This window comes from Stegodyphus dumicola, chromosome 6 (assembly GCF_044657685.1).
Source record: "Stegodyphus dumicola isolate Sdum_Otavi_A_Nest chromosome 6, ASM4465768v1".
NCBI classification, from domain to species: Eukaryota; Metazoa; Arthropoda; class Arachnida; order Araneae; family Eresidae; genus Stegodyphus; species Stegodyphus dumicola.
In genome coordinates this window covers 223,399,289-223,471,377 of record NC_140773.1, presented here as the reverse complement: position 1 = coordinate 223,471,377, position 72,089 = coordinate 223,399,289, and the positions used below count along the sequence as shown (strand labels likewise).

Sequence of the window (72,089 nt, the reverse complement as noted above, 5' to 3'; positions counted from 1 at the left end):
TTATCGACAGTTGAAAGTTCTTATAATATAGAATGACTAAACACAGGAATGGAATCTGTTAACCCCTCGGGAAGGCGCGTGGGGTGTATCATATCCCAACCCTACATATAAAAGTGGAATATTCCTAACTTATGAAACTGAAATTCTGTGCTGCTTTCAGTAGCTGAGTTTCTAGTTGTGGTTGACTTTCAGAACCGCTTTTTCTTTGTCTGTGTGTTTCAGAAAAAGATTTATCGGTATTTTGTTGGAACTGGGGTATGACACACCCCACGCGCCTATCCGTGTAAGTGTTTTGCTGACTGAATATTTAGTTCAGAAATTTATTTCTAGAGTGTAACAGTATATATTTCTACTCGCAAGTGATTTTAAAGTACTTGACATTAAATTCTTAAAAAATTCGAACTGCATTATGGTAGAAAGAATGAGTCCCTTGTAACTGGAGATGCAACGCATGTGAGATTTATTAGAAATATTTGAAAGCGATGAAGATTGCATTTCGGAAACTGAAGATGAAATCAAGAATGTTTTCTACAATGTTTTGGTGTTCGAAAAAGATAAAACATTAATTCCTGATGTTCCTAAGAAATGAAAAACTGTTCTTATGCTTTCAACATTATATAACGATCATACTATAGATGATACTATTGGAGAAAATTAAACGTCAGGAATTATATGTTTTAATAATATGACTAAAGGAGCAGTGGATATGGGGGATGAAATGCCAGCCAATTATTCAATTGCCAGAATAACAAGAAGGTGGCCAATGGTAATTTTCTTTCCTGCACTGAATGTTGCTGTAATAAATGCTTGAATTATATTACATTCAACTGCTAATCCACCAACAAGAAACAGAAGTCTGTTTTTCAGTTAGCAACTTAGCATTACAATTAATGAAAAGGACTTAGCATTACAATTAATGAAAAAAATTATTGAACAAAGATCAGAGATTAATACTTTTCCAAGAAATTGACGTACTGCATGCAAAACAAAAGCAGAAGTTTCGACTAAAAATTAAAACGAATACATGAAATTCGAAACAATTAAGTATGAAAGATGTGTTAAATTTTTTACCCTCGCGCCAAGGACAGAAGAACGTGAATGCAATGTTTAAAATGTGAAAACATTCTGTGCCAAGAACACATGAATGTATTTCGTTCAAAGTGGGAAGAAATAAAATAAGCATGGTGTATTAGAGATGCAATGAAACTTAGAGGCATGATGTTTATTATTTTCATTTATCTTAATTTTAAGATTATTTCGGAAATTAATTTTGTGAAACCCAATTATTATTCACTTATTTATAATACACGAAAACAAAAAAAAAAAAAAAAAAAAAAACAGTTTTGAAACTAAAAAATACTATTTTTATTGTATTTTAAATATTGGGGTATCTGATACCCCAAGCGCCCACTCTAGTAACTTTTCTTGGTGCGACTTCCGCCGGGTTAAGACATTTACAGAAGAATAAACAAATTTTAACTTTTGTCTGCTAGAGTGGACATGAAGCAACAAAGGGTTAAAAATTGAATGTTTCTAGAAGCTTCCGTAAAATATAGTCTTCTACCTTATGATTTTTCACCTTCTAATGCGTTTTTGAAATCGCATTGAATGCAAATAAGTTAGAAGCAGTATTTAAGAAAGATTCAACTTACCTCGAGAGAGAGAGCTGGGAATTCTGAGTAGCCTTCGTTTGTTTCGTTGAGTTTGCCTTCGGGCTAAATCTCTGTTGAAGCTGTTACGCTCAGCAGTATTATTATGTGCCTTTCAATATTCGCCGGCTAGTTTAAATTCAGGGCCAACTACGTTAGATCTTGTGTTTAGCTTCGGATAAGTCTCTCTTAGTTAGTTATAGTTATTCTTATTTCTTATTTTGAGTTCAAGCCCGAGTGGAGGTTTTGTTGTAAGTCTGAGAAAGGGGCCAACTGTTATTTTTAGTTGAGTGAATTAAAGGATATTCCCTCCCTTCTTGATTCTACATGTTTAGTTATTTGAACTCAGCAATCAGTCGCTTAACAGTTTACTAGGTTCCTCAACGTTCATTTGGTAGAATAAGAGTGAGGAACCCTACAACCTTTCAAACTTTAATCAAATCATTGAATATATCTTATATATATCTTCAGTTAAACTATAGAAATGACACAGAATGCGATGAAAAAAATGCTTTTGAAAATTTTTGCTGTTCCTAATTGCTTTTAAATGAAGAGTTAAAAAATGACATTAACAATCATGCATCATGTACAGTTTTGTTTCCGAAACTAATGCATTTTCACCAGATGTTAACAGTTGATTCTTTCGAGTTGTAGAGGTATTAGGTATTTTTTTAAAGCAAGCAAGATGAAAAATTAGCAACGAACCACGGAATCGAACCACGGACCTTTGGAATACAGGCCCAGCGTGTAGAACCACTACACCACGAAGGACCGCTAGGAAGGCGGAAGAAAGTATAGTGTAAAATTTTAATTAATTATATAAAAATTATTTTCGTAAGCAATTAATTGCCAGTTTATTACTAAATTTAGTGCAAAATGTAAATTTATAAATTGTCTTTAAATATAATTTTCAATTTTTTATTCCTCTTTAAGAAAACTCAAGGTGTCTTAACATAAAAGAAAGATATCCACCGCTGGTCATCAAAAGCATTAGATGATGAACAAAAGCAATAAGCATAATTATACATATTTTATAAATATATTATAGAAGAAGGAGAAAACGGTTTCAATTTTCAGATGATTTTGAGGTACAGAACATGCAGAAATCAGTATCGAGATAATATCCCTATGGCAGCAACAGCAGTTGTTACGCAGCCGGATATGGAGTTGAATAGACTATAGATAGTAGCTATGGGCATTGCAATTAGGGCTTCAGTTTTTTCTATGTCAGAATATAGTATCTGTCGTACTATTGATAGGTGTTTTCGCACCAGTCTCTGTGCAACCATAGCCTAGACATTTATCGTTAGTGAGATATCTGGAGAAAGAGTCAGCTAAGGCAGCAGTAGAATATATTGTGCAGTGAAGAAACAAAAATTACCATGGGCAGCATACAGTCTCTAAATCTCCTACCTCATAATCAAAACATTTCGAAAGAATTTCTATGTAATATTTCTTTTCTGCTACATGATATAAAACAGCTGATCACTACGGATCACTTTCGGGTTGCGATTAAAGAGAAACCAATTTTTCTATTAAAATGATAATTGATGATGCTCAATGCTGATAACTGAATGGTTGTTAAAAACGAGCAACTCGGTTTTTTGCGAAAAGAGAAAGAAATGTTGTGTATGTCTTTTAGTTGTAAAGGAGGTAGAAAATTGTTTTGAAACATTTCTTTGTCCGAAACAAATTGATGAGTCATAGCAGCCTTACTGTGCTGTTAAAAGCAAAAGCGACGGACGCCTTGAAATTGTAGGATAGTCATAGACATTAAAATCTTAATAACGTAACGATGACTGGTCAGCGTAGAAGGTGTGTAGACTAGAGGTGAATAAAATGTGTACCTGATGGCCGCATGCTTTTTATTCTTTCATTTCGCCATCTACAGAACATCTGGTCCACTGGGTTAGGTGTTATCCCGTTTATGGAATAGAAAATACGAGATCTTAACGTAATTTCGTCCGAGACTTTATGAAGTAAGGAATATTAAAAGCACCAGAACAAGAAGGCAAAACACAGGATGGGGACCGGACAATGCTATTATAGTATTATAGTGCATGTTGGCCATGTCCACTCATGTCCAAAATTATCTTTACATACATAAAACCAAGTATTTCTCAGAAACTGCAAACTATTATTTTATGAATACACTCATGTCCAAAATTATCTTTACATACATAAAACCAAGTATTTCTCAGAAACTGCAAACTATTATTTTATGAATTTGTGAGTAATGGGTATATAACATCATAACACATTAACCAATTAACATCATACAAAAAATTTAAGAGCCCTGCATATGATATAAAACTGTAGTATGAAACAAAAATTGTAATAATGTGTTGCAAGGAATTTTCAGATAAAAGTATAATTCAGGTAAAAAATAAGGCTTGTGTATATGACATGGAGACTAATATCACAATAATTGTATCTCATATCACAACCTGTATATATGGCTATCAATAACATTGTTAGCCACAGTTTGAGGAACTGTTCAACTCCTTCAGTAATCCGGTCTTCATGGCATTTACATCTCTAGATGAAGAATGTCTCCGTGGAATTGCAGAAAAGCATTACATAAGGTTCTCATACCTGATCCTAGCGATTATTATTCCTTCGCATGTTATCACACCTGTGTTACCGAAATGGTTATGGTCCAAAATATTAAAGGCAAATCTTCTCGATGTAAAGACGTTTAAAATCAGATGTTAAACTAAGCTTCGAATTCTTAGTAAAGAGAGCATGGGACCATTCGTGTTCACTCCAGTTCTGATGTGCTTTGCACCAATAAAGCGATCCATCTTTTACTATGAAGAGAAGGAAGTGCATATGCTTGGCTTTCTAGCATAAAGTCCTTATATATTAAGCCTTCTGTACCCAGTTTGATTTGATACAACATTACCGCGGCGGCTGCAAATTCTGAACTTGAATGCCGAGCAGTAAACTTCCTGCAATTATTACAAGATATCGACATTAAGATGCAATTGTAATTCATTTATGACCTTGCATAGATCCTAATAATTTATGACCTTGCATATGACCTCCTTACAGCAGTTCCAGAATTCTTGAATTATTTCGATATCACAGGCATTGTCTGAGTTGAAATCACACTGATTCTATATTTGTCTGCAATGCTTCTTGACGGTCGATGATACTCCACTTTCCAGATTCTTCCAAATAATAATAATTCGGAGCCATAACAAATAGTTTGGAGCCTTACGCACTCTCTGCATTTCAGAAGCTTTAAATGCATCAATCGCTGCATTTCAGAAGTTAATTCAGCTATTTCACGTAAAGCAAAGCACTTTCATATGACAGAATGCTTTGATATGCATATCAAAAACCTTTCGATCACTTTTGATTAGATGATGCTAATTAGGCTTGTCTTTACATATTCCCTCCAAAACTGGCTTCCATCGGTTAAATATTTCATGGAATACCATTAGATTTTGGTAAGTAAAGATAAATTTAGATCTGAATACATAACAACGCCAGTGTGTGGCTACAAGTGCAAGTGTAAAGCTGAATCAGTACAAATATTTAAGCATTACAAATCAAAGATAAAAAATTTACAAAACTACGTTAACAAGATTATTACAAGGATATATGCAATGACTTGATGAAGCTGAAGGTGCTACATGGTACTATTCTAGTTACAAAATCTTTATAGTGTGATTGGCGGTAGTCTGATTGTCACAAGTCTCATCTCCTTGTGATAATGAGAACATGGGGAATATAGGCCTTAATGCAGGATACTGTACACTTGTTTTTGCAGGTGTTAGCTTTCCATGCGTGACAACTCTCAGCTGTCAGTTTCCTTAGATGATAGTTGGAGGAAAATGGGCAATCAAATACATAAAGGTCGGGGTCATCAATCTCGCCACATATGCAAAGATCACATTCCACTAAACCAAATGAATTAAGGTAGCTCGTAAATGTGTGAATTATGTGAGCTATGGGATGACCCTTTTGCTCCAGTCTAATTGCCATTTCAACATGTGGAAGTTCACATGTGGAAGTTCACATGTGGACGATTTTAGATGAAAAACTAGCAATTTTATACAGAAGGTACTAACATTAATGTCCTTTTGTCACTAGTCCGGCAATCTGGTCAATTATGCCATTGCCAAAATCCCAGTATCGGCAGGTAATCATAACAGCTTCAGTCTTAAGTTATTAGGCAAAGAGAGCAAAAGTTTCTGAATATGTATCAGGATGAGATTTTTGAATTGATTTCCTTGAACTACTTTCAGGCTTGATACAGAGTTCGTGTGGATATTATGACATAATGAGACAGAAGTGCCATCAGAGATGATGGGACAGAGATGATGAGACAGAAGGTGCCATCAGACATGCAATAGCTAGGTGCCGCTCCCAAAGCAACTAGTTACGCTTGTTGAAAGGCAGATATGTTGTGGTTGAGTTTTTCTGGCCCTTGTGTACTATGTTTGGGCCATTAAAGATACAATGTCCACCTCTTATTCCTGATTCACCTTTGTAACCACTGGTATAGATGGCCTTTAGTGTGAGTGTAGGTGGTACTGCTCATTATGTCATAATATCCAATTCAGCCACATGGCAGAGTGGCAGAAGAATACTTTCTTCCTAGTCTGTTTGAAAAATATTCATTATTCTAAAGCATACAGTTCGCTTTCAGAGGGTGAGCACGATAGTGCACCCTTTTTGGGCCACTAAAGATAGAGAAGAAATGCCCACAAAGATGCTCAAAGTAAATGGTAAGGGTAGTGCGGTAACCTCGCTAGATTTTCAAGACGAAGGCACGTTGCTCAGATTAAAATTTACTCTTGATATGGGATGAGATATTTGTTCTCCATATACAGGCTCCACGTAATGCTATTTTTTCTGCTACCGTTATATACGATATCTTATCCACGATCCGCGATAATATGTCCCAAAAGGCTGCCATAGTTCTATACATAGTTTTAGCAAATTTATGCAGTTTCTCTATAATATGTTCAACATGTGGTGTCCAATTCAGATGATCATCTATTAGGATACCTAGATACTTGAGTTGTCTAACAATTTTGATGTTATTAGCGTGAAGTTTGATACATGGAGTTCTTACATGTCGCTTACCGGGGTGCATATTTCGTCAGTGCATATCTGTATTGCCACCGAAGGGGTGGCATTTATACGCCTCACATTTATAACTGTGAAACAAATGCAAAATGAAAGGTAAACGACAACATTCGCTCATATGCCTAGTTTCAAAGATTCAGCGTCACAAGTGCAATAGAAGCTCATTGGTCCATTTTTAAAACCTCTTCCTCAGTGGCGATACTCGTGTGCACTTGTGAATTATGCTACCAGGGTTTAATATCATGACATATGTTTTGGCTGTAAAGGTCACTAGTTCGTGTTTTAGCTAATAGGACACAGGATGTTTGTACATTTGTCTTACAAATGCAGTTGCCCATTTGTCTTTATCTTGTAGATTTGTTTCTGTTTGTACATATGTATCACTTGTACGGGCGCTCGTGGTGATGAGAATATTGTCTGCACATGCGAGCGTATTTTGATAGCATCATTTCTATTGTACAGTGCGAGCGCAGATAGGATCATTGAGGGCAGGATCATTGCCTGAGATGTGTAGACGCCTTATTCAGTTGCTTAGTTTACGTGTAGACGCCTTCGTCCAGGACACATACTATCAATATGTGTGCTGGGCTGGTTTGACGGTGAAAAATGCAAACTTTAATACTCTACACTTAGATACGGTTATTGTAATGCTGAAAAGTCAAGGAGGAGCTTATTTTAGCTTAATTATATTTAAGGCGAATGTGTGTGTTGTGGACGCAGTCAGTTGATCAATATTCACCTTTACAAACTGTGTGTTGCCATACTTTTTTCTATGTGCGTCTTTCTATGTATATTTGGGATTTAAATTGATAAAAGTATCCAAATAATTTGCTCCGGATATCTTCACCTGCATTGTATTTAATCGTTACTCCTTAGATTTGAAAAAGGTCCCAGATTTTGTAAAATTTTTGGCTCTCGTGCCATGTTTATTAAACTTTAAACAAACAAAAATATTAAATCAGTACCTGAAAACATTGGATAATTTCATGAATGCTTAACTTAATTAGATAGAAAATTATATAAGAAAATGCTTAACTTAATTATTATTTAAATCTGTGGATGGCAGCAATTTTTAAAACAATTTCAAATGAAATTTTAAGTTTTAAAGCTTTTATTTTGGGAAAAAAGTAAGGTGTTATTTTTACAGATTTAAAATTGTGAATTTTAAGATTCCAATAATACACTTTATAGAATGATATAAGTTTTATTATTATGATTTAATTTTACGATTTGTATTGTATGAATTTAAGATATTATGAGATGAATGGCTTTTAAGACAGGAATTGCTATTTTACTTTAGTTTGCTTGTTTATTATTTATTAACACTTTAGTTAATTTCCCTGTTGTTAGCAATGACAACAGCATCTTCATTAACATGATTCAGAAAGACGAAGAGGAAAAAATGGCAAAGAAAAATAAAGAGACCAAACATGTGTGTAGCTTGGACGTGTAGCTACAGTGGCGATATTCCAAAACTAATAATTGCATATTTTCTGATTTAGTTAGAAGAAAAACTCGAAAAAGCAACTTGAGTATTACATTTTATTTTAAATGTTTTGGTTCTATTTGTTGTTTGTTATTGTTGTCATTCAAAGTTACTAAAAATATGACTACAATCTCGACACCACTTGAAGGTTACAAAAAATATTGCAAATATATAAATCTCCTGCAAATTTTCTTTAATCCGATCTGATAAATAAAATAGATACAATGCAGCTTTAACCTAAGCTACTTTTCTTTTTCAGCATTTTTCATCAGAATAACATTTTCCAAAACTTTATGAATTCTTGAAGTTTTTGTTTTACCGTAATTTATATACACCTTTCTCTGTTTAGACTAGGAATTCTCAGCAGTGTCAACATGATCTTAACATGATCCCTGGATTCGCTGAAATTTTAAAAGGGATCAGTGACTATCAGGCAATCGACTGCAGGTCTTTAGCCATATATGCACTGGCAAATGAGTGGCTTAATCAAGATCCCATTGATTACAAAAAAAAATACTAATAAAGTTGACAATCAATTGTTTATTCACACAAAGTAGCTGTTCCCAGCTCAGTATTAACTGCCTCGGAATAGATAAAAATTTTAAAGGGGTAAATAATAATCTAGAGATCGATTAGGGGTCAATGGCCGAATATGCATCTGCAATTGATCAGCGTAATCAGGGAACCTATTGATTTCAAAAATTAATGATAAAATTGGTAATAAATTATTTTTTGAAATAAAGCTGCATCACCCATTAGCGAAGAAATCGCATAAAATAAACGTACTGAAAAAATATAATAAAATTATTTAACATATTTTTTAAATCAGTATTACTTTTAAATATATAAATTTTTGGTACTTTTACATTTTGCTGGCGCAGGCGATAAAGTTGCCAAAAATGGCACAGCCGATGCCAAACGGAATATCCTCGCTGGTAATTTTTTACGGCTCATTTTCAAAACAAGTCGCAGCCATTTCTTATCAGATTGATTGTTTCTTTCAATACTGGCGTACAATTACATATAATTTTTACCAGATAGTTCAATTTTATTCCCTAAGGCCATTCGCGGTAATTAAGTCAATTAGGATGCAGAAAGCAAAGTCAAGGGTTAAATTCATCAATTCTAATAAGAATGCACTAGCGAAGTAAAGCACTGCGATTTTACACAATTTCTGACGTACGAATTGAAATAATTCTTGCATTTAAACTTGTATTCCATATTAAGATTTAACTTGAAATTAATGTAGATAATTACTGAGAGAATTAGATTTTTGTAGTGTAGTTAACGTGAGATGAGATTACTTATGGTCACGTGATATGAACCGGTGAATTAGAATGTTGCACCATGAAAGCATAGTAAATTCTTAAATTACTGTCTTTTTACAAATTTATTAACTTTATTTTATTATCTTTTTACAAAATTTTAAACGATATTAAAATGTTTATGCCTTCAAAATAAAAAATTCTTAGAACTAACATTTGTTAACTCTTTTTTTTTTTTTTTTTTTTTTGTATACAGTGTGTTGTCGCTAATAAAATCTTCTTGGCGAGATTTGGGCCGGCGAAACGGAAAAGTACCAAATTTTTAATGCAATAAGTACATTACAAAAAAGTAAAACTCAAGAATACAAAAAACACAATCAAAAAGTAAACAAGGAATGGCTTTCTGTTGAATAAGGTGTTTGAACGAGGTGATTTAAAACTTAAATTAAGCATTTTATGTTAAATATTAAAAAAAAACATTGCATCAACACATGAAGCGCTGCCATTACATTAATTAAACTTAAAATGTTGAGCAGTTAGACTTTGTTTCTGAAAATCTTTTTTTATTTTCCTAAATTATAAATAATAATACAAAAAAAAAAAAAAATCTGAAATGTTTCAGATTTTAAATTACGTCCAAAGGGGCGTTTTTTTAACGTTTTGAGTGTTACCTTTATTTATTAAATATCATGTTCTTTGCACTTAAACCATAAAATTCAGTTCAAGAGCAATATCGCAAAATAATGTTAAATTAAGCATATCTTTAGAATTTCCGATATACACAGTCTCGCTAGCTGGAGATAAAAGTATTTTTTTTTCTATATAACGTTGCCATTTCTCGCTTTTAAAGCATTGAGTTTGTAAATCAAAAATTCGTTAAAGTTTTACAAAATATAAAATCTATAATAAAACAAATTCCAAATTTGGGATTTCAGATGCCCATATTCGCAGTAGGATTTCGTCATTCAAAATTCGATGGCTCTATGTACCATTGTTTTATCACAATGCGAGAAATAGACAATCATTTATGCAGATTTTTCATTATTTAATTTCTTCAAATATAATGCAGGACTCTAACATTTTGTGGCAACAGTTTGAAAAGTGAACCGACGTTTATGAGTCCGACGCAAAATCGCAAAACGAAAACAATAGTCCTTCAGGGACAAAGCCCCTTTGGACTAATAATAAGACGTAAATAAATCTTACAAACCATTGTTTTTTAACTTTTGCTCATATACTTAATCTAATTATTAAGTTATTTATGCGCAGTTATTTGCATTTTGAATACACTGTATATTATATATTATGAATAAAAATGTAAGGGAGGGCGATCAAGAACATTCCTTTAAAAGAAATCGACACAAGAAAAAGTTTGAGAATCTCTGGTCTAGACATTCATACTTATTTACTTCAATACGATTTGAAAATTTCAAAGCATATGACATTATAACATAAAAATAATGTGATTGGCATCTTTCAGAATTCATCATCGCAAAACTTTTTGACATGAGGTTTTCGAAAATTATTCTCTTAAAAACTTAGTTAAGAATTCACTACAGATGAGCAAATATTGATTTTAAATTGTGTTGAAGTATTATCAAAACTTTCAGTCATTGTAGTGCACTCGTTTTTTGTCATTATTACTTTTGGAAATTATTATTATTGCTAATAACATTATATTTATCTATATTATATCGACTCATCAATTTGAAATGTATGCTGATGTGTTCTATGGATTTTGTCAAGAAGGGGTTCTGCAGTTATAAGATATTTCTCCCGCTTTCCTAGCGTGCCTTCGTAGTGTAGTGGTTCTGCACCCTGGGCCGGTATTCCAGAGGTCCGTGGTTCGATTCTCGGCGAAGGCGGTTACTCATTTTTCATCTTTCCGGCTTTCAAAAATAACCTAATGTGTCTACAGTGGCGCCCGAACTAAAAGGGTGTTGGGATGAAGATTCTCAACATCCAGGATTTGGCGATTTGTTCCCTAAAAACCCCAATCGCACTTTAAAAAGAGGAGTATATAAGGTATTTCTCCCGCTTTCCTAGCGTGCCTTCGTGGTGTAGTGTTTCTGCACGCTGGGCCGGTATTCCAGAGGTCCGTGGTTCGATTCCCGAAGAAGGCGGTTGCTCATTTTTCATCTCTCAGGTTTCCAAAAAATCCTAATGTCTCTACACAGTTAATAGACTAACACACGAATCATCATAAAAATAATTCATGAATTCGCCTACTTAAATTCTGCCATTTTCATACCAGAGGGGAAAATGATGATTCGCAGAAATATGGCATTTAAAACAATAACAATATATTCATCGCATTCTTTATTTTCGATAAATCCCAAATGACAATAATATAAGATGTTTAAAAGCTTTGATTTAATGGCAAACTCGCTTGCAATTGTAGCAATGATGTCAGTAATGTGTGTATGTGGTGTGTATTTAATTATGGCAAAGCACACTAGGGCTATCTGCCTAAGGGGAGGGATGCCTTCGTGGAGGACTTTCTAAGGGAAACTGGCTCGTATACACGTTACACATGGGGAAAACCACGAAAACACCCATGCAGCCAGCCCGTTCGCGGGATTCGAACCTCGGACCAAACTACCAGTGTTCAGCGACTTTACCGCTCGGCCGCTGGTGGGCTGATGTCAGTAATGAATGTTATTCTTATTAAGACCACTTTTTCTTCCTTTCCTTAGTCTGAAATCAAGTGGTAAGAGTAATTAAGCATTCTTACACATGTTTTCAGTTTTGTACAGTGCATTTCAAAGCAAAAGTATTAACACGTATGCATGGCAAAAACGCAACAGTAATTTATGTATAGCCTTTTTGGATAGCGTAAATGCATAGATAAATTCGAAAAGTTTACTACAGTTTGTAAGGAAAACTTATTAAAAATTAACTGCGCCTGTGTTTTTTAAAATCTGAGAGCTCATATTTTTAAAGCTACGAATTTAAAGAAATCTAAACTTACTATTTATTTCTGAACAACTTAAAAATAAGATAGAATGACTGAAATTTGTTTGTTTTGGATTTCTTTTTGAATGATTGTATAAGTTAGTTTTCGTTAAATTTCCATATAATGGACTTCGGTTCTGCGGTGTTTTTTATTAATGAGCAACATTTAAATACGTAACCACAACGTAAAGCTTCAAAAAGGTACCATTTACTGTCTGAGGATTGAAAATATTTACGGAATTTCGAAGAGTGACAAACGAGTAGGTAAATGATAAAGCAACTGTAAAAAATCCGTTAAATTAAATATGTTACTGCCCATAATGGAATTTTACAAATTTCTGAATGTTAAAGAAATATACGCTTCTGCCTTGATTAAAGTGTTAATTTATCTTATAGATCATAAGGATCCATTTTCATTTTGCATTAACCTATGAAACTTAGACATTTGTTTATATCAACGATTTTCTATAAAGCCGAAATTCTCTATAAATTATTACTGAGGCTTTTGTACCACATCTATTATTTATTTTACTCACTGATATAAATATTTCAGTATATTTGGAATAACTCGAAATTAGGTTTTGATGTTAGGGGTCTCTGAATTATAAAATTTCATTTAAGGCGCGAATGTAAAATTTGCTTATTAAAATAACATTTCTTATCAAGAGCTTTTTAACGAAAGCAAGTGATGTAATAAAATATTTTTTATAGTTGCAAACTAAATGAATCTAAATCATTTACTAAAAAATTACTAAAAAAATAAAAAAAAATTACTAAAAAAAACTAAAACTAAAAAATTACTAAAACTAAAAAATTTAGGTTTATTTTAAAGCGAGATTTATTGTTGTCTATCAAAATAATTTTTAAAACTTTTGGTGCCTGTAAAGTATAATAAATTCGCTTTAAGAAATGTCAAATGTTTTTATTTGTTTGATCGACCATTCTCAACTTTTTATGTAGGTTTTATGTTCCAAAAAAGTTTTCTTGAATATCGTTTGGCTTTTATAATTTGATTTTTATAAAGCATCTTTAAAATAATATTTAGTAGACACAACTTCAATGGTGGAAGAGCAGTCTTACGCAAGCATTAGGTAGTTTATCTGAAATTTAATAAATATTGTTAGTTTTAAAAATAAAAATAGCAATTGTTTCAAATGTACTTTTAAACATATCTGATATAAGATTTTAATTTAATTCGATTTTGGAAAATAAAGTATCCTTGAATACAAAATAAAGTATCCTTGAATTTTTCTTTTGGTTTTTCTAAAATTAAGATCGGCTATATCTGCCTAATGAATGTCTTTTTAGTGTAAAGACTTTCTATGATTACGGTTATGTCTGGGTAGAGACGAAAGAATGCGACTCGAGAGTGATCATTGACACCAAATTCAAGACTTGCCTTGACTCGGTCACCAGCTGAACGAAATCAGGATAGAAAGAAAGGGTATTATTTTTAGGAGGCACGATCCCTTAGAGAGAAAAGGGAGATGGTGCTTCGTAACCTAAAAAGAGGACGCAATGAACGAAAGTGGTGGAAGCAGATTCCAAGGGATGCTCCATATGTCTGACCCAAAAATGGAACCAAGACGTCATGCTGTTCCCTTTCCCCCTTTCACTCCGACAGTTCTTCCTTTCTATTTGTTCTCGGATGCTGGCAAGTGTTTTGCTCTGTTTAGGAATGGATTTCCTTCTCCCCATCCCTCTCCACTTTGGTTCATCCAATAGCAGCGAGACTTCCTATTAGCATCTTTCAACCATCGGGCGTTCAGATATTTGATAGCTTAGGTTTATAAAGCACTTGCACTCATTATTCTACCGCAGAATAGCTCTCGAACGTGTAAGTGTCTTCTTGTTCTACCTGTTTGTATCAATCATAGGTTATTGTTTGCAAGTTATTATTCAACGTATGAGGCATTTGTGTGTTGTGTGGATATACTGTGCACCGGTTCTGAATCACCCTCAACTGAATGGATTATTTCTACGCTACACTTTTATTATTTTTCCCTTTTACTAACCGAATCAAGTTTTAACGAAGCTTTTCCGCATTTTTTTGTTCTGCTACCTAATTGACACCTGTGTTATTATAATATTATAATTCGATAAAACAGTAAATCGAAAATTTTTATTTAAATTTTAAAAGCGATATCTAAGTATTTTATTTTAATTTTAAAGCTTATCTTAAACTATATAAGATTCATCTATTTTTAACTTAAAAATTAAGAAACTATAATATTTTATTATTTCCTTTGTATTGTACTACTTTCTTTTGTTTAGTGTATGCTTAGAGTAAAGATTGAATATTTTAAATAATAATATTTATCATTTAAACTTATTTTAAATATCCATTTAAAATAAATCTAAGAAATAAGATGGATAAAGTAAAATTTTAATATAATTTCAAGTTCTTCAAAATTAAAAGAGAGTTTATATTTTTAAAAGCATGCCATAGTTATTTTCAATTTTTAGTTTAGTGATTATGCGAAATGAAGGAACAATTGTTCAAGATTCCCTTCTATATAAAACTAATTATTTTATCTCTGCCATCCATATTGATAATTATTCTGCTTTTAGAATAAATCTTCCGTTTATAACTCAGTTTTTCCTGCTGGTTAAAAGCAATTTTTTCTAAAAGAATTAAGTTAAGAAATTAATAGACAGCTATAGAATTTTTAGCAAAGAATTTTTACAGTAGAGATTATTAGATGAACCTCAACTAGGTTTTGAAACTCAAAGACTACTAGCGGCATCAGATCCCAAATTTTAAAACATTTTTAAAGTATGTCTCGAATTATCGAAGGAATTAACTCGACAGAGCGCAGAATAACATGCATTACGCTTTAGTTTCTACTATAAAACGACTATTGTTGCATGTGAATTTTACTTACAGCTTTAAACAAGAAGCCTGTAAGTCATATTAAAAAATTTAGGATTTTAATTAGGTAGATAACCATTTTTTCCATATTCTGTGCGGGTTTATCCTTTCATTTGGCAGCAAATAAAAGCCATTAACTGTAAGATAGTAAATTCCCACAGTATGGTATCTGATGCAGCTCCGAAATTTTCTTTTATATTTGGAATACTTTTATTTATATTTTTATGTATAAAAAAGATAATTTTATATCATCGGTATGAAAAGGTAAAAGAATATAAATATTCCTTGGGAAACTGCCGGTTATACGTAACAGAAAATTTAATATTCTTTTAAATGAGAAAATCGAATTTTTAAAAAATTATCACGTAAAAAGTAAAATGTATAAACATTTGTAACAAAAAATAGCACTTTCTTAATGAAGTACATTCATGAGCACATTTGTGTTTTGAAATTTTTAGTTTTTAATTCATTTAATGCCTTCGTTGGCAGTTGTGGTAATTGCAAAGCATTTTCAATAGCTGAAACATTTTTATGCGGCTTATAATTTTTAAGTATAATCGAAAAGGACTTGAAGATATTTCATTTAAAGTCAACGTACTGGAAATGCATCTATGAGTGAACATTTTAGGTTTAAATAAACTAAAGATGTGAAATAAACTATCCTTGCGATTTTAGATGAATGCTATTTAATGCATTTACTTCATTTGAAAAGCTTAGAAAGTCTTCATTTATTACCTTAAAGATAAGAGCTATTTTAAATCTGGCATATCCAGTACAGTTTCAGTGCCCGCTAATGTCGTATTTGGTTAAACTAACTGCTCTCCTTATTTTTGTTATAATTTCATTGCTTTAAATTAATATATGAATTTTAAATCTGAGTATTTTCATGCTTCTAAAATATTTTGTTTTCTTTTCCCATGTAGAACGAGGGTTAGGGCTGTTCTGGTAGTTTGGTCGGTGGTTACATTTCTTCTCAAACCTCAAACCTCAATAAAAATCAAAAATGGCTCAGGAGGATCCCGATCCATCTCCTTATCTTTACGTTTCTATGGAACAGAAACGTAAAGATCAAACAAAACCTTACGATGGCAAAAAGATGGTATGGGTGGCCGATGAGAAGGAAGGTTACGTCTTGGGTCTAATCAAAGAAACTAAAGGAGACATGTGCACAGTCGAAATCGAAGGTCAAGAGGTAAGTGTTTTTTCAAGTTATAAACTAATTGCTTAAATTTAACAATTAAAACTTCGGTCAAAAATACTATCCCTATTCTAATCTGTTAAAATGTATTCACGTACCCTGAAAATAATTTGAAATTTTGCGACTGTTATCTGCTTGTATGTAATTAGGAATGAAAATAATATTTTCCTGTGTAATTATTAATAAAATGTACGAGTTTAATCAGAAAATTTTAAAACATACAGCATTTAATATTATTTTATAAATCAAGGGAAATCTTATGCTTTTTATTTAATTATTCTTTAAAAACCTTTTCAAAACTCAAAAATTTTCTTGACTTTTTGTTTCTGATCGAAACTAGGCTCATTTTTTATTACAAGTATTTTTAAGCTTCTTTCGGAAACAGTGTACAAAATAATTCAGTTTGATCAATTTCAGTCTTTAATATTTAATATGCATAAATACACTGTAAATAAAATTATTGATAGATATCATCAGGTTTTTAACAAAGAAACTACTTGAACTGCATAAAATATTTGAAAAACTTACAGACATTTATTGAGCAAAAGAAAAAAATTAAAATTTAAAGCCATTGAAAACATTAGAAAATTAACAGCGCGTTCATTCCGTATTCTTCATACTCTTAAAAGCCATTATCAGTAAATAAAGCTCTCAATTCGTTTATAATATCTAGAATGTGTTATACAAAAGACGAAAATTTAAAATGTAATGCTGGCAGGTGTTAAAAAACTAAAAAAGAGTTTCTTTGTGTCTGATGTAATTTCATTATTAAATAAATAAACTGTGGTTTACTTTTCCACTTGGATATTTAATAAGGTGAAATATATAAAAACTTAAAAACTGGGTTGTAAATTTTAATTATGAATTTAATTTCATGTATTTTGTTCATATTCAAGAATTCGTGACTTTCTTTTTGAAGTAGATTCAAAAATTATCAAAATTTTGAATTTAAATTTGTCTACTCCTTAATTTTTATTCATCCAAACACTTAAAATAGACTGAATTAGCCTTTTTTAATAATTGAATTAATTATTACAGATTTAGGAAAATTTTATTTGCATGGAAAATTTACTGGGGAGGGGGCAGATTGAGTTTACCGTTTTTGGTAAAGTCGTTAATTTTGAATTAATTTTAATTCTACCAATTCTTTATTTTTACAGAAAGGAAAACTTTACTTTCACTTCGGTATTTAACAAAATTTTCTAAATAAAGATAAAATTTAACTAATACACAGAATTTTTTATCATTCTATTTCTTGAAAATATTATGAGTCTCTAAATTGAAATCGCAATTTTTATTAAATAGCTTGCAAGATTTAATTAGATTCAGGTAATGATTAATACCTTCGTTAAAGAATATAACAATAAATCTTTTTAAACTCTAACACCATCAATTTCAACTGATCATTTGCGCTTTAATACTGTTCGTGTAACTGGTAAGAAACGAACTATCGTCTAATTTTACTACGAAATTTTAAATCATTCTTTGAAATATAGCGCAAAAGAGAGCAAAATCTTACATGAAAGCAGAATTAAGGAAATTTAAGTACAAGCAATTTTTTGTTTACCCCTATTCGTTTTCTGTACACTTAAAGAAGCTAATAATCTTATAAGTCAATCCATCCTATAAGTCAATAATCATCTTTCCTTCATTTGGAAATTTAATTCACCTGTAAGCCTTAGACACATTTATTTAAATGTGAATTAAATATGACATATATTTCATTTAAAATCGCTTAACAAGTCAAAATTTCTATTGTTAAGCAACTTAACTATCCGTTTAGAGGATTGATTTTAACTACAGAAATACATTGAAAAGAAAATACTAATCTTTAAATCTTGTCTCACATCAGCTCTTTACAACAAAGGTAGATATGTGATTTTATCATTAAAATATGCAAGTTCATTATATGAAAATATCGATTCAGTTTCAGATACGGGAAGCTTAACGTTTATTTTCTAGTACTGAAAGAGATTACAAAATTTTATTCTTAAGCTTAGGAAGATACCAAATGTTGAAGAAGAAAAGCACAGATTCACTTGAAGTGCATAGCAATTTTGAGGAAGTTTAATGCCAATCAAAGAATGGATTTTGCCCAGTTTAAAAATTTAAATGTATTGGCAGTTATCTTTATAATAATGTCAATTTTACAAGTAAATAAATTTAAAATATTGCAAAATTAATTAAAAGGACTAAAAAATTAGAATGTAGGAGAGCAATGTGTAAGTCAAGCTTTTCTATAATGTGAATGTTTTCTGTTGAAAATTCATTACGTTTCACTGACAAATAATTGTACGTTATAATACATAAGAAATACGATACATAAGAAATCGAATACATAAGAAAATTAGATATAATGCATTATTTTTAAGTTACATTTAAGTTACGTATTTTAAACGTAAATTATCCCGTATTTTAACCGTATTATTCATTATTATTATTTTTAATCCTATTATTCATCACATATTTTAAGAGCGTATTTTCACATATTTTAAACGTAAATCAATTTGCATGTCTCAAACAACTCAGAATATTTTTTAAACTCGAAAACACTATCATATCATTAAAAATACAAATTATAAGTTTTCTGGATTTGAGAGAGAATCCTGACTGTTTGCTGTGAACAATTTTAATCTCTAGAATTCTTTCTGTTATCACCACTAAAAAGTGAAATCTTATTTTCGCATTTTCCTTTCAGAATCGAGTTGTGAAGAAAGATTTACTGCAACAAGTCAATCCTCCGAAATACGAAAAAGCTGAAGATATGTCTAACTTGACATACCTGAATGACGCTAGTGTACTTCATAACTTGAGACAACGATATTATGCCCAGCTTATCTATGTAAGTGTGAAATACATTTGATGTTACAGCTTTAAAATTAATTTGATTATCCATTTTCCTCCATAACTCCTTGTGTTCTTAATTTTTCTTTTCTTTCTTTAGAAAATAGCATTTAATAATGTAAAGTAACGCGTAAATGTTTTAATTCCTGCAATTATTTTTTATTTCGTAAATTTGTTATGACTAATTTTTAATTACAAATCGGCTAAGTGATTTCAGATAACTGCATAAAATTCATAAACTTTCAAAATTTATATTTAAATGACCAACGAAAGCTAAAAGGCATATTTGAAAAGTCATCTAATCTTTTTCCAACAACCTGTAGTTAAATTGCTACAGCAAAAGAAGAATTAAAATTTTTTTGACTAGACCTCTATCATATTCCTTACCAGTCAAATTACTAAAGCTGGTTTTTCCTTTAAATTATTATTTCTGTTAACAAATTGTATGTTCTTGTAAGTAATGATACTGAATTCCATTCACTTTAAAGAGTTGGGAATATAATGAGAATCTTACTTGGAAACTAACAACATAAATTAATCAATAATTTTAATTTAAAACTGAAGCTCCTCGTCTTTATCAATCTCATAAAAAGAAGAAAACAATCAAAAACGTACTCCATCTAATTTATCTCCATCCTATTGGAGTACATTTACTAATATAATAAGCAACAAGGTACATTTCCTAATATATTAATTAATACATAATTTTCAGAAGTGATTCCATACACGAATGTTTAATTAAATCTATAACAACTGAATTACAAATTACGCTATCTGGTCAAGTCGTATTTGTAAAAATACTGAAGTCTTTTTCTGAACATTAAGTTACTAACATTAAGTTTTCACACTAAGCATAATGGGAAGCTCAGCCGTGAAAAAGGAATAATAAAAAGAATAAAAAAAGAAAGTAAAAGAGAAAAATTAAAATTATAATAATCTGTATCTTAAAGTGAAAGAGATTAAATATTCCCTAAAAGTACAATTTTGAAATCTGCCTTCGGTGTTAAAATCAAGGAACAGTTCTATCAGGAAGTGTTATTTGAATTTGTTTCCTGTAGAACTAACCGGGAGCATCCTAACTAAAATTTTAAAAGTATCAACAACTATTAGTAATTTTATTAAATCCTTATTCAACTGAAGATTATAATTAACATTAATTAAGATTTTTTTACAATTTAAAAAAGGATTAGCCTTGTGAAACTAGGACTAGCCTTGTGAAACAAAACAGAAATCAAAAGAAGGGCGTATAAGACAGTTTTATTCAAACATAAAATTCACAAATGACCAATTTGGGTTATAGTAAGCCTAGTACTTCTGGCTTAACAGAATAACGTAACACCTAATAATTTCAAAGTGTAGTAGATTAGCCTAACGGCTCACAGAATACTTTAACGCACAGGAAGGGATCTGGTTTGTAACAAACCGGCGAGACAAAGCTAAATGGCTAGAACACTCAACGCCGCTAACGCAAGTCGCTAATAATAACAGCACAAAATGGCTTAGAATAGGTAGACATGCTCTAAAACTAGTTTCCGAAGCTCTTGCTTAAATAGCACTTCATTCTACCTTAATCTGAATAAAATATCGTTATCTCATTTACATTCTGGCATAAAAAGAGAGTAATAGGAAAGAGCTAGCTTAAAATGAGCTATTAATTCAAAATAGACAAACCTCACAAAGAATTATAATATATTTCTTAATCACTCTACTAAAGTTTTTCAGTAATTTATTTACTTTGAAAAAATCTTGAAGTTTATGTATATTAGTACAATTTAGTATGACAGAGAGATACAGTGTAACGTTGCTAATTTATGGATTAGATTTTTTAAATTTTCAAGGATGAGTATATATTTTAAAAAGAAAAAATTCAGTTGCGTAAATTAAAGGAGTAAAAGATTTAACTTTGCGACATATTGCAGCAGAAAAAACCTAATTTTACTTTCTTATCCTAGACCTACTCAGGCTTGTTCTGCGTCGCTATCAACCCCTACAAGAGGTTCCCTATCTACACTCCTCGTTGCATGGGTCTGTACAGAGGCAAAAGGCGTACTGAAGTGCCACCTCATCTATTCGCCATTTCTGACGGCGCTTACACCGCTATGTTAGCAAGTAAGTAGCATACCTCAAAACGCTTACGTACAAAACCCTTATTGCAAAAGAATAAAAAATGATACTGGTAGTAGAAAATGATTTCAATACTGATTCAAAAATACCGCTAGGAAAATGTAATACTATGAGGTTTATTAGATGATTAATAAATGGACATAAACATATATAAATAAACATAAAAGAATAATTGTATGCGAAGGAGAAAATGCTACATAAAAGTAATTTAGCACATCATTAAGATTAGCAGCATTTAAGAAAACGTTGATGTGTATAGATTAATAACAGCAAAACGTTTTTTAAAATTCTACTGCACTGCCTATTTCAGCTGCGATTAAAAAGCAAGTGAAGAAAGCAATTCAATAAAAGTTAACTAAAGTGCTTCTACTTTAATTCATGCAGACGCCTTGGATATTAGAGATAAAATTATTCCAAAAATATAACAGCTATTCTTTGGAAGCAAATACATACATAACGTATTTTCTCCCTTCTATCTGCATACCTTCATCGTGTAATAGCACACTTGGCGCGCATTCGAGAGATCCAGGTTCGAGACCCGGTGAAGGCATCGCTCATTTTTCACCTTTCTCGCTTCAAGAAAAAAATTATAATGACGGTGGCGCCCTAACTAAAAGGTGGTGCATGATGTGTTTCTTCCCTACCAGGATTCGGCGAATGAATCCTCTAATCCCTAGTCGCCCTTTAAAAGGAGGAGTATAGAAGGAACCAGAAGTCGGTACAGCCCGACCCACCTAACCAAATAAGTTGGTCTTATGGTCATAACAGACCACGCCAGGAATATATATTTTCTCCCTCCTTCAGCATGCCTTCATGGTGTAACAGTTAGCACATTCGGCGAGCATTCGAGAGGTCCAGATTGGAGTCTCAACGAGGTCATTGCACATTTTTCACGCTTCCTGTTTCAAAAAAATCCTAATGACTCTACAAATATGAAGCTGATAGCATTATCAGTTTGATTACTATCAGCTTTCTTGAAGAACTTAGTTTTAAACTGATTTAGATGGATACGAATGGACAAAAAATAATTTTGTTATAAAAAAGGGGATTTCGATGACATACAAAGACGACAGCAAAAAGTATTTCAAAATCACACTTCTTTGTGAGAGAATATGTGATTAAAAAAACATACAAAAAGTATTTACATATTTCTATTGGCAAAAGAACAGAATTTGGATTTGGTAGAATATACTTTTAGGGATCAGGAAATTATTCCTTAACGTTGCACTAGAAATCCGCGCTAATAGTGAAATATCCTTTTGAAGAGTAAAAAGGCAAACCTATTTCAGAGTTTTTTTTTTTTTTTTTCTTATTTGCCTGCAACATTAGAACCATTGTTAAAAAAAGGAGGAAGAGAGAGAAACTTTGTGCCAAGGATGCATGAGTAAGAAATGCAGTCTGCTTACAATGCCATTTTCGGAGGCCGAAGAATGCCATTTCTTTGCCAGGGAACAGATTATTTTCCGGACACAGTCATTATTTTTAGCCGTTTTGGCACGTGTGCAAGACCTCCTTTTATTCTTACCATTGTGACCGTCAGTATCATTACTCTCTTGACAAGCGATTCTAAGTGTTTGAATAGGAAGCTAAACATGACTAAAAACTTTTCAGAAGCAAAACGGGTAACTGTAATATAAAAGCATTAAAAATATTGCCTAAGTTACTTCGTTTTATTACAGTTGTTAAGATGTAACACAAAAAACTATATCTACCTAATGGAAAAGATTAGCCTAATGATGATATTCACTTGACATTTAGACTTATTCTGTTTTGAGGATTATTAGACCCAGCTATATAGCGGAACTATAATCAAACTGAAATACCATAAATATTAACGAGTTAAAATTAAATCTTTAATTTCTATTGAAAAATGGATATGAAATATTATTTCTGAAAAATAACAAATTTGAAGTACCTGAAATTTCACATCCTCTTAAGTCATAACTAATACATATAAAAATAAAATATCCGTTCGTCATTACGTATTAAAAAACCAAAAGTCTAATTTTAGAAATCTATTTATTAAATTGAAATATTTTTTATATTTTTAATTAATATACTTCTCATATAAACCAGTAATGATTTATACAGAATTTAAATCTAAAAGTAACGTTATTTCAAGTAGTATACATTATTCTAATATTTAGTGGTAACAATGCTCCATCATCTAATATAGATACTAAAATACTTATTTCTTTATTTTCAAGACTTTTGGACTCCCCTTGAGACTCTCGTTATTCTTACTCTGTTTAAAAATTAATTTATTTAAAATCCAAGTCAAAGTATTTAGATTTGAAATAAGAGTACTTATGGTGTATACCGCATTAGTATACCTTGGTAAATGCACATTCAGTATTAAATATAAATACATGGATGTAAAACCTGTTTGCACTTAAGCACACAATCAAGCAACTGATAAGACTTTCAAAAATTAAATTTTTACTGTACAGATATATAATGTAAATATAAGAAATTCCGTATTTGAATTTCAAAATTTCTGTTCTAAATAAAAATATTCGAACATTTTCAATGTAAATATAAATTACAAATTTTTCTCCAAAAAAATGCTGAATTTCCTAGAATAATTAAGACACATATTTCCATCGAAATGTCAAAGCAATAAGCATACGTTAACATATTTATTATATGGTCTGTTTAATATATAATGAATAACTAATTCCAGATTTTTCGCGAATAATTTTACGCGAAGAAAGGTTTTATTTTGAAATTTTATCCCAGCAAGTATCCTAGGAAATGCTTTCTTAGGAAGCATCCAAATGCTTCCTAAGAAAGCATCAATTTCGATAAAATAACCGACCCACCAGTAGCCAAGAGGTAACCTCGCTGAACCTGACCTGGGTATGAACCCCGGCGAACAGGCTGGCTGCATGGAAATGTTTGTAGCTTTCCTCACGTGTAACATGAATACGAACCAGTTTCGCTTAAAACATCCTCCATGAAGGCGTCTCTACCCGTAGGGTAGATAGCACTTTAGTTGCATTGCCTTAAATAATTAACTAAATCTAACCAATAAAATAATCATATAAGCACAAGAAAAAGCACTTGCTTTGATAATGATAGCAGCTAAAGAGTATTTTGTAAAGAGGGTATAACTTTTTCCTACTTACTATACAAAAAAACATATCGCAGAGAAATTTTAAGTTTCTGAATTTTAAAGGTGAAGCGTGTAAAGTGTTTGTATTTGCTAATATCAGCTATTTCCTTTGCCTCACTTAACTAACTGACTAGATTTCGCTGTCTTTATCGATTTATAGCCCATATAGAAGATAGCTCGCATTAAAAAGAGAGAAATAAAATCAATATATTTTTAACCTTTTTTAGCTTTTAAACTTACATCATAAGTTTTCTGCGCAACATGCAGGGACTAAAATACTAGTTACAATCACATATGTTCAGTTCTCCGTTCTAAGACATTCAGATTTTAATTGCTAAACTTTAATAACAAAGTTCGTATTGAATCCCTTTGCTACCAGTAAATTAAAATGATGCAATTAACTGGATCGCTGCTCCAGTCAAAAATCGCAAAAATCCATCCTCTTCTGAAAATTTGAAGAGAAGTTAATTTAGGAAAAAAGCGACAATAATATTTTTTTATAAAATGCTAGCTCTATTACTTTGACATATAAAAGTTCTTTTAATATCAAAAAAAGCACTTTAAAGAAAATGACGATATTTAGTATTTAGAAAATAATGATGCATAAAATAGATCATACCATGAATCGTAATTAATATAATACGTGTGTGTTAAAAATGGTAATTTATTTATGCTATTAAAAACTTTTAAGAATTTACTTTCTTTTGTTATCATAAAACTGCATTACTTAGAAATTTTGTTTTATAAAAGCATGCGTTTATTCATCTGCAATAATTAATTACGATTTTATTTGCAGATCGTGAAAACCAGTCTATGCTTATTACGTAAGTATATCCTTAATAATAGTAAGATAATAGTAATAATCCTCAGTAAATAATAGTGCTACTTAATATATAGTTAATAGAAAATACCAAAATTTATAGTAAAATATAAGAAAGATTTTCATAATTTTCAAATGTATTTTGCGAAAGGAAATAAAATTTGTGCGTTTGTAACGAAAACAAATTCAACATTAAACTTTTATTATCCAACATTAACTTTTATTATTATTAAGAAGTTGTGATAAGAATAACGCTCTATTTAACTAAGTTTTTATTAATATTAATTTATAAAACAGACTGGTGTTTTCTCAAATGGATTTCACTGGTATTAAGAAACTTAATGCTCAAAATTTCTATGAAACTGTCAACAGCATTAGTTAATTATAAATAAACGCTCATCTCCTAAATTTTGCTACATGGAACATGGCTGTTTCTGGACCACAGAATACAGCGAGTCTTAAAGTAACCCACTATGTAACAAAAAGCATATGCTTGATTCTTAGACTTACCTAGCTAACTGCATATCACTGTGATATCAAAGCTATAAGTTTAAAAACTTGAAATAGTAATGTCATTAATATTTTTTCACAAAACTTCAAAGTTAAAGTTTTATGGCTTTCATTTTTAGCCACAGAACTCAAAAATATTCTTCTTTTGTTCAAGGTCATATATTGTTGACGATATGATGCCATGATATTCACATATAGACTCTAGACATACTTCTTTTTATAACGTGCTCGTAATTCCATCGTTCAAGGATCAATAATAAACTATAATTGCGTTTATTAATACTAGCACCATCATAAACTTTTAGTTCACACAATATAGACTGTTAGTTCACACCCTGAACTGCAATAGTATAGCTGAATATGAGAAATTACAAGAGAATAAAATATAAACAGTTAACGGGATTGTAAAACCAAAACATTCAGTTGTTCTGTAAACAACTTGTGAATCGTTAGAGCTTCTTATAATAAATCTACAGGGTGGTCAGAAAGTCCTTTTCACGTGCAATTATTTCATTGTAATTTTTAATAACACTTAAAGTTGATTTGTCCAAAACGTCCGTATGTGCACCAACATTATCCCTGAACAGCTCAATACGCCTGAATGTCCTCCTCATCCTTTTTAGCAGCTGCGGTGTCACGTGTTGGAACGCTTCAAGCATACTTGCCGGAAAAGCATCATTGTTCACATACCGCTTCTTCCTGAAGTATTATTTAATGATCTCCGACAGGGCATTGTCTGGCGTAATAAGGTCCCAGACGGCCAAGAATAAGGGTTGACACACGTCCTGTCTACCGGCCAGGGAATAGTTCATTCAGGCGCTCACGAACAGCAAATGCAGTTGCGAAACAAGCCAGTCATTCAACATCTCCAAATAAGTAACCTGGGTCATGGTACTTTCCAAGAAGTACGGACCAAAGTTCATGGACCTACGCACTTAAGACTACACACTTGTTAAGCACACTTGGACCTACACACTACACATGTGTTAAGCGCTCCTCCAAATTAAAGTCGCTGACACCTACCATTGTTGTTCACTAATCATAGAGCCAATGTACTTGTCAACGCACAGATTTTATTCTCCTTTACGGCAGTCACTCAACAATCACGTTGAAACTCACACGAGGAGCACTGTCGTCCTGTCAATGATCAGAGTGGGAGATTCAAACCACGAATATCTTACCATCTTACACTGTTACGCGCATTTGGTTCAGGCGTAAAGAGAATTTTTGGCCACCTTGTCTAACTAACGATAGCAAATTCAAAACATGTGGGATGATAAGTATTTCTGTACCAGAGAGTACTGGATTAAAAAAGTTCAACTGCGTAGAAAACCTATTTAAGTTTTCAAAATTAAAGTTTACGTAGCAAAAGTTGAATGCTGTCAAAATATGTTTAAATATGTTTGAAACATATTAATTATCGCAAAGAGAGAAACAAAATTTCAAATCTGTCAATTATCTTTAATTTAAATAAATACAGATCATTATTGTTAAGGATTCAACATTTTTAGAAGGTTTTCAAAAAAAGGCTTTTATAACTCGAGCATAAGTAGCCAAAAACTGAAGTCAAAACTTCCTGTAAAATAACGGGGTCTGTTTTCTTCACCACATGTGTAGTTTAACTCATTTTTATCGCTTTAAGACAAAATTAGTACTTTCAAAAATTGTACCCATAGAAGTGTTATTTATTTTTTTTTACCCTCAAAATAAATAATATTACCTTATTCTTTAAAATATTAACAAATAAATTATTACATTATTTTTCTTAATGCTGATTAGATTTTTATTTTATAATCACATTATTATTATACTTAAATCAAAATTTCAACGGTACAGTTTACGAAAGTTTTAACGGTACAGTGTACGAAAATACTAATTTAATTCATTATATGTTTTTAATCAAAAAATCGTGGAGTTGCAAAATGGCAGAGTAATTTGCGATTTCTATGCTGTCTGGCTATTTGTCTGTGATAACATCGTTTTTTGTTTTCTTTTTATAGCGGTGAATCTGGTGCCGGAAAAACTGAAAACACGAAGAAAGTAATTGCGTACTATGCAAACGTCGGAGCTTCCACTAAGAAAGGAGAAACTAAGAAAGGAGTAAGTTGTGTGAAAAAATGCATGCATCTGATTTCTTAATTCATACAACAAAGGGGAAAAATAAGTCCGGAGTTTTACAAGGACTTTTTAAAGTATTTTCAAATAATGTTTTTACATTTTAACAAAACATAACCAGTGAAAATCACAAAAATTATAGAATCAAATGATCGAGGCTTAATTTATGTTCTTAAGCATAAAAAGTTATGGTATTTCCTTGTAATATAGTATAGGAAATTATAAAATGTTTCGGAATGTGCAGTAATTCACATTACCCTAAAAACTTCAGTAAAACACAAATTTTTAAAAAATTAAAATTGTCCGCATTTCTTTATTGCATTTTGCAATGCATTTATCCTTCTCGTTTTACATATACAAAATGTTTATTTGCAGCCCAGTTTAGAAGATCAAGTCGTCCAAACTAACCCTGTTCTAGAGGCCTTCGGTAACGCAAAGACTGTAAGGAATGACAACTCATCCCGTTTCGTAAGTATTACCCGCATTGTCTAAATCATATAACCTGAAATTCTTCAAAGACTTAATTTTACTAATATATTTTGTTTATTTCACTGGATAGGGTAAATTTATCCGTATTCATTTCGGCCCAATGGGTAAACTGGCCGGTGCTGATATTGAAACATGTAAGTAACATATCGTTTACATACCTTCTCTTTCTTTTAGTTTCATATATGTATCCCACATGTACTTTTTCGAAATTCCATTTAATATTACCCAACTAATTTAGATTCCCAGTTAACATTCATCCTTTGAAATTTCAACAACTGCACTTTTTTACAATACAATAATCATCTCCATTTTAAAATGTTCAATTGAAATAATGTTCAAAACTGCCTTTGATTATTTATCAAGGTGCTTCTAAACTTACCTGATGCGTCTACCAAAGAAACAAAGAATAGGACGAAATTCAAACCACAATGCCCTGGTGGATAAGGCCATATTTATCATGAGTACTGTGATGGTCTTGTCTATTGTAATTAACTTCTGAGCATACCGCATTAGCGACAATTATTGGATATTAAAGGTTTCGAAGAAAACCATTAATTTGTTATATAAGTTATTCCTCTGTAAATTAATGGGGGTCTTTATATATATATATTATTGAAGCTGTTAACGATGTCAAGATCTTCCTACATTAATGTAAGATCTAAATAACTTCATAACACTCCCTAAATAAAGATTGAACTGTCTATTCACTGATCAAAGCAAGTGTTTAATATCATCTAATATTTACTTCTGGAAATTCATTTTCAGATCTGCTGGAGAAAGCTCGTGTGATCTCTCAACAATCACTCGAGCGTTCCTACCACATTTTCTACCAGATGATGTCTGGTGGCGTTGAAGGCCTTAAAGGTAAATACTGAATATAAAAACAGTTTAAAGAAAAACATAATTTCAAATAATTCTGTTTTATTTTCAATCTTTATTACCTGATGATATGTGATCCCAACAGTATTAGCCATTTTTAACATAATAATTTTTTCAATACGGTATTTCCTCGACTTCCGTGATATGCAACTGCAGTAAACTCGCAGTTAACGTAAGTGCATAACCTCGACATCCAAAATAAAAACTACCAAATTAGAAATAGGGAATGCTTAAATAATTCCTTTTCTCTTTGACTAGTAAGTTTTTGCATTCAAATATATTCGCTCAGTTAGTTTAATTATTTGTTTATCAAAATTCAAGCTCGTTGTTTATTTGCCGTTAAAATACTTAAAATGCTATGCCGATTGAATAACCAATTCCAAATGTTATGAAGGCTGCAAAAAAGATTAGCTGAGGCTTTTAACTTGATAGAAATGAAGCTAACAAAATTAGAATCGATGGATCTGAATACCTGTCCAGTTCAAGAATGTTAGCAGTCGTATCTATATCCCGATAAGTCTAGCTACCATACTATCTACGTTGACAAATAAACGTGTAACCATACAACGTGCTTCAGACATATTTGTGAAATGTCGCTCACTGTAACGTCAGGATAATAACTAAAAATTCTCCAGCTACCCTCAGTCTTCAACAAGGAGAGAAGCTGTCAGTTGCATATCTTTTCACACCCATCCGCTTCAAATGCTTTCCCACTACAGCGTCAAATCGGCAGTCAAAAGAGATTTTTTATGTGAAAATAATTATTTCAGTTCGTTGTCATATTCTTTTCGATATTTTTCATACCTTTACACGGATATTTGAGTAAACACTTCTGCATGACATTTCATCTATAAAATAATACTTAACACATATGATAAATATCGCAATGTCTTACAAAGCTACGCTTAAACAATTTACAAATTTCGAATTTCGTAAAATTCAAGTTACGTAAAGGTTTACAGAATTCATTACTTACGTAACTCGTAAGGTTACTGTATACTCATAATGTTAATGAAATAGTTGGTATATCATTAAAAATACTAATTATTGTCTCATAATAATTTATCAGAATACTGTAAATGACTTTATGGAAATATTTAACAATATTTGCATAAAAATGTGAATCTTGCATTACAATTTCTAAAAACTTTTTGTAAAAAATTTCTATATGTATATTATTCTACTAAATAAAATTACTTTGATTTCATACAGAATTTCAAATCTAATTCTAGGTTTATTTCTAGCAGATTACTGAGAAGATTTATTATATGTAATGGTACATGCACTACATTTTTAAATTTCCTAATTAGTAATAAGTTTTTCCTTCATGGCATATTATTTTCATATTATTATTTTCGGACATAAAGGAATTTGAAATTTTTTCCTCTCTCAGAAAGATGTCTGTTGTCTGACGATATCTATGACTACCACTTTGTGTCTCAGGGAAAAATTGAAATTCCCAATGTGGATGACGCCGAGGAAATGAGACTCACCGATGTAAGTAAAATGCAATGAAGATGACAAATCTCCAACAGTAGCAGCAACATTGTATGGACAATATTCTAGTGCCTCCCAATCTCATCTTGTATCAATCTTTACCTTTCAAATTTACCTTTCACTAACATTAATTATTCTTGAAATTCAATGATTCTCAGTCTTTCATCAAATAGAGGTACTTCAGCGATAACTTCCAAAATACAACAGTCTTTCTGTTCGGTGTCAAGATTTTGATCATGCAAGATAAAACAAAATCTCGGCTTAGAAATATACGAAAATAAGCGCGACATTTTGGTTTATCATTTTGGCTATTAAATTTTTGAATTTCTCTCATTTATCTGTCGATGTGCAAGATTCAACTTCCCTTATCTCAGTTTATATCGTTTCAATGTATATGAACGTTTGACTTCCTTTAATGAAAATTTTTTCTTTCTTCGCTCAGAAAAATGCCTCTTGTCTGATGACATCTACGATTACCATTTTGTGTCTCAAGGTAAAGTAGAAATCCCTGGCGTGGATGACGCTCAGGAAATGAGAGACACGGATGTGAGTATGATGACAGAAAATAAGCTGATGCTTTGCTAGCATAGACTTTGCTTTGCGCTTTTTTTCGCTGCTTACTTGCCATTAGCCATCGCAGCTTTTAAATATTTTAGGAAATTTTCCTGCTTTCAAATTTACAGAAAGTAGTTTTATATAATAACAAACTATTATAAAGAAAGAAAAAAGGAAATAATGCAACAATAAGAATATATCTTTTGCTAACTCTTCATGCTTTTTGCTCACTGCTTATTGCTTACGCTTATTTGCCAGCTTTTTCGCATAAATTAGCTTTATATGTAAGTTATGCTACAGCTTTATAATTTTGCTACAGCTTTATAATTTTGCTACAGCTTATGTGCTTAAAAATGGTCAATTAAATTAAGCATTATGCAAAGATTTTCAAGTAGGTAAAAATAATTGGCATGTTTCCTGCTAAGTTCTAAACTTAATTATTTATTTCTCTTTATACGATCTATTATTCTCCCTGTTAAAAAAAATCAGCTAACATAACTTATTTTGTTCAGATTGTAATTATAACATAAACCTCTATTTTTTAATTATTTCGATTATTTAATTAAAACATTTCAAGGTTTTAATTAAATACTTTTCTCGCCAATCTCCTTGCATGTAAATTTACCTAAACAGCTATAAAAAATGTCTTTAAAAAATTATATCATTTTACTTTCAAAATGCTCTGCACGTAATTAAAAAATTGATTTTGCTGTTTACAACTAAACATTCTTCGGTTTCCCATTATGCAACACTTGCCTATTTTCCTTTTGTATGAGTTGCTGCTTTACACGCTTATATAAATTATGCATTGCTTATCTTTTTTTTCTTAGTTTATGCATGCATATATCTTTAATTTTTTTCCATTATTGAGATTACGTTAATCTAAAAAACCGTCATTAAAATTATGCATTACCAGAGCATCATGTAATATTATCTGTTATATTAAATAAAATTTTAACTAATATATAATACATATAAATATATAGATAAACTGAAACATATAATTAATTTTTACTTTTATAAATTGATTTTAAAATTTAGTAATTTTAAAATAACTGCAGTTTTAGTAATCTAAAGATAAAAGCTAAATCGTTAAGTATATAACGCTGTGATACAATAAAGCTAATAAAATGTTTTTAATTAAAACAACGGGCTGGCTACATACTTGATTTTCGAAGTTTTCTCTATGTGTATTGTGAACACTAGTCAGTTTCCCATAGAAATTTCCCATAGAAATTCTTGGGTAGATAGCCCTCGTGTGGCTTGCCATTTTTAAATAACTATCTTAGATGCCTAGCCTATCTTATATGATTAAAAGATTTAATTTCACTTCATTGAAAATACTGCCCTAATAAATTAAATTTTGTCTAGCAAAAGAAATTTAAAAAAAGAATAACGAATTTTATTTATTCTGATTTTATTTTAAAATTGTTAATGAATATAAATATATTACAAATCTTGAAAGTTTTAAATTACGGTCAATCGCTACATAAAAAACATCATATAAAAAATCGAGAAGTTGCCTAAAAACACCTAAAGCTTGTTTAAAATAAAGCAACATAGTTGACTTATTTTTATGCCACAAAATCTATGTTTTTTAAATGTTTCTCTTCTTGAATATCCCGTAGACGGCCTTCGACATCTTGGGCTTCACTCAAATACAAAAAGATGAAATTTACAAAATCACCGCTGCTTGCATGCACATGGGAGAGATGAAATTCAAGCAAAGGCCTCGAGAAGAGCAAGCCGAGCCAGATGGAACAGAGGAAGGAGAAAGGATTGCTCATTTGCTGGGTATCAACGCTGCCGACTTGTACAAAAATTTGTGTAAACCCAAAATCAAAGTCGGTAATGAAATGGTAACCCAAGGCAGATCTCAAGTACAGGTACGAATATTTCTATTATAATAAATATTTGTATATTTTCTTAGACTCTGAACTCCATTTAATGTTTAATATATTAAATAAAATCTCTACTATCTTATTCTTTTGACATCAACCTACATCTTCAATCGTTGAAATTAGTTTAGAAATTACATTCTAAACTGTCAAATAATTTTCATACAAAGAAAATTTAAGAGAATTACAAATTTAATTAAGCGTCACATGTATTCCGTTTATGTCGTATTAGTTTCCAGAATACTGGATATTTCCTCGAAAAAGTACCGTGAGGTCTGTATGAAGTCCAGCCTTCCTATCATTAGATTTTTAACTGTAGGATCACTTAAAATTCTTGTCTCACGGCCTGAATATTATAGATCAGATTGATCCTGTGATCATCAGATACGCAAGTTGGATTGACTATGTGTACTATGTGACGCAGTATTGACTATGTGTGTGGTTAGCAAATAGGATCAATTATTTAACAGATTCTGTAAAAACTATGATGCTGAACTAACGTAATGTTCTGTAACGAGATTGGTTGTTTTTACTTATTTCATAAAACATGTAATATTTCTTTACGTACAGGTACTTAAATAAGCTCATCTTCTCTCTATATATTTTTTTATAACTACTATCAGTAACTACTCCGTAACGCTTGATCATTATATTTCATTAGGTAATCTCTTCACTGGGTGCTCTAGCTAAAGCTATGTTTGACAGAACTTTCAAATGGTTGGTAAAGAAATTGAATGAAACTCTGGATACCCAACAGAAAAGGCAGCATTTCATTGGTGTATTGGATATTGCCGGATTTGAGATCTTCGACGTAAGTATTTAGCAAATGCATGCATGTTAATCAGACAAATAAAGGAATATTTAAATTATCATATTTGCATCTTATGTCACTAAAATAATTCTTGCATTTCTAAAATGCTGAGATCTTTTTGCTGTTTTTTTATCGAATATAAATGTAACATGGGAATCTGTTTGCTGATTTTGTTATATTTTCAAAACTGACAGAGAATCTTTTTATTGATTTTATCTTTTTTTTTAAATAATACTAAAATCTTTTTGCTGTTTTTATCATTTCAATTTCTAAAGATAATACTGAAATATTTATTGTATTTTCATACTTTCTTATGAAATCTTTTTTTTTTGTTTTTGTTTGTTTGTTTGTTTGTTTTTGTTTTTGTTTGTTTGTTGTTTTTATGTATTTCTAAAGATAATACTCAAGTAATTTAAAGAATTCTGAAAATAATACTAAAGTTCTTTTGCTGTATTTTACAAAAATATTAAAGTATTTTAAGAAAAGATTCATTGCCTTCGTTTTTATAAAATTCTAAGCAATAGAATTTATAATTCATATAAATCATGAAATTATATTCGAAATTTATAAATGTATTTGTAAGTTAATTCTATCCTCCATTTGATAATAATTATTGAAATTAGTTTCATTCGGTTTTGATACATGTGCTGCGAAAAAAAATAACTTCTACTTCGACTATACCGAATCACTCCCTTACCGAAACTTTTAAATTTCTGCTCTATTCCTTGACCAGAACAGCCTTACTCTTCATTCTGCTACCTTTATCAAATAAAAATCCTAATTAGTTTTCCTTCACCTTCTAATCTAACTATTTATTTAAATGAAGAATCGAGATCTCTTATAAGCATAAGCATGTAACATAATTACGTATTAGAATATTATTTTTTTATATTTTTAAGAAATAGAAAGAATTAAATTTAATAGATTAAAAATATGAAACCTGAAAAATTATCAGATTTTTATATATAAATCAAAAACAACGTTATTTAAATAAAAAAATCCACATAAAAGCCTATCATATAATAGTACTGTGTAATAATACTATTATATGATATAATAGTAATGTGTAATAATGTTATTTATAGCATATTAATTCAATATTCATAAACTTTAAGATTCAAATTTATTCACCTCGGCTTGATATAAATGAAATCTGTCTCAACAGAACTATAGTAACTAAAGCAAAAATGAGTTTGCGTCGTATTCCGAAATCATTTATCTGGTACATACATTGACCTTTTCTTCGCTGAAAGGTAAGCTATTGAAAATGGATTATAAAGCCACTCATCATAAAATAATTTCCTTTCCTTATAAAAATATACGTTACTAAAAGTTAGTAGTTATAGCATTAGTAATTATAGTAATTATAGTGTGACTCAATAGAAAGTACTTAACTGCTTAGTTCTAGTTGTACTAGTTTTCTAGTGAGTAGCTCTTAAATTATCCCAAATTCCTTTTTTCTATATTCAATCTTTCTCAATTAAATTCTTTTCTCTCCTTTTCCTATATTCATTCCTTTTTCACGATCCTCAGTTCAATGGCTTTGAGCAGCTGTGTATCAACTTCACAAACGAGAAACTTCAGCAATTCTTCAATCATCACATGTTCGTCCTGGAGCAGGAAGAATACACACGCGAAGGGATTGAGTGGGTCTTCATTGATTTTGGACTTGATCTTGCAGCCTGTATCGAACTGATAGAGAAGGTAAACGATAAATAAACTTTGCTGGCCCATCCGCACGGCCAACTGCTCGAGCTCGATCGCTGCAAGTGTCACTGCTTTGCAATGAATGCGCATTAATCGACATTTCGCAAATTTCAATTAATTTATTGTATATTTGTGCTTTTGTATTGCAGTTCCTACAGTTCGTTAAATATTTCTGATGATTTAAAAAATAGTTTACCTACAATTACTATAATGCACTATATATTTTATATATATTTCCTATTTTACAATATATATTTCCTAGTTTGGTTACTTTCTCTAAATAAAAAAATTAAAAAATCTCATGTGTACACCACATGACTTCCTTGTACGGAATATTAAATTATACGCATTTTTTCTTGCATTTCATTTAAACTTATTGGATTGAATTAAGTGTTCGTCGATAGCGCATAAACAAGAATAGAATAAATGCACTCTTTAAAATTCACAATATTTGTTTACCACAGTAGCACTCTCGGGCTAGGTTCACTTAACAGCATTATATTTCGTTCGTATTATAACTCAGAATCCACAAAATTTATATCATTTGAAGAATTATCTAATCGCTGCCATATGTCCTATTCAAATAATATAATAAATCTAGAACTATGTATAAAAGAAGTTAAGCAAACAAAACAAAAAAGAAACAGTTTTTCACAATTTAGTATTTCTCATTCAATTAATTCCGTTCTCACTTCGCGACAAGGCAAAAATACATGAAAACTCAAAATATCTATATTAAAAATTACGAAATAAATCTAAACACTTATTTCCTTGAAAAAATTCCAGAAAGTATTAACCATGATTTAATTCGCAATAATAAATGAAGGCGTTATCTTTGTTGTTGCGAAGCTTAGTCTCTCTAGATTGACAACAAATCTACTATTCTGCTGTTTCAAATGTAAACAAATATGTCCGCCATGTTATTTAAAAATTAGGCTAAACTGCACTTAAACAGCTTTTAATTTGTTGATAATTATCAATCAAGATAATTAATAAAGTAAATCTGCAAGCAATATTTCTACAATTATAGAAATATTGCTTGCAGATTTACTAAAGGCATAAAAACCTTAACCGTAAGATAAGAGCAACATAATTCAATTATTTTAAAGCAAAAAATGCACAATTTATAAACGCATAAGAGTAAAGAAACTGAGATTACTGAGCCGGGTAACAGAGTGGATATATATATAAATACATTTATATACGTTTCGTGCGGTCGATTGCTACCAAAATACGAGGTGCACATCTACATGTTATAGCAGTCCTACATACAAAATTTCAACGTTCTGAGGCTACTCAGAACTTCAGAACAGAGTTATGTGAGATACGTATGTACGTACGTACAGACGCCAAGAAACATTCTCTTCAGAATGCATTTTAAAGCAGCTTTGTATTTTTTTTTTTTTTTTTTTTTTTTTTTGGAAGAAAAGCGTCTTTTATTCTGTCCTTATGTACAGATGTCAGGCAAAAACATCGTTAAATTGCATTCGATAACGGTCAAAATGGGTATTTTCGTTGAAATATGCTGCCGGAAACTTTTCGCGATTACAATACTTCCTTTTTACTTCGTACAAGGAAGTAAAAAGTATTTCAAAAAATAAGAAACTCTTGGTTTTTTTTTCAAGAATATTTTTCGAACTGGAGTAACTGCTATATGCTTTGATGCCGTTCGCGATAATATATTAAACAGCTTTTGCTTTTTCCCCCTTCTACTTTTTTTTTTTTTTTTTTTTTTTTTTTTCTTCGTTTTACCAATTCCCTGCTGCAGTACAACGGCTTTGAGCAACTTTGCATCAACTTCACCAATGAGAAACTCCAACAGTTCTTCAACCACCACATGTTTGTTCTGGAACAAGAAGAATACAAGCGTGAAGGCATTGACTGGGTCTTCATTGATTTTGGTCTTGATCTTGCCGCTTGCATTGAGCTGATTGAGAAGGTAATGAGCATGCGCTTTTTGCTTGCTTGGTGAGCTGCTAAAGCTTTTCTTTATTTAAAAGCAAATATAAGCTATACAAAAAATTTTAAAAATATAATTGCAGTCTAGAGCATGCGTGTTGTCTATGAATAAGTTTCCTGCTTTTATGTAGTTTTAGTTGAGTGCTTGTTACCTTTTTAAGCCAGTAAACTTAAAAATTCCCTTTTGCAAAATCTGATTTTTCTATAGATCATTCGACTGTCGGTGTTTTACTGAATAAATTTAATGATTTATCTAAGTATTCAAAAGTAGTAGCATATATCTATTTAAAAACTGACTTTTGTAGCATTCTAAAGTATTCAAATAGTAGCATGAAATTTTATGTAGCAGTTTACAATAGAAAATTGCATTCTCAAACTAAAAATCGTATAAAAATTATAGGGCTTCATAGCTGCATTTGAAAATTTTTAATTTTCCTTAATATTTAAGTAACTTTCTTTGTCCATCAAAATAGTATCAGTTAAGAAATATTGAATAAATGCTTATTGTAAATTATCACAAGATTTCTTTATTCGTTTAATTTAAAACGCACTTTTTGTGTGACTTGTTTTAAGGTAATTTTTTCTGAATAAGACTCTGCATTTTATTCTAAACATTTAGACGTTTTGATAAGTTTGGGAAAACTTTTATCTTATCAAAAGGCATCTTAAAAGAAAAATGTTTGAGAAACCCAGAAATAAAGCCTATTTTGATATTTTTATTTGTTTATACTCATATGTTTTTTATAATATTTAGCCTTTAGGTATTTTATCAATTCTTGAAGAGGAAAGTATGTTTCCTAAAGCCACAGACAAAACCTTCCAGGACAAGTTAAATGCCAACCACTTGGGTAAATCTCCTAACTTTGTGAAACCTAAGCCACCGAAACCAGGACAACAGGAGGCTCACTTCGCTATTGCTCATTATGCTGGCACTGTAAGGAATATAATAATACTTTTATAAGTAATTTAACTTATTTTCAACCAGCCGTATTAATTTTAACTGAATGTAATTTTAGAAGAAATTCCAATAGGAAGAATGTTATTGAAATATTGAATTCAATCAGTTAATACTTTAAATGATTGGTCTGGAAATATAATAAACTCGGGAAACGATTTAACTGATAACGAGCAATTTTTGTCTTATTTTTTTCCAAATAGACGGAATTAATCAAAGATTGCAATTTAAGTATCGAGAAGAAAATACTATACTTGTAGGTATCCATTTAAACATCAAATAATTTACGCCTCTGGTTTCAGACAAAAGTAGAATGTTGTCGATTATTTAAGCTGCATAAATAACGCAATATTTTCTGCTGACTTTTGCAAAATATGCTACGTTTGGCTTTAAATGAGCAGACAATTAAAATTTATATTAGTATAGATTTGATAAGTCTGACAGTAGAATAAATAAAAGAATACACTTAATAACAGACTGTAGTTCATAAATAAATAAACGAAGACAATCTAGTTTAACCGTATGACTTCTTTAAATTCGAGCCAGATGAGGCCGGATTCGAAATCAAAGAAGAAATCTCTACCATTAAATAGAAATAATATGAAATTGCTTGTTTTTGCGAGAATTTTGTAATTTAAGGTTTCAACAATATTACTCAAAGCCTATGTCCTTACGCTTCCGTTATCAAAAATCAAAACAAACCGTTTTAAATTATGTGAGCATTAAGCAGAGCTTTCACTAATGTAAGATATTATAACTTAACTTTTTATTAAAACAGCTTGAATTTAGCCAACCTATCTTAAAATCTTACAGTTTTTTTAAAAGATCTCATGCAGCCTGAAAAAGGATACCAACATTCTTTTGTTCCCTCTTTTTTGGGGGGGGGGTATTTTTAAACTGTTTCTCCTAAAACTTGATTGTCAAATTTTGTCCAAACTGTTAATTAAAAATTAATAAAATTTTTACAATCATAAAACATTCACCTGACTGTATCATCTTAAAATTGGCTATTTAGTTTCTTACTTTCGTATTATACGATTATTTTAACCACAAATAATTTCTTTTCCACTGTTTTAGGTACCATACAATATAACCGGCTGGTTGGAAAAGAATAAGGATCCTCTGAATGACACTGTCGTTGATCAGATGAAGAAGGGCTCTAACAAACTGGTGACTGAGATCTTTGAGGATCATCCAGGTCTTGGAGGTGATGATAAGTCTGGTGGCGGAGGCAAGGGCGGAGGCAGGAAGAAGGGTTCTGGTTTCCAGACTGTCTCCGGTCTTTACAGGGTAAGATAACGCCTATTTGCTTTTCTTTCAGGAATTAATGTAATAAATTTTTATTTTCTTACATTGATGAGGTTTTCAATTTTAAGTTTTAAAATATCGAATATCTTATGCATCCAAAAATACAATATTTTTCTGTTGAGTCTGTGATTTTTTTTATTTTTTATTTATAAGAAGTACTTTCAAATTATTGTAGTTTTCAGAACATTAATATGTATCCCTGTAAATATGTCTATGATAATAATATTATATAAAGAGAAAACCTTAATTTCGATGTACTATTTCTAGCAAAGGATTTAGATTTTTAAAAGTTTATATTTATTTGCATAAATAAAGATATGCATACACTTTATATTTTAATGAAGAAACTGCGCATCTGATATGATAAATCTTGTGATGTTTAAAAGAGCTAAAACAATAAGATAATTCTTGAAAAGAAGTTTAAAAAATTTTTAAGAAAAAGTTGGAAACTAAGCTAATTAAAGATACACACAATATTTAGAAACTGCATTAAAAACCTAAGCAACATTTATGATAAAAGTAGTAGTATTTCATACTGAGGTTTTACCCCAGTCTTCTTCCGTTTCAAATTTCTCGTTTCCTATTCAAGAATTATCTCACTTTTTACTCTTCTTAGATTATGGTTAGTCAAGGAATTATATTTTTTCTCAAATGTTCTGTTTTGATGTAACTAAAATGCATGTATTTATATGTATGTAATTTTGATTGTCCAAATATCACTTATATATATACATATATATATATATATAGGAATGTATATATATAAATGAAAAATGTCTTTAAAATAATTTTAATGAAATTAAATTGCTTAATTTCGCCATGCTTATAAAAGATAAAGTATAAATAGCTTTCTAATATATTTTATCTTTCGTGGTGAATGCCCATAATATGTATATATATGTAAAAAAATACATACTGTACATAAAACAATTGTTAAAAGTTAAAAGGTTAAAAAATATATTATTAATAAATTTTATTGTAGTACAATAAAGAGACACCTGATAACTTTATTACAATTTGATGAAATTTAAAATTCACCCCAGAAATATTTATTTTGTACAAAAATACTGTATTAATATATTTTTCCATTTATCTAGAAGAGATGAATATTCCCATATAGCGAAGACTATCCACATTACAAGGGATCACGTATTAAAGCTTACTGCTTTCGCTTGCTTTATGCTTCATGCATAGAATATGATTCTTTAGTTAGATTTTAGAAAGCTTCTCAAAATAACGTTCTTGAAAGTTGTTAAAATTCGCAAAAAGTGTTCATTGTAAGTGCTAAAGCAATATGTATTATATTCGTGTTCGTTTTCAAAAAATTGGGCTTTCGGGTCTGCCTAAGTAATGAGCTTGCATGGATTTATTTTTAATGTCTTTGTCTAGTAACAAAGACCTTTTTTTAAAAAAAATATGCAAAATAACTTTTGATCACAAATAAAATGAATATGGAAAATCTATTGTGTTTTTAGTAAGCTGCAAATATGTTCGTGAAGCTTTTTGATCTTTAAAAATCTTGAGCAACTTGCAGATATGCTGCCATTGTTTTCCTTTAAACCGTTTAGCATAATAGGCTTATTAACGTTTAGTGCATTGATTATGAAAAGAAAAAAACTGAAACTGCAACTTCGGTTTTCCGAAATAATTTTGTGTAACATATTAAGAACTTCATCATAGCCGTTAAAAGCTTCGCCTAATAGATATTAAGCAGTGTGTGTTAGAATTTTAGTGCTTTGCTTTGTATGTGTTAAGAGCTTTGCTTTTCATAATTAAGAGCTTTATCGTAACTAAAAGGAATCAGAAATTTGCTGTACAAGTGACAGCGTAACAAATAAGTCATTCGTTATCATAATATCTATCAATAAATATTTCAAGAATTAGATAGGCAAAATTATATTCCTGTCAATAAATATTTAAAGCCTTACGTATGACCATTTAACCACGTGATAGAAAAATTTCTGATTCCCTTTCAATGCGATTAATTCTGCAAATAAAGTGCTAATTAGCTAGGGAAAATGTATCATTTTACAAGCTTGTTTAAGTTTTAGAAGGAACAAAGAAATGTTTAAAATGCACTGCCTAAAATATTTTGCTTCGCTTTTTCTAACTATAGGAGCAGCTTAATAGATTGATGGCCAGCTTGCACAGCACACAACCTCACTTTGTACGTTGCATTATCCCCAACGAGATGAAACAACCAGGTAACTTAAGATATAAAACATCCGCCTCACCCGTGAAAAATACCTTTCCAAACCTTCACCTTTCGAAACCTTCCTCTCAAGCCTGAAAGAAGTTATAACATCTTTTTTTTTTTTTTTTTTTTTTTTTTTTAATCTTCCCAATTCGTGCACATTTCATCTATCCAAAATGTAAAATTGCAGATTATGATTCAATATAACATTCGATTTTTTTTTTATTTTAAACCACTTCGTAAGTAAATACTTTTTTAATTTAGATCACAAGCGAATACAAAGAATGGTGCCGAAAACTATGAATTCAAAAGTATATTCCTTATGTTTGTAGCTTTTTCTAAGTTAAACTCCATTTAACAATATTTTCCCTGTCTAACTATCTGAAACAGGAACAATTAAACAAGCTGATGACTACTCTTCGTAGCACTGCTCCTCATTTCGTCCGATGCATCATTCCCAATGAAACTAAATCACCAGGTAAGATAAAAAGAACTTCTCTTAATTTCTACCTTCATAAGAACATAATAAAATAAATGTGTCGCAGAACCAAAAATGACCATACATCGTGTACTAAATGATCACTATTAGTAGATTATAAAATTTATCATTTCAACATCGCACTTGTAGTAAGATGTGATAACTGATTTTTGCCTAAGTGGCAACTGCCTGCATGCTCATTTCCTACATGCAAGGTCCAGAGCAATACAGACACTAGTATACAAAAAGAAGCCTCGAAAGCTGGCTCTTGATTATTATCTCGACTTTCCATAATAGCATCTAGTAATCTTCATTTATCCCTTCATTAGAGAAGAAATTGTTTCATTTAAATATCTTTTAACGTACACATGATAGATTAGAGTTGGTGTAAGAGCTCATATAGATAAATCTTGAAAGCAGTTATTATCTGTTATAATCCCTAAATTAAAGAAGCTATTAAGATTTTTGCTCAACAAAGAACTGTGAACACTGATGTCACAAGCTATAGGGATTGTGCACAGTTTAATGATTATTCCTGTCCTAACTATTTCCAAAACGATTGTTCCCCCTTTTTTGTTTTTTCTCGATACCTTTTCAGCTCCAACTTTGTTATATTCCTTTCTTCACCCGAAGACCTAACACATCTTTACTTTCCTGATGAAGGTAACACCTAAGCCATTGCTTAGACTTTATTATTTTCTATAAAATAAAATTTTATTTTTAATTTAAAAAAATTTTAGAGATAAATATCTATATAAAATAATTATCAGTTATTAATACTTATAATACGCAAATGATATTACTTGCAAAATGCTGTTATTGCCTTTATTTTTAAATCATATTAATGCTAAACGAGTAGGCCTTTTTAATATATAATGTGAAAAAAATAATATACTGGTTCTCCGTAAAAGTCTTTATTTAACTGCAAAATGTGTTCCATAAATAAATTTTAGTATTATAAGAGATCTTTCTCTGAAATTTTTCTCTATAAGTGGCTTAATGAGGACGAGATAGACTACATTTCAAGGATAAAAGGACTATATTTAAAGATCTGCATAAATTTTTGAAGTAAAAAGACTGACTGAACTCTTTCTATAGGTGTCATTGATGCTGCTTTGGTGATGCACCAACTGACCTGTAACGGTGTACTGGAAGGAATCCGTATTTGCAGAAAAGGATTCCCCAACAGGATGATCTATCCAGATTTCAAACAACGGTAAGCCGAATGAGTTACATATCTCATTTGAAGTTACCTCAATCAGTGAATTTATTTACTGTAAATGAAAAGTTTTTAGGTAACTGATTCAATGGTGATAAATTTCCTCCGTCGAAAATGATCTTTGGTGTTTTTTCTGTTTTACAGTTATACAATTTTAGCAGCCAGCGCCGTTCCAAAGGGTTTCGTCGATGCAAAGAAGGTCTGTGAATCTGTATTGGAAGCAATCCAGTTGGACAAAAATGATTATCGTCTTGGCAACACCAAGGTATGCAGCATAATAAATAAAAATGAAATAAATGTCAGGCAAAAGTTTTAATAAATTTAAAAACTTAAATTTTAAAATATTCTATGAATATTACGCAAGATATCTAAATAACATTAAAAGAAAAAAAAAGTTAAAAGATCATTTTTTCCACTTTCCAGATTTTCTCCACTTTCTCCACTTAGTTTTTCAATTTTTAGCAACTGAAAAACTTTTATGTTATTGTTATTATAATATTTCATAAAAAATTTTTGAGCTGAATTTGGAAACTATTTCACTTTTGAAAATAATAATAAAAATAACTTTTTTTTATTTCCTGCTTTAGAACATTAAATTTTAGTAACAATGCATATTACTATAATGCCCTTTATATTAAATTACGATAATAAATAAAACAATGCATTGTATTTTTACAAATATTTAATTTCATAGTTAAAAATAACAAATTAATAATTTATTGAACAAATTTTAGTAAAATTATTATTTTCTAACATAATGTAATATCCGGGTAAACTCAACAAACAATAAATGATGTATTTATTTGTAAAAGCTAAGTACTTTTATTATTTTACTCAGTCCACAATGTACAAAAAAATATTGTTACTTTGAATAACGTTTCTTTTAATAATTTTAATACTAAAAGAAATGTTTAAAATATGAATCTTATCTCTGAAATTAATTATCTCTTAATTTATCTTCAGAAATGATAATCCAAGTCAGTGAGATTGGGTATTCTTTGTTCTTTGATTTAGTTTTATTTAACAAATTTCCCTTTTCCAGCAAAACACCTCTCTTACCCGATTATATCCTGATTGATGTGTATCCACCATTCTCCTTTTCCCAATATTCCTACTCCCTCCTCGGATGAATCTTTTGCTACGAGTACTATGATGATTACGGTGAGTTATCGACCACAAAGGAAACTGCTGCTACTTTAAAAGCGAATAAGCTTTTGCTTTATTGCTACATTAGCAGCTGGCTCTTAAATCCCAATCACAGAAAAATAATAAACATCAAGCTGGCCATTTATCTTCGATTTAAAAATATTTAAAAGGATTACAGAGCAATAATTTTTCCAGCTTCGACAGGAAGCTAGAACTGAATTTTTCCAGCTAGGACTGATTATTTGCTCGTTGACCAAACTGCATTGTCAAGATCTGCCTCGCTGACTACTGAGTTAGCCCGCGTTACTGTATTTGTGAAAACCTACAAAATGACCATCTTGGTCTCCTTTAGAGTTACTGAAGGACTGTTTTCAGTATTCCGTTTGGTTCACTTCCGTGGTCTAAAACCATCTCAACGGCGCGCTCTCTCACTCTTCATTGCAATACAATAGATGTAATTATTCTTTGAACTCGAGACCAAGCAAATAAGCACGTCAAAACTGAAAACAGTTCTCCTTTTTCAGTGATTGGGAATTAATATACAAAAACTGAAAAGATGCATGTTCATATTAATCCCTTTTCAACTTACTAACTTACCTAATTGTTTAATAGTTTATAAATATTTTTCTTAGCAGCATGCAACTCCGGTCAATAAAACCAGGAAATATTTTAATACAATTTAATATTTTTATCATAGAAACAAATGCAGTGTGAATGCCTGCATTTACCTTTTCTTTATGGGTTTTATTCAGCTTTCAATTTCATTTAGCTTTGCGCGTTAAAGGCAATTTTTTAAAAATATAGCTTATTAATTTTTATTAAGACACATTGTTTAGTATATGTGATGAGTATTCAAATTCGAGTTTAAAAACTCACATGCGTTCATAAGGTATTTTTCCGAGCTGGAGTCTTGGGTCGTCTTGAAGAAATGCGTGATGACCGATTGGCCAAAATTGTCACTTGGTTACAAGCTTGGATCAGGTGGTACCTCAGCAAGAAAGAGTTCAAGAAGCTGCAGGAACAAAGGTAAAAAAAAATAATTAATTCTCGTTGCCAGTTCCTCGTTTCGCTTCTCAATTTAAAATCCGTATTATATGTTTCAAAATAAATATGAATTTGATAACATTAAACTATTTTGTCACTAAACGCATTTGCTTCGCTATTTCAGGGTTGCCTTGCTTGTTATTCAACGCAATCTCCGAAAGTTCCTTCAACTTCGCAATTGGTTATGGTACAAATTATACATCAAAGTTAGTAAGATTATATTTAATTCATCTTTAACAAATAATATCTTATTTCACTTCTTCGATTAATGGTAATATTTGTGTTTAGTTCGCTTAAAAAACTATTTTCTTTTTGATTATATCTTAGGTCAAGCCTCTTCTCAGTATGGCCCGCGTAGAAGATGAAATAAAAGAACTAGAAGAGAAACTGAAGAAAGCATTGGAAGGTTTGGAGAAGGAAGAGAAGTTAAGGAAAGATCTGGAACACCAAAATGTTAAACTTCTCCAAGAGAAAAATGATTTATTCTTACAGCTCGAGTCTGAGAGGTCAGGAAGTGGTGACATGGAAGAACGTCTCGCGAAAACAATTTCCATCAAAAATGACCTCGAAGGACAACTTCAGGTTTGTATTGATTTTATTTTATGTAAGCCTTTTGACATTAAATAAGCAACTCTTACTTCTATTGTAAAAAAGGGAAAAGACAAAATTATTTTTTAATTATATTTTCTACAAAACGCAAAACAAGAATTCAATTAGCATCTTCCTTTCGGTTAACTTTAAAAAGTTTTTTCTAAAGTAATTATCAAAAATATATTCTTACGTTGTAATTTAAATTTCATAAATATGTACTTTAAACATCTTTTTCCTCTAATTATTACAATAAAAGTGTTTTCTCCTTTTATAATAATATTTCAAAATATTAAATAGCCCTGAAGGCATCTTGTATGCATCTAAATGTCTAAAACTTAAAGCAGCTGTTAAAACGAATTTCTGAAGAGGTAGCAATTTAAAATGAAATTCTATTCCTCAAACAATCCCATTCTTTATTGGGAAGAAAGAGGTGGCTTTGTACAGCTGTAACATCCTGTTAATTTGAAAGGAATACAAAGAACCTTAATATGCTTGTTCAAGGCTACATTTTTTTTTTCCTTTAGCTAATAGAACTTATTGCATTTACTTTGCATGACTTGTTTCGATGTGCAACTGAAACTGCATCCCTTAGATTCCTTTTTTTAAAGCGAAGTGTTTCTAATAAAGTGCAAAATGCCAAGCACTTTTTAAATAAGTGAAATGAATAATGTCAGTTTTGCAATGTTAACCCTAAACATTCTCTGGATTTTACTCCATAATACAGGAGTACAAAGTAAAGGTGGTAGGCACAGTTTTGGTCGGACCGGATAAAATTTTGTCAACAAGAAAAAAAAGTCTTAAAATTTTTCGGAGAATTTAATACAGGCAGAAGAAAGGACTTGTTATGGAGAAGGGGGAGAAAGGATCTTCCTAGTTCTTTTGGGGAAAGGAGACTGAGAGAAAGGACTTTCTTAGCTTATAGCAAGCATGTCTTTATATTTCATAATTAACATGAAATCTGAAACACGAATAAAAAAGAATGCAAGAGTAATTTTATGTCAAAAAATGACATCTTATAAAGCAAGAAATCTCCCGTAGTCTGCCTTCCATTATTCTTTCACATAAGAAGAAAAATGTTTTATTTTCAGTTTCCTCATTCAAATCTTATTCTTCTTCAACAGGCACTTAGCCATCACATTAACCTAATTGTGGATAAATATCTGCATTATTTTAAGCTCCGCACAGATTTCTCATAGTCGGAAAAGAGTATGCTGATTTTAAAATAGCATATCAAAATTTAGATTTGTTCCGGAAATACTTGGAAAATGTCCAGTAAGACTTTCTCTCCATATTCCCTTCCCTCTCCTCGATGAATGATGACTCCTCCCACGCAGGATACGTTTCCAGTTATGTCAAAAGAGACATTATTTTTTCTTTTGCGTTATCATTTATCTTAACAAAAATAACTTACCTACACAGAAAATATGTTTCCTTTAATACTCCGCAGTTTGTTTCAAAATATAAGATTTAATTTACCTGTGGTCACTTAATTCATAATCATTCATTAATATCAGAAGCAATCATAAATGAAAATTAATAGTAAATGTTTATTGCATTTCCCTAATTGAAAGGTACACCCATAAGCTGAGGTAATGAATGCTACATAAAAAATAACTATTTGTGGGAAAGAGCACCAAATTCATTAAAGTTAAAATGCAAACAAGATCTTTCTACATACTTAATGAGCACTTTTTCTTATTCTAAAACACACTTAACATTCAACAAAAATCTTCATAATTAGAAAGTTTATTTAAATTTTTGCGGCTTTCTTTGGCAGGTAATGGACAATTTTCTGTTGATTTAAGGAGCACCAATCGAATATAATGTAATTTTAATTCAGAAGAAGGGCTCTTCAATAGTCTCATACTAGCATTCATTTTTAAACGTTTCCTGCCATATGAAGTGTTTTGTGTTACTCGAAATTTCTCGTTAATCTCTTTAGTTTAGTGTCCAATCAGTTGCCGAGTGGTTAAGGCCTCTGAATGCTGGTAGTTCCACCTCTTATTAACCTAGGCGAACGTTCTTCCTTCATGGATGATTTTCGTAGCTTTCCTTACGTAACGTGAATACAAGCAAGTTTTCCTTAGAAAGCTCTCCACGATGGCATATTCAAATAAGTTACATTAACTTTTTAGTTTAGAATTTACAAGATAATTTAGATTAGGTATGCAGCTTTAAAACACATACGAATTTTTAAAAAATATATATTTCAGTTGTGCATTATATTGAAATTTTATTTTTGCTGGAACAAAAAACTTATCAGTCAAAAACAGTTATACGCGATTACAGACATTTAAGCTTATTTAATTAAAATCAATAAATCTTTAATAACTACATTGTCAGGAAGTAACATGTTTTTTGAAGAACTGTAAAGGAAGTTATATTTTTGTTATTACATCAATAGCTACTTCTTTTGAATTTACTTTTATCCAGTAGAATGTTTAAATAAAAGTTTATAAAAATTTCTAACTGGAACAACGGCAAAATACCATGTTTCCAGCATTCATCAAATGTTTTGGAGATTTAGATGATAATGATTTGGATTTTGCAACAGCTATTCTACACTAATATATAGTTATGAACCACAGAGATAATTTATAAATTTATTTTCATTAATTTTTCTTCCAAATCCAGTAAACTAACGTACATATAAATTAACACACCAAACGGATGTTAGAAACGCGTAATTTTCATTGTGAGCCGTGTCTTTCTTCTCTTGTTTGGCTCCTTTTCGTAAGGACTTCAATACGAAATTGTGTTGGAAATACATTAATATCTAATCACAAATTTATCATTTTTTCGAAAGTTGAAATATATTTGTAAAGCAAAAACTCATACCAGCATATTTGATTTGTTATGAATTAGCAGATATCCGAATTTATAAAATATTTTGTTCAGTTTGTATTTACAGTAACAATAAAAAGGGAGATAAATTTTTCAAAGTACAGTTTCTGAATTTTTTTTTAAATACCAAGCTTTCTAATCTTTGTCTTGCCAGCGCAAATGCTGCTTAATCAAAAAAGAATAATAAAGAAATAAACAAATTGAAAAAAAAGGTATCTTTTAAACCATAACTTCACATGTGCTACGTCAAACACGTATCTTATAAATCCAGAATCGTAATATGATCTAGCCAAACATCACATTTTTTTCACCCTTTCACGAATCTAAACACAAGCATCTATGCCAAAAATTAAATGAAAGAAAATCTTAGTCGACAAGATGCGGGGGAGGAACCAGATATTTCTTACCCCTTCATCGCTGAGTCACAATCGTGCTCTGATTATCCTGTCTCGAATGAAGTTAGCTGTTCGACCCCACTCCTCATTAACGACTGCGAATTCGTTCCTTCAGCAAGTCCGGTTTTCTATTCATATTTCCAGCATTTTGAAATTTAACTATTATAGAACCTTGTGCTTTCTTCTCTTGTTTGGCTCCTCTTCGTAAGGACTTCAATACGAAATTGTGTTTTGAGTGTTTCTCGATATTCCTTATAATACACAGTTTCAAGAACAAGAACTTTGCTTAGCGGATTTAACAGCTCTGCTCTTCGATAGAAACAGTTTTATCAACAAGCTGCTAATCAATCTTATGCTGAATTAAGTTTTATTATCTTCAACGGAATTCATATTGCTTAAGCATCTGGGTTAATTATTTTATTAGTGAAAATATTATTAAAAAATGGCTGCTGTGGGTATTAAAAATTCTGATAATTTTATTGTGGAAAATGACAAATTAAATCCGATGGATTTTGCCTATCGTCTACAGGAATTACAAGAAAGATTGTCCCGAGAAGAAGATGCCCATTCCAATCTCAACCAAAATAAAAAGAAGCTGGAAAGTGAAATGTCCAACCTGAAGAAAGAAATTGAAGATCTCCAATTAGTCATCCAAAAGGTAAGTAAGAGCATTTGATTATTTTTAACTCTAAATCGAAGGTTTGCTTTATAGTTAATAAAATTCAATAAAATTTTATCAATTAAAAACCTTTTGTAATAGAATATAAAGTTGAATTTGAATTTAATATTTATGATAGATTATATTGTACTTTTATTTCACTATATACATTAAAGATGGAACAAATTTAATGCTTAATGCATGAAATATTAAGACTAGTATGAGATCTTAAAATTTTAAATGAATTTTGTTCTCGATAAACAACAAAGATTGCACGTTTGTCTTTTTCTTTTATTACCGCATGCTTAACTTAATGTTATCTAAAAGAAACTTCAAACAATTAATTAATATCACTATGCATTATTTGGCATTTAAATTACGTTTTGCAAATAACTTATTAGAGATTCTTCACCCAAAGTAGAAACTGAATTTTTGCATAAATGAATAAATATTCATAGAATACTATCATAATGCGAACCGCGACATATCGGGAGTTAATAAATTATGCACCATCTTCCTTATTATATAATATCTTAATAATATTTTTGGAATTTCCGGATTCAGTTTCTTCACAGCTTATTTTAAAATGATCTGCCTTGTTCTATTAAATGATTAAACTCCTACCTTTAAAGCAATTTTGTATTAGCGTACTTAAGATTTAATAAAATCTTAAGTACGAAAATTAAGTTAATTAGTGTTTTCTGTTTTTATTTAAAATGCGCTGTTGACTTGCAAACTTTATTCAGTAGCATTCATTTAATAACGTATAATTTTAAGGATATATATTCACTTTTAATAAATGATAGTTTAAGGAACATTAAAAAAATTTAATTCTGTTAAAATAATAATCGAAGACCGAAGGAAAACGGAAAAACGATTATTAAAATCTAAAATTTAATAACTCAACTTTTAACCATAGATAAATATTTTATTCATTTTACATAAGTTTGATAATAAATTCTTTTTAATTTCAGGCTGAGCAAGACAAATCTTCTAAGGATCACCAGATTCGAAACTTGAATGACGAAATTGCTCATCAGGATGAGCTCATTAATAAACTCAACCGAGAGAAGAAACAATTGCAAGAAATGGGACAGGTAATCCATAAGTATTTATTTAAACCTTAATAAATCGTGTTTTAAAATAGTTTTGTTATAAAATTAAACTTGATTAAACTGAATTTAATAAGCCCCCTTAATGTAAATCTAATGAAATAATTTTTAATAAAGGTAAGAACAAAAAGTTATAAATAAGCCATCAGCTTTAAATTCTATGCTCAAAATACTTTCTCCAAATTGTTGAAGCAGACTTAATTAGCTTAAAGATTAAGATATTTCTATCAGAAAGATTTCAAAATTGTAATTTGTCTTTTTTCTAAAATCTGGAGCAGACTTTTGTATTAGTTTTATCATTTTATCTAAAATTCACCAGAAAATTAGTAAGCATTTTTACTTAAGATACGTTTTTCGTAATTTCGACTTAGGGAAACTAAACATAATTATGCTCTTCCATGACTGCGCCATAAGTAACTATTTCATAACTTTCAGAAAACCGGCGAGGACCTTCAAGCCACTGAAGACAAACTGAACCACATGAACAAAGTAAAAGCCAAGTTGGAACAGACTTTGGATGAGGTATATTCACGTGTTTAATTTGTTTGAAAGTTATGCATTAATATCAATTGAATGTCGTTATTACTTAAAGCGAGATTATTTAGATTCTGCATATTTTGAATTAAATTCAATTCAAATTCGAATTTTGAATAAAATTTGTAGCTTGAAGATTCCTTAGAACGAGAAAAGAAGCTTCGGGCTGATGTTGAAAAGAATAAGAGAAAAGTTGAAGGAGATCTTAAACTTGCTCAGGAAGCTGTTGCTGATCTCGAGAAGAACAAAAAAGAACTTGAGCAGAGCTTACAAAGGTAATTTTATCAGTAGCTTAATGTAATTTATTGTAAAATTCACGTAAATATCTCTAAAGTTAACAATAATAATTGAGTAGTTTTCACTTAAGAAATTCTTAACACTAAAGAAGCTTTTATTCCTGCTTCAAATATATTTTGAATTTTTTTTTTTTTTTTTTGGAAATTAAGTACTCTGGAATTCATTAACATATAATGAAGCGCCACATAACGGTTTGTATAAAAATGCATAGTAATTTTATGCCGTTGTTCATACAGGTAGTTATATTATATTAGCTTCTTGTATTATTTCTAATATCAGCAGCATTATCATTAATTAAACTTAAAATATTAAGAAATGGTAATTGTAGTATATTTCAAATGGCTTGAAATAATAAAAGTCATCCATTACCCAAACATTTAAAAATTGTTTATGTATAACTAAACCAGTAATTTAGTAACTTTCTAACCTACAGGAAAATTAATAGTGAAAGAAACTGCACTTCAAAATTTGTCGTTGCAGTTTCTCATAGTTGTATTTTAATGCCATTTACCTTGTTCTGTGTTTTCCGATCACAATGTAAGTTCAACTATTGCATTTGGAGATATTTTTATATTAACAAACCTAAACTAGAAAGAATTAGTAATCAGGTAAATGATTATAGTTTTATATCTCACCAAAAATGGTTTATTACTTTAGAAATACACGCAAGTTTAGCGAAAGGTAACAAAATTTTATTTCAAAGAGGCATTATGTTAATAATAAGAAATTGTAGAATTTTCAAGATAGTTTAAAAATTTATAAAATAATCGCTTCATTCTAAACATAAATATTTTGTGATTACTGTATAAATCTAATTTTTCAGATATTTATTAATTGAAAAAAATATAATTTTCAAATCAAATAATGAGACTCTCACTAATACTTAATTTAATGGCAATAAATATGTATTTCTTACAATTTTGTTAAATTATAATCTACATTTTATTTAAAACAGAAAATTATTTCAACTGAATTTATTTTAAAACTGAAAAATGTAGAGTCATGAACATGAATAACTTTTACTGCTTGAATTGAGGATTTTTAAATGCATCTTGTTAATTGTTAATTAAAGTATTTTCAGTTCTCAACGATTATAAGAACTAAAATGGTTATGTTCGATTATTCTTTACAGGAAAGAAAAGGAGATGGCTAGCTTAGCAGCCAAACTTGAAGATGAGCAAAGCCTTGTTGCCAAACTTCAGAAGCAAATCAAAGAACTCCAGGTAAGAATTAGAAATTACTTTTACCAAATTATAAATAACTCTTCTGCTTAAAATTAATCTCAGGGTGCATAATTATATCTAAACGTTCTGTTTTATACTTTAGATGATTAAAATGTTCTTCTCATAAAAATAATAACTGCTGTAAAGTTTGTGGTGTATACCTTTCGTTTCCAAATATCAAAAAACGTCGTGTGATGATATGTGAGCAACTTCTAGCGCTTACTCAAATTTGGAATTATTTTAACTCTTGTCATGGAAGATATTAATTCATCTAGCTGGAGAGAAATCTCATTTGATTTCTCCAGCGAAATTACGCTGTTTAAATTCTGTTCTTTCCACAACAATTAAAAAGCTTACAGAAATTTAAGAAATGAAATAAAGCATGAAAAACTCAGTATCTTTAATTTACTTCTGAGATATTTTGTTCAATCAATATCGGGGTGCATTTGAGGACTGCATTGATTTAATTGCAATATAATCATAAAACAGTAAATAAGTATGGAGATTTTACACCAATTTAATTATTTCAAGCTGCAGGTGTTTCAAATATATGCAATATAAGAACGACCCATTGAAAAATTAAATGATGAAAAATGATTAACATTGTATTGCTCAAAACTATTTTTACTTCCGTTGAACTTTAATTTATCTAAAAATGGAGAAGGTAAGAAATAAAATGCAGATCTTCACGCAGAAAGGAAATGCTAGAAAACAATATTCTTCCTTTTCTTTGGTAAATACAGGATTTCAGATCCTTGTTTACTACAAGTACAGGTTGACCCTCAAACATTCGTAGCAAGGAATTTCTGTCTGCTGAGAAGTTTAATATACTTTTCCGCTTCTTTCCCAAAAAGGCTTCCGAAACTGTAATATTTCCACGTCTGTCAGGAGTTCTCTGACTCACCATCAACGATGTTGTCATCTGAGTTCATTTTTAGCACGCGGATGGGGAAGCCTTGAGGAGTAAAGTTACACTTCTCGCTTTGGATCTGTCTTCTCTTCCACTTACTGGATGACAAAGCAGCTACGTGTCTTCTTCGCATATGAGAGTCTCCAATGAAAAGCTTTGAACTCATTCTCAATCTTGTCTTTTCTGTAGCATTTTCAAGCTTCATTGATTCTACCGGAATTCTCCCTTTTCTTAAACAGCATCGTTAACGAGTTTAGCAAGAACAGTGCAAATTATACACAAATTCAATACTTAGGATTATTAATATTAGTGTTTCAATGGATTCGACAGCAAAGCCCGATCTCGATTCAACGATTCAATCTACGATAACGGAACAAAATAATGTCATCAACGGGATATCCAATGGATACCAGCTTCAAGATCATCCTGAAATTTCTGATGGTGCGGCGAAAGAACCAGTGACTGTAGAAAAAATCGAAACGTGTCCTCGCCCTTTTGATAGTGGAAATGTTCTGAAAAAAGATGTTTTCTATCCTTACCAAAAACATCAGTACATTTCTCCGAGTTACAATTTGAGTTCGGATAGTAAAAGAATGATTCGAAGATTGCAAGAACCCGTTTTTGCAGCTTCGCCTGGAACTGTGCATTTAATTTATGAAGTAGGATGTTTAGGAAAAGAATTTTCTATAAAATCACCGCACTGCTTGCCGTTTATGCAGCTCCTATACAGGCCATATTTCTTTTTCTTGGCTATCTTTGCTTAACTCTTTTCTTCTGCTCTTTCAAGATAATCGACGCTGCATCTATGCTTAAGTAAGAGAGTAAATATGCTTTGATATCCTAGCAAATGATTTTATATTCTATAAGTCATTTTACAATAAAGATTCTGTAGCTTTTATATTGATATATATTAAACATTTCATGCGTTTACTAATATGAGTTCTAGGCACTTTAATTTGATATTAAGAATTTACTTACTTTCTGATATTTTAGGCGATTATAATGGCTAGATATAATGGCTTATGCTGTGCATATTTTTTCACTTGTGTGTTTTCAATTTAAGTCACTTCTACATTTTTATTATTCCCTTTATGTCATATTTTTAAACATTTTCTTATTTCAGGCCAGAATTGAGGAATTGGAGGAAGAATTAGAGGCTGAAAGGCAAGCAAGAGCAAAGGTATGTATCACGTACTTAACCACCTAAGGTTAATTATCCTTATTCTGTATACCTTAAGTGAAATACTTGTTTATTTTGCAACCGATACACATTCTACAAGCTAATCTTTTAGATTATGTTTTATAAAATAATTTTTTTAAATAACTGCCATGCTTATTATTTACATTGACTATAATAATTAATTTTAATGGTTGGCATTTCTTTTTTTTTATTTATTTCGTAGGCCGAAAAACAACGTGCTGACCTAGCCCGTGAAATTGAAGAACTGAGTGAAAGGTTGGAAGAAGCTGGCGGTGCCACATCTGCTCAGGTATTAAATTTTCATAAATATTTAGGATCAAGTCATTTTAGAAGAATCTTTTTACAATCAAATATTCCAGTAAATATTCCGAAAATGTTTAAATAATCATTTCCATACATACAGGTTGAACTCAACAAGAGGCGAGAGGCTGAGATGGCTAAACTCAGGAGAGATCTGGAAGAAGCCAATATTCAACATGAACAGATTTTGACCAACCTCAGGAAGAAACACAACGACGTTGTTGCAGAGCTCAGTGAACAAATCGATCAACTGAACAAGCACAAAGCCAGGTAAATCCTTACATTCACTCTAAAGGAAATATATTTTATGTCATATATTTTCATAACAATTAAAATAAATATTGCAGCGAAAGTAAATAAAAACACTTTCTAGCACTACAAGCTAATTAATGATCGTATTCAGAAAAATGTAGCATGTTCCAAAATTTGTTAAAACATTATTTTTATTTTTCCATGTGAAGCAAAACAAGCAAAAAATTTTAAAGCCATTACCATAAATATGATTTCAGCTCTTAAATCATGTCGAAAATCATCATATTTTTCACTGAAGAATAATGTACAAAATAGTACTAAACTTTAAAACGACCTTATTCTCATTTTTACACTTCTGATTTTATGCTTGACTAGATTTGTATTTTATTTTATATTTCACTTTCTTGGTTTATAATTTTAAAACTATTTTATATTAAAAATGATTTATTTGAAAATTCTGTCATTTATTTATTGTTTAAAAAATTGGTTTTATTTGAGATTTAAAATTTTTCTTTTTAAAATTTTTTAATTTTAGCAATTCGTTATTTTTACGCGATTACAGATTTATCATTTTTTGTATGCATTGATAATTTCTAATATATCATGAATGTCTAAATTTATAGCAGAAGTATCATAAGCAAATTTACCTTTAATACGAAATGATATATTTGCATATTTAGTTTCTTCAATTAATACGCAATTAGCGCATTTTTTGTAATTTAGTAAATACATTTAAATTTTGAAATAGCTTATCAAAAATATTATTTTATATTATACCGGGAATTGCTTCATCCATGTAGGTTAGAAAAAGAGAAGGCACAAATGAAGGGTGAGCTTGATGATGTACGATCAAGCGTAGATCATGTGAACAAAGAAAAGGTAGATAAGCATGAAACGAGTGTGCATAATGTGCGTGTGCTTGCAATTAAGTGATTTGTAAAAACCAAAGTAACAAAATTAGAAAACAGATGAAGTGAAATACTCGATATTTCCGGAAACATGTCGAAATTAGAATAATACTATTTTTAGTTCTTTAATGTGAGTGAAATTAATCAATTTATTAACCTCATAGTTTATAAGTAATACCTTGCATGCATTATCCTTTTTCTCCTTCCTATATTAGTTTGCACGTTGAAGGTGATTAACGATCCACCCCTTTTTACCATTATATTATGTGCGATACAGAACTGAAAAAGACAATGCTTCATTTTGCCAAGAACTGCATGAACTACAGATTGTCTTGGATTACATGAATAGGAAAAAGGTAACATACATATTAAATGATTTTTTTTCTAAAGTACTAAACATGTTTTTGCTTGCCATGCTTTTGTTGATTTTTCCCTCTAAACAAAAAAGAATTATTTGTAATTATAATATTTGATTCATCGATAAGTACTTTGTCCATAAACTTACCAGCTTATATTTCTGTAAATCTAAGAACGTAAATCCCATTTTTTGAACAACCTTAACTATGTGTTGTTCACTATAGTAAATATTTAAAATATAAAGTACTTTCAAAACCATTTAATGGAAGTTTTCCAAATATGTGTAACTTTGGATTCCTCTCTAAAAGGCTAATGCAGAGAAGCAAGCTAAGCAGCTGGAAATGCAACTAGGTGAACTGCAAGGCAAAATGGATGAAGCACACAGATCTCTAGGGGACTTGGACGCTGCTAAGAAGAGGTTAACAGTAGAAAACAGTGAACTCCAGAGGCAACTGGAAGAAGCGGAATCTCAAGTTAGCCAACTTAGCAAGCTTAAAACTTCCCTGCAGACACAGCTTGACGATGTCAAACGAATGGCTGATGAAGAAAGCAGGGTATGTTCGACACTTATTTCCCTAAAAACGTACTTCATAAAATACAGTAAATGCAGTAATTCTTTTTTAATGAAATATACAATTACCTTAAAATGAAATGCACTTTTGAGTATATAAGAACATAATGAATGAATAGACAGATATAAAGGCATTTGAAATAAAGAAGGCATTAAATTTTAGAATTAAGTAAGAACACTTTTTAGAATTTTAATTACTTCATTTAAAACCTGAAATTGAAGTGAAGTGACACACTTTTCTGTAAAACAAATATTACATTCAGTATCTTTTCCATAAGACTCATTTTGATGTATATCATTAATGAATTTCTCAAAAAGAAACATCAATAAGGCAGACTTAGTTCATATTTATATAAGAACATAATGAATGAATAGACAGATATAAAGGCATTTGAAATAAAGAAGGCATTAAATTTTAGAATTAAGTAAGAACATTTTTTAGAATTTTAATTACTTCATTTAAAACCTGAAATTGAAGTGAAGTGACACACTTTTCTGTAAAACAAATATTACATTCAGTATCTTTTCCATAAGACTCATTTTGATGTATATCATTAATGAATTTCTCAAAAAGAAACATCAATAAGGCAGACTTAGTTCATATTTAAAAAATGGCAATTATTCTTTTCTACTGGAAGTAAATATTTCAAATTTGACTGCAAATAATAATAAAAAATATGTACTGAAGAAATTTCGAGTCCTTTCTGTTATGAATATACTTTGTCCTTTTTTTATGTCAATATACATAAAATGCAGATATTCTTATTAAAAGGTAAACTTTTAAAAACTTTTTAGGAACGTGCCACTGCTATGGGCAAATTCCGCAGCGTAGAGCACGACTTGGACAGTTTCAGGGAACAATTAGAAGAAGAACAAGAAGCTAAAGCTGATTTGCAAAGGCAGCTGAGCAAAGCTAATGCTGAGGTACAACTCTGGAGGTCAAAATACGAAAGCGAAGGATTGGCCCGTTTGGAAGAACTAGAGGAATCAAAGTATGTCATTGCAATAAAATCTGGTCTTTAAAATTCGTAACTATATTTAAATGCTTTGAAGCTGACTTTTCTTTCTTCCAATTTCTGAATATTTAAAACTTCTAGTCGGTTTATTTCCGTTAACGCAAAGCATTCGAAAGCTATCTATACAGATGCCTTCGTGGATAATTTTCTGAGGAAAACTGACTCGTATCTACGTTACATATGATATAAATTATGAAATGCCCATGCAGGCAGTCTTTTACCTAGAGTCGGACCCAGGCTGAACTACAAGTATTCGGCGATTTTGTCGCTGGGTCTCTGGCTGGTTCAAAATACTTCATTGTTCCTTAACAAAAAGTAGTTTATCAAATTAATTTAAGAAAGAGCTTGAAGATTTATACCGTGCGCGTGTTGCGACATAAAATATATAATTGGGGGCTTTAAATTCAATAAACAAAGGACTTTCGGATTAAATAAAAGTTTATAAAAGCGAATGTAATTTTTTTACCAATAGCGCAATAAAAATTCTTACATTCTTCTTGCAGGAGGAAGCTTGATGCTAAGTTGCAGGAAGCTATGGAGACTATTGACCAACTGAATGCTAAATGCAGCGGTCTCGAAAAGACCAAGTCTCGTTTACAAGGTGAACTCGAGGACATGACGATTGAAGTTGAAAAGGTAAGGTTTTTGGATTTTTTTTGGGCCAAAATTATTAGCAATGTATAATATGATGTTAAATATTAATTATTCCGAATCATTGATTTTAATTTACTTCTTATTTTTAGGCTAATGCCATGGCAGCTGCTATGGAGAAGAAGCAAAAATCCTTCGATAGAATCATTGCTGAATGGAAACAGAAAGTTGATGATCTGGCAGCTGAACTTGATGCTTCTCAGAAAGAATGCAGGAACTATTCCACTGAAGTATTCAAACTTAGGTCTCAATATGAAGAAAGCCAAGAACACTATGAAGCTGTTAAGAGGGAAAATAAGAACCTTCAAGATGAAATCAAAGACCTCGTTGATCAACTTGGTGAAGGAGGAAGGAGCGTACACGAGTTGGAAAAAGCACGGAAGAGATTAGAAATGGAAAAGGAAGAGTTACAAGCTGCCCTTGAAGAAGCTGAAGCTGCTCTTGAGCAAGAAGAGAATAAGGTTCTGAGAGCACAGCTGGAACTTTCCCAAGTGAGACAGGAAATTGACAGGCGATTACAAGAAAAAGAAGAAGAATTTGAAAACACAAGGTAAGATAAATGTAACCATTACTAATGTTACAATTCTACATGTTTTGTTTGTATGTTAAATGTAAACGTTATCCTCAAAATAGTGTTAAAAATGCAAGCATGGAGTTGGGGAAGAAGCATTTTTTTTTTTCAAATTTTAAAATCGTTATTTTTTACTTCACAGGAAGAATCATCAACGCGCCATCGATTCCATGCAAGCTAGTCTCGAAGCTGAAGCTAAAGGCAAGGCTGAAGCTCTGAGGATGAAGAAAAAGCTTGAGAGCGACATCAACGAATTAGAGATCGCTTTAGACCATGCCAATAAGGCTAATGCAGAAGCACAGAAGAATCTCAAGAAGTACCAAATTCAACTGAAAGAAGTGCAACAAGCTTTGGAAGAAGAACAAAGAGCGCGAGATGAAGTTCGTGAACAGTATGCCATGTCTGAGAGAAGGTGTAATGCCATGCACGGAGAATTGGAAGAAAGCAGGCAGCTTTTGGAACAAGTAAGAAGCATACATCCAAACTTACCCAGTTTTTTTTTCTTTTTTTTTTTTTACTCTTTTCCCCTTTTTTAGAAATTTAAACCCAATAACCGTTTTTATATATCAAATTAAATTTACTTGAAACAAAAATCATGTTATTGATTTCAGGCTGATCGCGCTCGCCGAGCAGCTGACAGTGAGCTGGCTGAACTCCACGAGAATGTGAACGAATTATCTGCACAAAACTCTTCTCTTTCCATGGCAAAGAGAAAGCTTGAAGGTGAGATGCAAGCTCTGCATGCCGATCTCGATGAAATGTTGAACGAAGCCAAATCTTCTGAAGAGAAAGCCAAGAAGGCCATGGTAGATGCAGCTCGTCTTGCTGATGAACTAAGAGCTGAACAGGAACACGCTCAACAACAAGAGAAAATGCGCAAGGCTATGGAGGCTCAGATAAAGGAATTACAGGTCAGGCTTGATGAAGCAGAAGCTGCAGCACTAAAGGGTGGCAAGAAGATTATCCAGAAACTCGAACAGAAGGTAAATTACTGTATTTATTTTTTCTTTGTTTAATGTTCTAAAAATCAAATGTTAAAGGAGAAACAGAATAGAGAAAAAATTAAAACACATCGTAAATAAACTTTTATATTTGTGCAGTTGAATAGGTTTATGCTTAGGTAGTCCTATATGAGTACTATATTAAGCACTTTAATTAATTTTGTAGTAAGGTTCCGAGAATATGTGCCAAATTTTCTGTTCATAGTTTTGGCTTTTTATCACTTAAATACTTAAAATTTAATAATTGTACACATTAATAATAAATCCTTTGCTTTTATAAATAACATCATAGTTACTTATAAAATGCGATGGATGAGAGAGTTAGAAAAAGATTGCTGTTAATAATTTTTTCCTTAGAATGCTACAAATAGCACAGAGTTTTTCTGCTGAAATATTATTAAATTTCGAAAATTTAAGCAACAAAAGGAAAAGAATTAAAAATTTTAATTTGTCATTTTTGAGTTACGTTCGTAGAGACAGAAACAAAAGCATTGATTTAATAAAATTTACCAACTTCATCACCAGTAGATTAAAATAAAGTGTCTTATTCAATAAATTCTCAGCAAACTGATTATATTAAAACATGAACTTTTGTCAGTAATTTTGCCATTTTAAAAGGCAGAATTTTGTCGAGATTTAATTAAATCAATCTTTTGATATCTATTAAAAATTTCTTAGCTATGACAGTGCTGGAGCAGTTATAAATTATAACCTTATTCTAATAAATTACAAAATGTCAGCGTTATTTTTAGCTGTACGTTATTTTAACCAAAAATGTAAAAAAATCAGCATGGGCATACTCAGATAATACTTTTATTTTCATAATCTCTTATTATTTTGTGGTTAGGTACGGGAACTGGAAACCGAATTAGACAATGAACAACGCCGTCATTCTGAAGCAGCCAAGAATGTCAGAAAGTCTGAGCGCCGCGTGAAGGAACTGCAATTCCAAGCCGATGAGGACCGCAAGAACCATGAACGCATGCAAGACCTCGTCGACAAACTCCAGCAGAAGATCAAGACTTACAAGAGACAGATAGAAGAAGCCGTAAGTTACCTTTCTAAAGACTTTTTAAAGATACCACTTAATAATCTTTGGACCTCATTTACTATATACTCTGTAATTTTGAATCGTACGTATGTGAAAGGATTTTGTTTTTTATAAATGGTACAGAAAAAATACGGTATGATCGTCTAGATATAACAGAAAAGGAAAGCAGAAAAAGAGATAACAGAAATACTATTGCAACTACACTAAAAAGAGAACACTTAGAAGATTAAGTACTTAAAATGTTTTAATTTTTGCTCTTAAAATTATAAAGGCACTATATATTTTAGCAAACTAAAATTTTATATTCTAACAACATGAAATATTACACTTTTGTACCATAATGGCAGGAAATATTACAGCAGGCTATAATTTTATGTCTTAATGAAAAGGAAGCTATACTATCGTAAACTATCGTGAACTATACTATCGTAAAGAAATTCTATTACAACTATCCTAAAAGTAGAACACTGAGAAGATTAAGTACTTAAAATGTTTTAATTTTTTCTCATTATTAACAAGGCATTATATACTTTGACAAACTGTAATTTTATATCTTAGCGACATGAAATATTAGAACGGTTTTGTGTCTTAACGCCAGAAAATATCCTAGCAGAATAGAATTTTATGTCTTAATGAATAGTCATAAAAATATAAGGAATGACTGATCAATACTGTTGAATAGTATTGTAGTCTTACATAGAGCATGATTGGAGATTACTGATGAGATGTAAACTAACTGAAGCCTTAACGCTCATAAAGTGAAGGATGAGGGACCTGAGTATCTTAAAACTCGAAGCTATCTTAAACATTTAAAAAGTGCTTAATAAGTAACTGGAGATAGTTTCGCTAAAGGAAACTTAGCAGTCCTGGCTCTAGTTAGATTAACGGATTATTTTGTATAAGTATTAAATTTATAGGCGGCTCTGCCTGCAGCTAACTATACTATCGTATTTTTAAAGAAGTTATCATTACTTTACAACTTTTATTTTAGATTAGTAAATCCTTCGTTATGAAATTGATTATTCGGCACATATGAAACTTTAAAATTATTGAGTGTAAAGTGAAAAAATCTTAATAATGTTAAGAAAGTGCTATCACTGATGAAATATCTTTTTGCAGGAAGAAATCGCTGCTTTGAACTTGGCCAAATTCCGAAAGGTCCAACAAGAATTGGAAGATGCCGAGGAGCGAGCAGACATGGCTGAGAACGCCGTTGCAAAACTTCGTGCCAAAAACCGCAGTTCTGCTTCTGCCGGCCGAGCTATGAGCCCGCCAATGGTGAGTATTAGATCATACTAGCAGTTACCTTTTCCCTTCCAGATACCCTATAAGCCCATCCTTCCAGTAGGGAATTAAGAATACAAAAATGCTAGAAACTCGCGGGAGAAAAATTCACTTGCATATTAGTTAAAATATATTAATTAGAGTACTGATTTACTATATAATACATTTCATGGCATTTAAAGCAAAATATTCATTTATTACTATTACATATGAAGAAACATTTGTTGCGTTTAGGTTAGAATTGATAACTGGAACTAATTTATTAAAACAAATACATATGTGCAAAAAATATGTATTATTGGAGCAATAGTTGTATTTTAACTTATCAATAATAGCATTTGAGGCATTTCTTCAATTACAAATTGTTCGCTGTTGATAATACCTTTAAGTAGCAGATGATGCCTTTAGAAATATATAAACAAATGACTAAAATTTCTTACAATAAACAGAAATGAATTTTTTCTCGGAAGCACATATACACTCTAAAGAATGAGTATATATGAATAGTCTATCAGATATGGTAGAATGCTAAAGAGCGCTATTGCTTTCGCAAGAAAAGCTTTAAAAATTAATTATTATAAAGCACGCTTAATAGGAAAGCTATTTTAAATTTTATTTTATACTTATGCATAAATATTTAAATTTTTAGCTGCTAAAAGTAAATACAAAATGAAGTTAAATTGTAGTGTAGCTCTGTTTACTTTTCATTTTTGCTTTCCCTCTGGCACTAACCATATTCAGCACGTAATACCTTAACCTTTTCTTCCTATTACGAATTTACTACAATGGCTTGTGCTTGCGGCTTTTATATCACGCTAAGCATTCGGATTCTTCATTATATAGCCCATGATGAAAGGTCGACCGAAATCCAAACTTGAAGCCGAAGAGTGAGATGGGAATCTTCCTGTAATTACCATTTAGGTGAGCAATTTCTTGCTTCGTGAAAATATTATAAACGTATTTATGCATTAGTAAATAAATCGATCGAAGTAAGGAACTTTTAATATGCACTTTTATTTATCTATTTATGTTATTTTATTCTATAATTTTAAGCGAGTTCAAATAAAATTTAGAGAGCGAAGTAAATTTATTTTATGCTTTTAATGTCCAAATTTTTTAGTAAGAGGTATAGATTTTTTATAAACAGTGCTTTGCTCTCTGAAAAATGACCGATTCTTTTTTAATTTTTTTCATTAGATTAACAAATATGTTTCATGTCTCTAACTTATTTTTTATTTCTCTGAAAGGGTCATGCACAGGCTATTCATCCTCTCATGCAAAAGCCATACTTCACTTCTGATAACCTTCAAGTGCCCGTGATGAACCTCCCCACCGCCTTTGCTGTTCCTTGCCAAACAACCGCAGACACCGACGTTACTGCTGAATAATAAGCCCGACCAAATACTTCGTTCATTTCGAGGAGCTGAGAGAGTGTAAATGGACATTAGTTAAAAATACCCTCGATTTCGACTACAAAATGATCAAAAACGTAAAATTCGATTAGCAGACTTTTTATACGATTCAAAATGCATTTCCCTCAAGTAAACTGAAGTATTTGCAAAGCTTTTCCTCAAATTTGTTCACTTATATGTTTCATGTTGTCAATTGTCATCTGTGAAAAAATGCAAAAATAATATTCTAGAGACTGTATTGTGGAAGAAAGGGTAAAGAATATGAGATCTGTATTTTAATTATGTCAACAGTACTATTACAATAAAACGATATGTACTCTTTGAAATGTGGATATTTTCTTTGCCATTGTCTTTCTTTTGCAGTAGTAAATGACTATGTAATTTTTTAATTTAAAGACAAAGAAATGTTTGACTTTTATTACAGCCAGAATGATCTACACTAAAAACTTAACCTCTTTACACTCTTCAGCATAAATTGATTTTAGAATATCTTATTTTCACTCTCTTTACCTTTAGTTATTTCAGCGTTAATCGGTGAATTTAGATTTCCCAAAAATAACACATATTATTTTATATTTATGCTATTGAAGATCTCCACAGCTTATTTTTTTATAAAGCTAATGCTACATCAACAGAAATTTTACAATTTCAAGATCCTGAGAGATACAGTTTATCTCTCTGGGAAGCCTCAGTTTTTGCATTAATTTCAGTTTCTTAATTACTTTCCTAATAATTTAACAGTCCGTATAACATTTCTTCGTACCCAGTAATTCAATGTAAAGTTGGTATTTTTTATAAAATTTCAATGTAAGTATATGCAAAAGTTATTCTCGGTATCTTCTTAGACTGTTGAAAGAAGAGTCAAGAACATATAAACTTTTATTCTGTTTATGAACTTTGATAAATATCTGTTCGCTTCATATCACCGACATAAAGCAAAAATACAGCAATGAGAAATATTTTTCTCTCAAGATCTAACCTTCTTATCTCTTAAGATAAATGGCACAGTAGTAAAAATTATGACATTGAGATCATAAACAGCTAAAAACATGCATCATTCATACTTTAAAAAAATTTAAACATCTGCCTTTTCAATATATACGTTAAAGTTCATTCTAATATTAAAAATGAAGTTGTAAAGACAACTAAATTGTAAACGATGAATAAAGGCAAATTTTGGCAAACAAGATGAACATTTCCTCCCTATAATTTTGCCATAAAGATTACTGTTTGGACAATAACAAATGAAACCATTCATTCTTGACTTACATTGGCACAAATCTAGATAAAACAAAGCAAAGAATAAATGGTATTCTGAAGAAAGTTTAAAATTATCATATGGGTAATAAAATAATTTCTTTTTGCTACATTTTACGATTCCATTCTTAATTTCAACCGAAACCACTCTATCCATGAAAACATTGCGTTTCGTCTTAATCAAACCGGATATATTTTGAAATTTCAACTAGCTACGTTTTAAAAGATTAAGACTGATTTTTCGTGATCCTGCGCGGTGTTTGACTAATTGATGAAGCACTGAACAGTATCATTCATTCTCTTGACATTAAGATATTATTTCTTGATTGAAATAAATTTCCTGCCTAAGGCCTTGATCCTAAAATTTAAAAATATGAGTGAGAACTGAATTAGCACAACATTTATAGTGGGAAAAAAATGTTCCATGACAACTGTGCTAAAATGCAATAAAAAATATATACACTTTTTAACCTAAAATTTTGTAGATAACAATAATAAATGATGTGCCCTAAAAATAAGTGAAAACGCTTAAATATAACGTTAAATCCACTAATGTGCCTACTCGTAGCTAAGTGGATAAGAGTTTTGAAGCCTGATAGTTCAACCTGTGTTCCAAGACTGACTAATAGTCATTTACAAGGTTTTGCTATTATGTGAGGTGAATGGTGGTTTGCTCTAGAAATAACCTACTCAAAGCTATGCAAGGGATAAGCAAAACAGGGAAGCCCTCACTTCTTTTCGCATGATCGAGTAAAAATACATTTCTCTAAAATATGGAAGGAGGATTAAAAATGATACTGAACTAAATTAATCGGTACGTGACTAATTAGGGACATTTTTATATTCATGACTTTTACATAATATGATTGTGGCCTCAGATTTCAATAAAGTTTTTAATGTTAACATCGTCTCTAAACTATTGTTTATTGACCGCTGTTTCACCTTACTATACCTTTATCATTCATGCAACTTGCTCAATACATATTTTTTTTAATTTATTTTATACGCGGCCTCATAAGTAGCTATTTCTCAGAGTGTTGTCAGAGGCAAAAGGTAAGTTTGCTAATTTGTCTCTTAAATTTAACTGTAACCGCTTAACAAACTGAGCAGTGTAAAAGCAATGAAAGTATTTCTTAATAATTTCAATATGTATTTTAATTTTAACTGTATAATACCCTAACATAATTTAAAATACATTTAATTTATAATAAATGTAGTAGGTAATTTATGAACATTTGAAATACTACTGAAATTAATAAAGATTTTTCAGTGCCATATATTACATACCGATACAAAAAATCAATTAGTTTCGACTACGCGAAAATCACATCTGTCCACACTGCCTCTGATAATATTATTCTGCATTTGAAAACAATTTACTTTTCTGTGTGACTCTTTTTATGCGTTTCACAGAGATTTCCTGATGCTAAATCTAAATATGACATTATTTTTCACGATCGCCACTAGTTTTACACGAATCAAAGAAATATATAAGATTAAAGAATTATTTAAAATTCAATACCTATTAATTTTTTATTTTAATTAAAAACGCTTCAAACATGACTTGTCTGAAACAATTTCCAGATACCAAGATAAAAGCTAAATGAGAGTAAAGGAAATGCAACTTGATATACAACAACCCAAAAGCAATATCATTCCTAATATTTATACTCTTTTCAGGTTTCTCCTTCCACCAAACTGTTTCTAATGTTTCGAAAAAAATTTAAGGCTCTTGCCTATGCTCTGTTTAAAATAATCTTGAAGTTCACAGATTATTGTCTAATGCATTGACATAAAAACAAAAAATATTTAATAACCTCTGTTTGCCATGCTATTAATATCACAACAAGAAAAATCCCATCAATGTTCTTTGGAGAGAAAATTTTGGAAAAATATAGCTTTCCAGAGCTACAGAAAAAGGTACATCAAAAAGCTACATCTACTGCAAAAAGCTACATTTCCAAAGTTACATCAAAAACCGCTACAGGAAAAAAGGGAAATTTTATTCGCACTAGAAAGGAAAACTATTGGAGAAGCAGGAATAGCCTAAGCTCAGTCACAGTCTTTGACATTCAAGACGATTTCATCCAAAATTATTAAAACTTCCTTTATTGTCGTATGGATATATTTTTATGCTTAAATAACTGATTGTAGTAATAGGTTTACTCGGACTAAAAGTAATCTAAATTACACAGAAAGTACTTAGTCCTTTAAAAGGAGGATTTCTCACTGGAACTAAGTAGTCGGCGTTCTTCTATATGCACAGCGGCGTAAGGTACTGCCTGAGGGCCTACCGTTTTAAGAGCCCATTATCTTTTGATTTTTGAATATTTGAAAAGTGATAATAAATTAACGAATTTCTGCTGAAACCCTCTTTGATATTTTACATGAACAGATTTAGTTTAAAATTTTGTAAATAAATTATGTACTAATTCTTTCCAATTATAGTCTTTTTTTAATAATATGAGAATTAGAAATAAAATTAAATGCCTCAGCAGCCTTTTTGTTTGTCGTTAATTTCAGTGCTAAGTAATGAATTCTTTTGTTTGTCTATTGGCTCGTCTGGCAGTATAGTAACATTGTTATAAAATGCGCATGCGCAGTCTAACAAAAACTAATCTATTTTGTTTGTAATAATCATTTTGTATTTGTTTTTACTATATTTTTTAAATTTGAGCATAAAAGGTATTAAACCAAAGCAACAAATTTCTTTCAAAAAACCAAAAACCTATCTTCGGTTAGATTGTGTATGCCCATTTCATGAAAGAGGCAACCAGAATAGTGCCCGCATCGTAGTATTCTGTGTTTTATACTTAGTTTCTGCAAACTCTTAAGAACTGCTTTATTAGTTGTTGGTTGGAAAATAATTTCTGAAAGAAAGAAATATTAAAATAATTACAACAACTGCTAAAATACTATATATATTTATTAGTTAAAAGAGGTACAAAAAATAAAATAGTGGGTGCCCAAAACGAAAAGAAAAGTAAGAACAGTCAGAAGATAGAAAAAGCTTTCAAGATTAGGCAACTTAACACTTAAAATACGGTACCCAGAAAAAGATTCTTCGGTGGATATCGTATCTGTCAGTAAGGTTGAACTGTAGAGACATTAGGTATTTTTGGAAGCAGGCAAGATGAAAAAAATGAGCAGTCGCCTTCGCCAGGAATCGAACCACGGACCTCGGGAATATCGACCCAGAGTGCAGAACCACTACACCACGAAGGTACACTAGCAAGGCGGGAGAAATACCTTATAGAAAAACTCCAACAAAAAACTGTATTATCGGCTAAAACCGTTTCTACTAATACGACTGACAATAAGCATACAGAAGAAATAGATATTTGCACATCAGGCAGGTATAAGTAATTATGTAAGTATAAATATACTAATGATATCTAATTAGTTGCACTGATAATGAAAAAAAACCAACGAGACAGGGACGTCGCCTTAGGACATACGAAGCATGCGGCGCATGCTTATATATTTAAAATTAAGAAAAAAAAATATTGTTTAATTCCATAATAATATTCTTATTAACTACTTTTAATCTCTAGACGATTATAGAGGAAATACGACTGGACAAACATAATTAAACTAGCTTTCGCTTTTTTGCCACCTAGTATGAACAGGAAAGTTAAAATGTAATACCTAAAAATATAATAGATTATTTTGCCTCAATAAAAAGCGCGCAAATAGCCGCTCTGATTACGCATCTCATAAATCCATTTACTATTATTGCATATTTAACTTGATTAGCATTATTTCCTTTCTTTTCAGTTAGTTACGATTATTTTATGGTGGTTTTCTTTTTAATAAATTATATTTGTTATTAAAGGAGTCTTTAACTGCTTAAAAATATTGAATAAAACTCAATTATTTGACTAAAATCGATTTTCATAATTATCCACACTAATACGATATTTAATATATATTTGTATTTGAAAAATAAATAGTAGGAAAGGAAAAAGAATTTATATTCCAAAAATAATTCCAAAAAAAATTTAATAAAGAATTTAAATTCCAAAAAGAACTTAGTCAAGAAAATCGCGTTTACTTCTCGTATATTTTCAGATACACTCGTGACATCTTAGCAATTAATAATTTTGAAGAAACTGAAAAAATAATATCTATCCCTCTTGCCTAAAACTTAACAGAGAGAATCAGCAACAACAATATTAATTGCTTAGATTTACATATTTAAGACTACATGAAATAAGACTACATTTAAGATTACCTTTTCATGAAAATAAAAATCTATGACAAAACAAAAAAATTTAATTTCAGTACTATTAAACTTGTAGGGTTTATATTTATTTTAACTAACATTTATTTTAAGTTTAAGCTATCTTTCCTGTCAAGCCTTTACTTTCCCCTAGAATTGCCAATGCCAGAGTATGTAAATCATAGTAGAACGCGCAGAGTATTCAAATTTTAGCAGAAGTAATTGAGTTTAAATAGAAGAGAAACGAGACTGTAAGTGTGCTTCTTGAATCACGAGCGTGAAGGTTGCTTGGTAGAAAGTTTAAGAACCGCGCGTTTCGGCCTGTGTGCCTATTTCGACAGTTCGTTGAATCTTTCAAATTCTTAATCAGAAAAATTGCTGAATCTCAGCTGTATCTTAGAACGCGGTTAAGTTAGTTACGATTATAGAGCCTCGTAGGTAGTGACTTCATTATTTATTCATCCTGTCATTTATTTTTACTTGCATTTTTGTCTATTTTGTTCAACCGCCGAGTAGGCGTAGTTTGTGAGCGTCAAGTGAACGCAACTGTGATTTCTAAAGTGAAATAAAAAGGAAGGTCAACCCTTCTTAAGAGTTTGTGTAATTTCCAGTTCATAGCAGTCACTAATACTGTTGCTGAAAGTTGGGGGCCTCCCGACATCATATTGGCCACCGAACACTTTACGAACTGAAATGGCCGAAAACTGGATGGAAGCTCCTGTACAATTCCAACAACAAGAAATGGCGAACCAATTAGAAGGATTTGGATACCTGGTCCAAACGATGAGAGCATCGATCAAGCCAAACGTCAATTTCGACGGAAAAATTCGGTGGCGATATTTTTAGAAGGTCTAGAAAATCATTTCCAGCTATACCCTGTGCCTGAAAGACAAAAAGTTGGCATTGCCACATCTGCACTAAGAGGACAGGCCTCACTATGGTGGAAGAGTATAGGGAAATTTTTATTAGGAGAACTCGGAGGCCAAACATATACCTTTGAAAATTTCAAAAGATCATTATTAAAGGCCTTCCCCATAGTGAAAGACCGAACAAAGCTAGAAGCCGAGCTATATAGTTTTTATCAACGAAATATAGAAGAGTTGACGGACTTTATTCTGCGAAAGGTTAAGCTGACGGATATGCTGTATGGAAAGAAACCTGACACGGAGATAATTGAAATAATCTTACCAAGATTGCTACCTGCTGTCCAAGATTACTTCGAAATCCGAAACCCAAGCACCTTGAAGGAACTCTTTGAGTTGGCGGTCAAATTCCA

The 72,089-nt window shown here is 30.9% G+C and overlaps 1 protein-coding gene across 10 annotated transcripts; it reads left to right on the top strand.

The window, feature by feature from the left end:
* The first annotated feature begins 14,150 nt into the window (after positions 1–14,150).
* Positions 14,151–65,660, top strand: LOC118181275 (myosin heavy chain, muscle-like). Of its 10 annotated transcripts, none has more exons than XM_035350374.2 (40): positions 14,152–14,295; positions 16,254–16,522; positions 19,227–19,370; positions 21,325–21,481; positions 25,408–25,435; positions 27,942–28,041; positions 28,432–28,524; positions 28,616–28,679; positions 29,311–29,409; positions 31,364–31,467; positions 33,105–33,362; positions 34,036–34,185; positions 37,661–37,831; positions 38,606–38,785; positions 39,884–40,096; positions 42,231–42,318; positions 43,885–44,002; positions 44,150–44,270; positions 46,041–46,177; positions 46,320–46,401; positions 46,523–46,777; positions 50,555–50,683; positions 51,658–51,780; positions 52,231–52,317; positions 52,459–52,604; positions 53,759–53,849; positions 55,883–55,939; positions 56,163–56,249; positions 56,364–56,530; positions 57,313–57,391; positions 58,086–58,331; positions 59,144–59,340; positions 59,868–60,000; positions 60,108–60,565; positions 60,729–61,050; positions 61,198–61,569; positions 62,435–62,635; positions 63,758–63,916; positions 64,766–64,843; positions 65,170–65,314. In XM_035350374.2, exons 2-39 carry the CDS (start codon positions 16,334–16,336, stop codon positions 64,811–64,813), a joined length of 5,853 nt encoding a protein of 1,950 aa, XP_035206265.1. In that variant the 5' UTR covers positions 14,152–14,295; positions 16,254–16,333; the 3' UTR covers positions 64,814–64,843; positions 65,170–65,314. The 10 variants fall into 10 exon arrangements, with proteins under 10 accessions (XP_035206260.1, XP_035206258.1, XP_035206264.1 ...); XM_035350375.2 differs by lacking the exon at positions 31,364–31,467 and adding an exon at positions 30,818–30,921; XM_035350369.2 differs by lacking the exons at positions 42,231–42,318; positions 64,766–64,843 and adding an exon at positions 42,699–42,786 and having other exon boundaries at positions 14,151–14,295; positions 65,170–65,660.
* The last annotated feature ends 6,429 nt before the right edge of the window (positions 65,661–72,089 follow it).

Bases quoted from the DNA above. Each gene is read 5' to 3' on its own strand.
- LOC118181275 (XM_035350369.2), top strand. From the start codon at position 16,334: ATGGCTCAGGAGGATCCCGATCCATCTCCTTATCTTTACGTTTCTATG. The intron at 28,042-28,431 runs GTAAGTTGTGTG...GTTTATTTGCAG, and splicing joins AAGGAGAAACTAAGAAAGGA to CCCAGTTTAGAAGATCAAGT. The intron at 38,786-39,883 runs GTAAGGAATATA...CCACTGTTTTAG, and splicing joins TTGCTCATTATGCTGGCACT to GTACCATACAATATAACCGG.